The 65,009-nt window shown below is 36.0% G+C and overlaps 1 protein-coding gene and 1 long non-coding RNA gene across 2 annotated transcripts; one reads left to right on the top strand and one right to left on the bottom strand.

Moving 5' to 3' along the window:
- Positions 1-24,950: 24,950 nt before the first annotated feature.
- On the bottom strand, positions 24,951-26,231 carry LOC109154385. Its single transcript, XM_019302188.1, has one exon. The coding sequence runs from the start codon at positions 26,229-26,231 to the stop codon at positions 24,951-24,953; it is 1,281 nt and encodes a 426-aa protein (XP_019157733.1).
- A 3,964-nt stretch (positions 26,232-30,195) lies between these two features.
- Positions 30,196-48,178, top strand: LOC109154462. The gene is made up of 3 exons (XR_002049697.1): positions 30,196-30,208; positions 40,984-40,986; positions 48,030-48,178. It is a non-coding gene; the product is annotated as an uncharacterized LOC109154462 (long non-coding RNA).
- Positions 48,179-65,009: the final 16,831 nt, after the last annotated feature.

The following is a 65,009-nucleotide window of genomic DNA, read 5'->3' as shown; positions in this document are numbered from 1 at the left end:
TATATATCGTATGTGTCTTTAATGTTTTTCTGGATGTCTAAACTAAGGACTTTTAAAAGAAAAAAAATACATTTGAATTATCTCCACAAAAAGTGGTCTTGGACTTATAAAATGACATTTGAGTTTATGAAATGCCATGTGCATAAAGAATATATTATATAATCATATAAAAAAATGTGTTCAATTAGAGTTTAAATTTACTCATACAAAGTTTGAAATTTGCTTTTTAAAATGTAATTATCTTAGTTATTATTCGTATTGTAAAAATTATAATATAGATGAAATACAATTAAGAATAAATCAATGTGATTATGTAAATTCTCTCTATAAGTTTTTTTTTTTTTTGAAATAATCTATATAAGTTTATTTAAATATATACATAATTAGAGATTATATTAACCATACAAAGTTTTAATTATAATTTTGTATTTTAAAAAAATAATAAATAATTGACCAATGGAAGCTCAAAAATATTATTATATTAAACAATTTAAAATATTTTTATTTTTTCTATTTTTTATTTATATTTATAATAACATAATTTTTTCCCCGTGCATCGCTCGGGTGAATTACTAGTTTGTTATATTAAACAAGAATCAATTATTTAATTTAAAGTATTCATTATTTTAAGTACTTTGTGCTCAGATGACACTTCTATGGCTCCCCTTGAGGTAAGGTCACAGGATCGAACTCGGGTGTTAGGGTCTTGACTCTTTGGGGTGCAATAGATAGAGAAAGTATAGAACATATACTACCTTATAATAGAGTCAATAGTATTCAAAAAATAATTAATTTAGAGTATTCATTATTTTAATCATGATAAAATTATTATTTATATTAAAATAAAATTACAAATAATAATAATTTTTATAATAAAAATAAGTAAATAAATAATTTTTAAATTGTGACTTATTATAATAAAAATAAATACATAAATTGATAAATATAATAATTCTAAACTAGATAAATAAAAGAAAGAGTTTATTTTTTTATGTGGGTCGAGTATAATAAAAACTTTTATTGTTTGATTTAGTCCGTCCTAACAAATATTTAATCAAATATTGATAAATGTAATGGCTCTGAACTAAAAAATAATTGAAAAAAAAAATTGGGTTACGTTGTAGGTCAACAATTTTTATTGTTTGGTCCAATTCAACTCAAGGAGAATCAAGATCGGAGAGTAAAACATCCAAAGAGTAAGAGAAGTTCGAAGACTAAGTTCAAGAGAATCAAAGCCTTAATTTTTAAAGAGTAGAAGACTCGAAGAGTAAAAGTCTCGAAGACTTGAAGATATAAAGAGTAGATGAATCAAAGATACGAAGATTACGTATAAGACCTGAAGGTTTGATCGAAGAGTTGAAGGGTCAACCTTAGTCGAATAATAAGGAGATACAAAAAGTTACCTTAAAGCGAAAAGTTGATTTTCAATCAAGTAGTAATAAGGATTGAATAAGGAAAGTCAAATTCGAAGAGTTGCTGAGAGTTGTTACGAAGAGTTACTCTTCGGAGAGTAAAAAGTAACTTTTCGTACCTCACTGTTCGAACAGTGAACAGCCTCAAAATGCAAAAATTGCTAAGAATGTAACAAATGCAAAAGGTGTCATAGGTACATTTTTCAAGGGAAATTTCCTATATAGGCCAAGACAACTTGCATAATTAAGAAAGCTTGGAGTGGACGCAAAAGTGGTGTCAACGGGTAGAAGTCGTCGTACAAAAAGCAACTCAAAACTCAACCCACTAGTTATTGCACACTAGATAAAAGACGTTTGAAATTTTGTTTCCCTCCAACGGACAAATTTCAAGGACCATTTGAAAATACCTCCATTCAAACCTGAATGAAGGCCAGAAATTTTGAGAAATTAAGTGATAATAAGTGTGAACTAGCTTACAAGCAATAACTAGAGGCCAATGAAGTGAGAAAGCAAGAGTTAAAAAGAATTATCAAGCTCAAGATTACGGCAACAATAAAGAAGATTCAACGCCGAGTCTATAGTTGGAGAAACCTGAACAACCTTGTGTTCAAACCAACATTCTCTACTTAGTTTAGTTGAAAGAGGCGGAGTACGTAACAAGTGTAGCTTGTGAAATAATCTAGACATTTAAGATCAACTTTGTGTTCAAGGATTAAGTGGTCTTTTATTATACTAGTAGTGATAGTGTAATTCTCAAGGATTAAGTGGTCTTTTGAAGTTGGATTTTGGACGAACCACTTCAAAAGTCTCTCTCTCACTCTCACTTTGCTATATACTTTCAAGTATCTAACCAATCTATATATCTCTATATATATATATATATATATATATATATATATATATAGGAGCGCTCACATGTGGCCATGTTGTTAGGTGTGGTCATATGGTCAATTATAGACCATTAGATTAGATAGATCTAATGATTCATATTAATCAAGATTTTTTCCAGTATTTTCGCGCACATTCTCCTACCCAGAGAACTGTAAGGGTAAACTTGTCATAAAACACCGGAATAGGAAAAATCACATTGTTGTGTGTTTTATTACACTATTGGTGCATGTTGTCAATACTGTTGGTGTATTCTGGAACCCGACCGCTATAAATGGCCATTGTAATTACCATAACACGGGAATACACCATTGGTGTGTTTCACTGTGGTGTGTTTTATTACACTATTGGTGTATGTTGTCAACACTGTTGGTGTATTCTGGAACCCGCCCGCTATAAATGGTCACTGTAATTACCATAACACCCCCACTTACTAAAACGCGCGAAAATTCTCAGAATTACCACTGCCTTTAGATTAAACTGATTCAACGACCCAGATACGACCACACGACCATACCTAATGACATGACCACATATGAGCGTTTTTCTATATATATATATATATATATATATATATATATATATATATAATAAAGCCACAACTTTTGGTAAATAAAAAAGAATTAGTTTTCCCGCCCAGTAAAAACGTCAGCGTTTTAGCATTAGGTCCAATTTCAGGCGCAAATAAAGCATATTGTTTAGTTCTAGGCACCATTGGGAGAAGAAGTAATAGATATAATTTCCCTAGGAGACCTTTCGATTTTCGAATCAGACTATTGCGGCTGGACACATCGGTGATACAAACACTTCTTTAAATGCATTACATAAGAAGATATCAGTTTATATACCCAGATCAGATTTCAAAATCTACAGTTCATATCAAACTCTTCTTTACTCATAGTTGTTAAGCTACAGAGAAATACGCGAACAGGTCCGGTCTCCATGGCTCCAATCTACATTTATGCGCGAGAAATGACTCTCTTCAAAAACTTCATCTGCAATCAAGGTTAGATGCGTCAGAACATATGACATTGTTGAGAGAAGAGGTAGCCAAAATATCAAATGACTAGAATGTGTTTTCCATGATGCAGAGGTTAGTTCTTATATTTATTATTTTGTTTCTACGTTGATATATAGTTATGGTTATTTTCTTATAGATATCTGAGAAAGGTCATAGACTGCAAACATTGCAAATGTAAGAGTCCATGGAGTCAAACTAATCTACGCAAATGAGGAAATTGACGAAATCAACAGTTATCGGAGCTAAACGAAAGGCTACTGAAGACGACAGAGGTATGTATTGCACTATTTTTACATACGAGTAGTTAATGAATGCTTTTCCAGTTAATAGATAATAGGAGGAAATTCTGGTAGTATATTTCTACAAATAAATTCCACTAAATGTGAGAAATAAACTTAGCTTTATTCAGGTTTCAAGGTGGAGAATGCATCTGAGAAACGCCAGTACCAAGCTGGCAAAGGGAAAGCGTACTGAATAAAGCTAAGTTCATAATTCGATCAATAACTGTACATTCATAATTCCATAACTGTAGATTCATAATCTCATAACTGTAGATTTATAACTCCATAACTGTAGATTCATAACTCTATAATTGTGCATTCATAATCTTCGAAGCTCTATATTCACAATTTTAAAGCTCCATGGTCATAATTTTATCACTATATATGTTCATAATTGTAAGTTCATAATGTTAGAGCTCTGTGTTCATAATTTCATAATTGCATAACTGTACATTCATAACGGCATAACTGTACATTCATAATCCAAAAAAAAAAAAAATAACGCCGTTAACGGCAAAACGCGCGCGATATTTTTTTTTTTTTTTTTTTTTTTAAACTAAATGATGTGTTTTTTTTTTTTGAAAAACAACGTCGTTTTGGGCCCGTGTCCACAATTCATTGTGGACACGGGTCCAGGGCATAATTTGCCGTTCAATGGTACCCGGGTTGGACTTCCATTAGGAAGGTTGTGAGTTCAAGCCTCAGTGGAGGCGTTTAGGTCATTGTAATAGAGCTAGTAGGATTCAAAAAAAAAAAACAAGAATCAATTATTTAATTTAGAGTATTCACTATTTTAATTATTTATATTAAAATAGAATTATAAATTAAGATTTATAAAATTATAAATATTACTCCGTAATAATTTTTATAATAAGGCCATCGAATTGCACATGATAATGCAATTAGGCCACTGAACCTAAAAAATCAACAATTGAACTAACCAATTTCAAACAATTCTTCTAATTTGAAGGTTTCCAACAGGTCAACAGGTCATCCTATCAAATTAATTATTTTTTTAAAAATAAAGTTTAAAAATTAATTATTTAAATTATTTAAATTAAAAAAAAAAAAAAGCCGCCCGGATATGAAGAAACCTTCTCCGGCCGGTTTCTTCGTCTCCACGGCCGGTGACGAAGAGTTTGTTCGTCTTCGGCTATGGAAACGAAGAGTTTCTTCTTCTCCAAGGGGGGAGACGGCCGGTTTCTTAGTCTCCGGTCGGATTCTGTTTTTTTTTTAAAAAAAATTTAAATAATTAATTTGTAAACTTTATTTTTTAAAAAAATAATTAATTTGGGAGTATGACCTGTCTATCTGTTGGAAACCTTCAAATTGAAAGAATTGTTTGAAATTGGTTAATTTAGGGACTCAATTGTTGATTTTTTAAGTTTAGTGGCCTAATTGCAATGTCGAGTGCAGTTTAATGGCCTATTTGACCCTTATTCAAATTTTAAATTATCACTTTTTATAATAAAAATAAATACATAAATTGTTATATATATATATATATATATATATATATATAATAACAATAATAATAATAATAATTTTTTTTAACTAGAGAAATAAAAGAAGGAATTTATTTTTTTTTGTGGGCTGAGTATAATCAAAATTTTTATTGTTTGGTTTAGTCCGGTCAAACACATTTAATCAAATATTGATAAATGTAACGGCTCTGAACTAAACAAAAAATTGAAAAAAATTGGGTTACGTTGTATGTAGGTTGACAATTTTTATTTTTTGGTTCAATTTAATTCAAGGAGAATCAAGACTGAAGGATAAAACATCCATAGAGTAAGAGAAGTTCGAAGAATAAGTTCAGGAGAATCAAAACCTTAATGTTTGAAGAGTAAAAGAGTACTCGAAGAGTAGAAGACACAAAGACTTGAAGATATAAAGAGTAGAAGACTCAAGACTTGAGGGAAGAGTTGAAGATGAAGAGTATAAGACCAGAAGGTTTGACCGAAGAGTAGAAGGGGATACAGAAAGTTAACTTAAAGCGAGAAGTTGATTTTCAAGTAGTAAGAATTGAATAAGGAAAGTCAAATTCGAAGAGTTGTTACAAAGAGTTACTTTTCAGAGAGTAAAAAGTACCTTCCTGTACCTCACTATTTGAACATTTTTTAACGCGAACAACCTCAAAATGTGGAAGTTGTTACGAAGAATGTAGCCAATGCAAAAGGTGTCATAGGTACATTTTCCAAGAAAAAATTCTTAAAAATGCCAAGACAACTTGCATAATTCAGAAAGCTAGGAGCAGATGCAAAAGTGGTGTTAACGGCTGGAAGTCGTACAAAAAAAAAACTCATCAAAACTCAACCCACTAGTTATTGCACACTGGATAAATGACGTTTGAAATTTGTTTCCCTCCAACGGACAAATTATTTCAAGGACCATCTGTAAATACCTCCATTGAAACCTGAATGAGGGCTAGAACTTTTGAGAAATTAAGTGATAAGTATGTATGTACTAGCTTACAAGCAATAGTTAGAAGCCAATGAAGTGAGAAAGCAAGAGTTACAAAGAATTATCAAGCTCAAGACTACAACAACAAGCAAGAAGATTCAACACTGAGTCTATAGTTGGAGAAACCTGAACAACCTTGTGTTCAAACCAACATTCTCTACTTGGTTTAATTGAAAGAGGAGGAGTAACAAGTGTAGCTTGTGAAAAACCTGGACATTTAAGGCCGGTTTTATGTTCAAGGCTTAAGTGGTCTTTTATTGTACTAGTGGTGATAGTGTAATCCTCCTTGTAGTTTAAGAAAAAAAGTGGACGTAGACTGAATTTTTAATTTGGCCGAACCACTTCAAAAATCTGTCTCACTCTCTATTTATTGCTATATACTTGATGCAAGTATTTAACCAATCAAACCTAAAACTTACAAGAGGAAAATACGCTCAAACAAACTTAAAAAGGGATAACAAATACTTTACGATGCGTTATTTGAAAAAAAAAATCAAAAATTAAACAAGTCTATTCACCCATTCTATAAACTTGTACGCCATTTCATTACGTTACCTTGTTTTTTTAATGTATGCATAATATTTTATGTGATATAATATAAATTCGTTTTCTATTATTTATTTTATCCTTTTTCCTTTGTGTTTATTTCTTCGTTCATAATCTTCTAATTAGTTGTCAACGATCGTGTGATCTAATGGCATGAGGTGACTCTTTCAAATGGGATGTCATGGATTTGAACGCCCTAGTAAGGGTAAAGTATTAACTCTTTGTGGTTTAATATATATAATAGGTTGAGAAAGTGGATATAAATATAAAATATATACTACATTGTAACGAGTCAATTGTATTAAAAAAAAATATCTTCTAATTAGTTATTCTTTATTTTGATAATTTATTTTTATTCAATCATTAATTATTTTATATTAATAGTTCGTAGTATTGTTTTTTTTTTCTTTGTTTTTGAAAGGAATACTCCGTAGTACTTAAAAAGTCATATCCTAAAAACAATTTATTAAAACTATCATATTCCGTTAAAAAATAAAAAAACAAAAAACTATTATATTCTAATACACCTAGCTTTATATTATATTCTAAATATTGTATTTTAAATGTCGATTTATTATTTCACAGTCTTTTTAATTTATTTTATTTATATATGCAAATCTTTTAGGGTATGTACATTTGGTTCACACATGAGAATCAGAATTAGAATAGAAATATGAATCAAATCTATACTATATATAAAAATAAAATTTTCCATTTTAACTTTCCAGTCCAAAAGACTCATATACTATTATGGACCGTTTGGTTCACGGAATAGGCCTGGAATGGCATAGCATTTCCAGTAATGGGCCTATTCCTCTGTTTGGTAACTACTTGTATTCCCAGGAACATTGTTCTCGGGAATGACCTATTCCCCGGCCCCCTGGTATTAGGCTATTCCTGAGTTCTCGGGAATAACCTAAAGTTTCTATTTCCTATTTTACCCCCCAATTAAATTTATTTCCTGTTTCACCACCACCACTATCATCGCCACCGCCGCTACCACCACTAGCACCACCACCCTAGCACCGCCACCACCATCACCGCTGCCACCGCCACCGCCACCGCTACCATCGCCATCGTCGCTGCCACTACCACCATCAGCACCACCACCCTAGCAGCACCACCGCCGCTGCGGCACCGCCCACCACCGCCACCACCATCGCCACCGCCACCAACTCCACCACCGCCGCTACCAACGCCACTGGCACCACCTCCACCACCCTCACATATTTTTATAAGGGTATTTATGTCTTTTAAAACTTATTTAATTTCTATTCCTTAAATCAACCAAACACTATAATGTAATCCTAAAGTATATTCCTTCCGCGAACCAAACAATAGAATAAAATTCCTATTCTATTCCTTGCCTATTCCATTCCTTATGGAATAACATTCCTATTACCTCAAAATTCATTCCGTGAACCAAACATGCTGTTAAGGCTTGTGTAGTATTGTAAAGATATGGTAATACAATTTCTATTCGTACTACAATTGTACATTAAAATATGATAATACAAGTCCTAATACAATATATTTTTTCCAACTTTTCTATTCCTAATACACTTCTAAATTAAAATTACTAATCGTAATAAAATAATAATAATAATAATAATAATAATAATAATAATATTATTATTATTATTATTATTATTATTATTATTATTATTAATCTATACTATTAATAAAAGTAAGGGCGTGTTTACTAACTGAGAATTCTCGGAAATTTCTGAAAATTGAAAACAGGCAATGTGTTTACTATGTTATGTTTCAATTCTCAAAGTTGAGAAAAATTCTCAGTTTTAGAGAAAATTAGAGACACACTCAAAACTTGTTCTCAAATTAGAAAATAACGCGTGAACAGTAACCAGTCCTAGCATCGATTCCTGGCAGCGTTTTTCTTCTTCTTTCTTCCTCATTTTTCTTCACTCTCTTCGCAATCGGGAAAAGGGGCGATTCAAACTCGGCGTTTCTTCCTCATTTTTCTTCACTTTCTTCGCAATCAGGAAAGGTCACGATTCAAACTCGGCGCCTTTCGAGATGCTAATTGAAATCGAGGATATGAATAAAATTCTAGCAAAAGCAGCAAATAATGAAGGAATCGTAGATGATGAGTTGCTTGCGGACCATCTATTCATGAGGTCTCTGAAGCAGTCCAAAAGAAAATTGGACTCACTGGACGACAAAAGAAATCTAGAAAAAATATATGAAGAGAAGCTTCAAAACAAAATTCTGATCGGCGGAGAATTCAATGAACGCAACCAATGGAGAATCTATGATGCATGCAAAGAAAAACTTGCCCGATGCTACCGATCACACCCACCCTCTCAGAGCTTCAAACTCAGCGCCTTTCTCTTCTTCATCTACAGCGGGCGACGTTTTTCTCTTCTTCATCTATAGCCGTCGAACTCAACGCCTTGGCATTGCAGAATGTTTTTTGTGTTCTGTGTTAGGCGAGAAGGGAATAAGGGATTTCATATATTGTGTTCTGTGTTTTGTATAATTGAATTGGGGTTATTGGGCTATTGAAATTGGGGCTATTGTGCTATTAGCAAAATGAATAGCACTTGACAGAATGTTTTTTTATACAAATATTGGGCTATTGACAGAATAATATACATATAAATGAGATTTAGATAAATATTTTGTATAATTTATATACATATAACTTATAAATAAATAAGTAAATATATATATATATATATATATATATATATATATATATATATATATATATATATATATATATATATATATATATATATAATACATATTTAATTTAGTAAGTGGAGAATAAATTTTAAAAATAAGTACCCGTAAACAAGTTTTCAATTTTAGTTTTCGAAAACAGAAAATAGGAAACAGAGAATAGAAACAACTTATATATATTTACTCTGGGCAAATTATAATCATTGATGGTGTACTCAATTTTATTTACAATGTTTTGTCATCATATTTCGTCATGAAACAACTTATTTTAAATTATTGCAATTAATATGTTTTGTAATGGCATTTTAATTTAATAAATGGAGAATGGATTTCGAAAATAAGTACAGGTAAACACGTTTTCAATTTCAGTTTTCGAAAACAGAAGAATAGAAAACAGAGAATTGAAAAGAAAACAGAGAATTGAAAACAGAGAATTTTCGAAAACAGAGAATAGAAAACAGAAAACAGTTTTCTGTTAGTAAACGGGCCCTAAAATTTTCGTCTTCAACTTTCCTGCTCAAACTAATATAAATATTAATTAATTAATTAAAAAATTAATAAAGCTTAATTGGTAACATAATAATAATAATAATAATAATAATAATAATAATAATAATAATAATAATAATAATAATAATATTATTATTATTATTATTATTATGCAATAATAAAATAAAATTTATAATAATACTAATAATAATATCAATAACAATAATAAAAAAAATGAATAAGAATAAGAATAAGAATAGTAGTAATAATACAGAGCAAAATAATATATAAAAAACAGAAAAAAAGAAAAAAAAACGTAATTGATGTGGGATCAACCACATCATTACTGAATGAAAAGGAGCTCAAAAGAGCTCCTCTATATAAGCGGAGCATTGCTCCAAATTGCTGAAGGACCAAATTAAACGACTTTTTTGATTTTTTGTCTCTGGTCAAAATGTTAAAATGATAGATCTGTCAAATTTTTAACGGATTTGTCATTTACTAAACAAGCTAATCATTATATTTGTGTATAGCTATAAATTTTCAACAAAATTAAGTCTGACTCCTATGTTTACACCAAATTATGTGTGGCTTCAACGTCAATCAATATTGTTGGACGTGAAATTTCTCCTAGAAACATAATGAATGCAATCAAGTTTAGAGTGGTGCATACAAAGAAGATGACGATTTGTTTGATGAGGTTACTTATTTGTCACCAACATTGTTTTTTCACGACTTTTTGGATGGGTAGGTGCCTGAAAGTCCTATTGTAACTTTGGAGCCTAACAAGCAATACAATGCAAAGGATAAGGTTATTTCGCTTAAAAGGGGAATATGGAAAAGAATCGATCGTATAAAAAATTTAAGGAAGATTGTGCGAAAATAATGGGACCAAATTGGATATTAATAATTAACCGCCCAAATTTAATAATAACAGGGCGTTTGGTTGGAAGTGGGGAATTATGTGGGAAATGAATTGCAATTCCATAGGAGATGAATTACTGGGAATAAAGTGAGAATTTAAATTACTGTGTTTGGTTTACAGGAATAGAATTATTGGAAATTTCAATTCCAATGTTTGGTATACATGGGAATTGAAGGGGAATAAGTAGTATAAAGTCCAAAATGTCCATTGTTGTTGTGGTATTAATTTTAGGTTAAAAAAAGGAGGCATATTTTTGTCTCATCACTAACTTTTTTTCTTCCCAAAATCCCAGGAATTAAAATCCCAAGGGTACATGGGATTTTAATTCCATGCATGAAAATGTGGGAGTTGCAATTCCATGGAATTGCAATTCCTTCCAACCAAACAAAGGAATTTTATGGCCTTTGGAATTAGGTGGGAATTAAGTGGGAAGAGAATTTAAATTCCCTCCAACCAAACGCCCTATAATATGCTGAAAATTAAAATGACCCCAAAATTAATTGAAACGAAAAAGGAAATGGCCAAACCGCCAAAATAATAGTATATGTAAATTGAAAAAGGAATCTATTATTAATATTTGACTGAAAATATTAAAAAAAGAATCTATTATTAATAATTAACTAATTGATATCTATTAAAAGAATAATTGTCTGAGAATATAAATGACACGGAAATTAGGCCAATTGAAAAAGGAAATGAATATTAATAATTATCTGGAAATTAAAAATGATCTCCACATTTACTATTTCGAAAAAGAACGGATTAACTATAGTATAGATAAATTAAAAAAGTATTTGTTATTAATAATTGACTCAAAATATTAAAAATAAATCTATTACTAATAATTAACTAATTAATATGTATTAAAAAAGAATAATTGACTGAGAATGAAAATGGCACGAAAACTAGACTAATTGGAAAAGGAAATGAATATTAATTCTTGATTAAAAATTAAAAATGATCACAAATTGATTCAAATGAAAAAGGAAATGACCAGACCGCCCAAACAATAGTATATATAAATTGAAAAATGAATCTATTATTAATAATTGGACTGGAAATATTAAAAAAATAATCTATTATTAATAATTAATTAATTGATATGTAGTAACAAAATAATAATTGACTGAGATAAAAAATGGCACGGAAATTATGCCAATTGAAATAGGAAATGAATATTAATAATTGGCTGAAGATTCCGTTGCTACTATCAATGTCGTCTACAAAGAGGTTTTCAATAATGTGTAATTCCAACCAGTGATATTATATTTTCTTTTTATGCAAAGATGACAAAATTGGTATATATCTACACAGAAAATATATCTTCCATACAAATAAATTAGAATAGAAAATTATTTTCTAAAAAAAAAAAAAAAATTAGAATAGAAAATTATTTATATAAATGAGTTGCTAGACAACGTGCAAATTTTCCACTTAATACAAATCATAAATACTGATATATAAAATCTCTAACGTTTAATTTCAACATCGGATGCGTACATCTACACATTGGCTATTAATTGAGCAATAATTTGCTCGAATTCAAGCAATGATAACATGAGAAAATACAGTCGATACAACTCAATTCTTCAATTGCATTATATAATATTCGATGTTATAATTTATATAATTGGATATTGATCCAAATATTCTTAAAATATTATAACAAATCAATTCAGTGCATCACACAAGTGAAAATACTAGTACTTGGTAATGGTATTTAGTTTTAGTGAAAGTATTTTGCATATTTGGTAGTAGGGTGAAATTGGAGTGATTACCAATATTGATCTTTGGTTGTGTATGACTCGAGTGTTTTTTGCACTTTTGGTCCCATGACTATGGTATTACTAACAACTTTGATCCACGACTTTTAAAACTTGTGGTCCACGACTATAACTTTCTTAGCAAATTTGGTCATTTCGGTATATTTTTCGTTCAATTTTTGCCAGAAAATTTTACTCCCCATTTTAACATGGGTAATATTGTCTCTTCCATCTCACAAACTAATAACATAAATAAATAATTAATTAATCAATTAACCACAGCCAGTGGTACGGTGATTGAAATTAAAAGTCACCCAATTCCAATTTCACTTTTCGTTTCACCCTCCTCAGCTCGCTAAACGCCAATTTTTTTTTTTTTTTTGAGAGAAGTTGACAGAGTTACGAGACTGTGATAATGAAGCATTTAGCGAGGAGGGTGAAACTGAAAGTGGAATTGAGTGACTTTTAATTTCAATCACCGTACCACTGGTTGCGTTTATTTATTTATTTATTTATTTATTTATTTATTTATTTATTTATGTCATTAGTTTGTGAGATGCAAAAACAATATTACCCATGCTAAAATGGGGAGTAAAAATTTCCGGCAAAATTGAACGGAATGACCAAATTTGCTAAGAAAGTCATAGTCGTGGACCGATTCTACAAGTTTTAAAAATCGTGGATCAAAGTTGTTAGCGACACCATAGTCGTGGGACCAAAAGTGCAAAAAACTCTGTTTGACTTTACAATGAGAATAAATGTTTAAAAATACAAAAACAAAAAATCAAGGTAATTGATCCTAATATAATGACATCAAAAGAATCAATATGAACAAAAAAAAAAATCAAAGCAATAATATAAAAGTACTAATTAATCCAAACTTAAAAATTAGATTATCAATGAGATGGAATGATATCCCTTTTTAATTAATTAGGGAATGAGATTTTTAATTGAATGGGTAATGAAATTTCAAGAAAAATTGTACTTTTCGTCCCTAAGTTATAGAGTAATTGTAGAATTCGTCCCTAAATTATCATTGACATTTCACTTTTTGTCATTTCGTGTTCACTTTTCGTCCATGAGTTATACTAAAATTGCAAATTCTGTCCCTAATATTGTTTTATTAGTAAATTGATGAAAAGTGCAACATCAATGATAACTTCCGTCCCTAATGTTTTATTAGTAAAGGCACGAAAAATGCAACATCAGTGATAACTTAGTGATGAAAAGTGCAAATTTTCCTAAAATTTCATAGTTGTGTTTTAAAAAGTTATCAACCAAACACTAAATATAATTTTGATTCTCATTCTTAGTATGTAAATCTATGAACCAAACACACCCTTAGATCTTACTGGTTTTAAATTATTAATTAATGCTTTACTTTAGTAGCTATAACTCCATTAAATATCACTACTCTCATTTCTAGTTTATCATTAGAGGCCGGGTAAACTTATGGCGTTTAGTAATTCTGTTTCAGATTTTTCTATTTGTTTTTTTAAAGCTTAATCTGGATCCTTCTATTTTAGTCATGCTTTTAAATACAGGTTGTATTTGTCTATTACTAAAATCCATGTATATTTCTTTTGGTATTGTTAGTTTAGATCAGAATTTCCTTTCTGTTCAAGTGGTCTTATGATTTCATTGTTAGGGAATACTATATTCATATCATTTTGTTTCCTTGCATGATTTCATTCTAGGCAAGGCTAATTCAAATTAAACATCATTATTATCAATTGCAATTCTTTGCAATCTTGAAAACCCATTACCACATAGGACAAGTAGGTAACTTGGAGAGTGTGGTTGAATAGAAGAGACTTATCCATCCTTAATCAAAGGTTAAGGAATGGAGCAGCCTTAAATTTCTAGGTTAACTGTCTCATCCAAAAGTGTGTCTACAATTCAGCAAAGAGATTAGTCACTCTGTCCGACAGTAAAAACCCTAGATATACCCAAGAAAAAACATAAGAAATCATGAATATACCCAAGAAAAAACATAAGACAAGTATGTGTCGACACGAATTTAGCTTACCGATTCAGTAAGAAGAAATATTTCCCACAATTTGAAGGGTTATTTCAATGATCAAATTTGACATACCCGTCTCCAAAACTAAGAGCCTCTTCCGGCCATCAGCAAACCCCACTTTATTTGTCATTGAAAATTTCTCCATCTACATTACACCTAAGCCTCATTTTTTTTTTTTTTGGGGAAATGAAAATAGAAAATGTATTTATTTTACTAATTTAAAAACAGTATGTGAACGAAGAATAAAAACTAAATAAATGAATACTGAAAAATTAAAGAATGTTCGTTCTTCTAAAAAAATACAAATCAATCTAACTAAAAAATAACTAGATAGACCATTACATTTCTGATAAATTACAACTTCAGATTTGATCATCAAAATCACTATAAATAAAATGGTCAATAAGAAAATCGAAAGACTGGTAAGGCTGGTTGTAGATATTCTCTGGAATAAAAGAATTAGTGTTAATGAATTGAGGATCATTATAGGCAGGGTCATTCTCGAACTTGAAGCCATCCTGGAAAGTTAACATTTCATTGGGCGGGAATGAGAATCGCACCTGTTGGATGTTCTCATCACTCCTTTCATTGTTCTCAAACTTCACTTCATTGACCAACTGAGCTGCCAATATGGACTCCTCACTTTTTCCATCTTGAGGGGGACATGGAGGGACCTCTGCGGACTCCTCACTTTTTCCATCTTGAGGGGGACATGAAGGGACCTCTGTGGTCAATTGAGCTCCCCATGCAGACTCTTCACTTTTTCCATCTTGAGGACCTGCCAATATATATATATACTGGTTTTACACGCGCATTGCGTGAATGAGTTAATGCCTAATATTTATAATTAAATAAGTATTTGAAAGTATATCAATGCAATATTATATATGAGAAGTTCATACATGACTGGGATCTTAGTGTAGGAAACTGTGGATTTTTCTTGTTCTGTATATGACTGAGATCTTAGTTGTACTATGAACTCTTGATCTTGCAAGCGCTTGTTGATATTTTGCACTAGTTGTTGTGGAAGTATTAAATAAAATATTAATAATTATTATATTTGTATAAGGTTCTTGAATAGTGTCTCTTTTTTTTATTTTCATAACTTGGTACTTAATAATAACAATAATAACTATGCAAGTAGCCCAAATACTGATGGTGTGTGTTTTGTTAAAAAAATTATTGAACTGATATAATATCAATGAATGAATCAACTGTACCAGTCCTTTAGGTGTTTTGCTCATTGTTCATTTAGTTCAACCATTATTGTCGAATGAATTATTATAAATAAAGAAATTTCTAATTTAAGGAATTTAGATGAGTAGTAAAAATTTAAAAATTTTAAATATAATGTAACCCAAATATATTGGACAGTTGGTTAATATAATGTAACCCAAAAGTCAAAACGCTAAAAAAGTGTTTGGTTATTCAGCAATTTGAAGCAACAATTTGTCCCAAACTACTGAAAATACAAACATTGCAATTTATAACATTTTCACTTAGCGTTTTAGAAAGTGATTTCCTGTAACCACCCCTTTATTTATTAAAAAAAAAAAAAGTTACTATGGAGCCGTTTCGACTCCTTAAATGACAAGAGCCAGTTTAACTAGCTCACTGCTTCACAATCAACGGATGGGAAGCTTAACTAGCTCACTGCTTACCCATCAACGGATGGGAAGCTTAATGTTAGAATGTGAGAAAAACCGCAAAACTAAGGGAGCCAAAGTTCGGCTCCCCATATGTTTTTTATTTTATTTTATTTTATTTCTTTTAATAAATTATTATTATTATTATTATTATTATTATTATTATTATTATTATTATTATTATTATTATTATTATTATTATTATTATTATTATTATTATTATTATTATTATTATTATTATTATTATTATTATGTATACCTTTTAGGTCATGTGTTAATCTAAATAGCAAATTTTTTTAAATATTTTTTTTTTACAAACCATTGATATAATTCGCTGGTCAAACCCGCTAATATAATCCGCTATTTTCTAACTGCTAACACAATCCACTAATGCTAGTCGCTAACCGCTGATTGCTAAATAAAGACATTGCGAGATAATTTCCCACTTCAATTTGTTGTGTGATTTGAATACTCTTTGTCAACAAATCCCCCTAATAGTTAATATGATTGACTTAATTTTTTTTTTTTAATTTTTCATGTTATTAATAAAATACTTGGTAAATAAATTTATAGCATTATTTTGTATTATAACTTTGATATTTAAATTAAAAATAGTGTGCAAAAAAAAAAAAAAAGAGATAATGGACAATGTAGTGAATATAATCAATTGATGAATTTGAATGTAAAGAATTTTTACATTGGAGAAAAATAAAGATAATATAACTAATGGAATTATTTATGTTAATTAATTTATTGATGATGAACAAATTTTTTTTGAACAAAGACATTGTAGGGATAATGTAGCGAATATAATCAATGGATGAATTTGAATGTAAAGAATTTTTACATTGGAAAAAAAATAAAGACAATATAACTAATGAAATTATTTCTCTTATTTAATTTATTGATAATGAATAGTTTGCTTTGAATAAATGCATTGTAGACACATAATTCTAAATTAAAGAAATGCATATGTATTTTTTTTTTGTAGTACTAGTTATGCAAATTTTGATTAGGATGAGGTTCGAACATAAGATCTTTCTTATTGAAATCAATGAGTAAGTTAACGGAGAATATAATTTTTAAGGGAATTTTGATTGTGATGAGGTTCGAACCTAAGATCTTTCTTATTGAAATCATATAATTAAGGATAAATTTGAAAATCTCAAAGATAAATTAAAATCTGAACCATTCATTTGATTTAATAATTTGACGATTATTTTTTCTATCCATTATAGGCCTAACTTCTTTTGGCTCTTATATTAGTACTAGTTTTGTACGCGCATTGCGCGATTGGATAATGCCCAATATTGTTTTTTAAAATAAGTACTTTAAAGTATATCAAGGCAAGATTATATTGAAATTGTTAATGCATAGATAATTAAATGTTGAATTTGCATATTTAAATAGGTAATTCTAAGTTTACAAATGCAAGATAATATAGTCAAGATTGATTATAATTCTCAATAAAATAATTGTATAGGTATGGTTGAAACCAAATACGGGACATAAGGGAGAGCAAATAAAAATTAGGGCATAAAATATTAAATATATACTAATATTGAAGAGCTAACTGCTGATTGTCAAACAAGGACATTGCGAGATAGTTTCCCACCTTAATTTGTTGTGTGATTTGAATACTCTTTTTGTCAATAAATCCCCCAAGTAATTAATATGATTGGCTTAATTTTTTTTTTTTTAAAACAATTATTATTATTATTATTATTATTATTATTATTATTATTATTATTATTATTATTATTATTATTATTATTATTATTATTATTATTATTATTATTATTATTATTATATGTATACCCTTAGGTCTACATGTTAATCTAAACAGCTAATTCTTTTCAAATATCTTTTTACCAACTGTTGATATAATTCGCTGGTCAAATCCGCTAACGCTAACCGCTAACTGCTGATTGTCAAATAAGGACATTGCGAGATAGTTCTCACTTCTATTTGTTGTGTGATTTGAATACTCTCTTTGTCAACAAATCCCTCAAGTAGTTAATATGATTGGCTTTATTAATTATATTTTTTAAATTTTTTCATGGTATTAATAAAATACTTGGTAAATAAATATATAGCATTATTTTGTATTATAACTTTGATATTTAATTAAAAAATAGTGCACAAAAAAGCTAATAGACAATGTAGTGAATATAATCAATTGATGAATTTGAATTTAAAGAATTTTTACTACATTGGAGAAAAATAAAGACAATATAACTAATAAAATTATTTCTCTTATTTAATTTATTGATAATGAATAATTTTTTTTAATAAAGACATTGTAGGGGCAAGTAGCGAATATAATCAATTGATGAATTTGAATGTAAAGAATTTTTATATTGGAGAAAAATAAAGACAATATAACTAATGAAATTATTTCTCTTATTTAATTTATTGATAATGAATATTTTTTTTGAATAAAGACATTGTAGACACATAATTCTAAAATAAAGAAATGCATATGTATTATTTTTTTGTGGTAGCTACTAAATTATTATTTAATTATATAATAATTTAATAAGAGTAAAATAGAGTACTAATTATGCCAACTTTGATTGGGATGAGGTTCGAACCTAAGACCTTTCTTATTGAAATCAATAAGTTAAGGGTGAACTAACAGAAATTAACGGAAAATATAATATTTAACGGAAAAGTTAACGGATAATCATATTCATTAAGGATAAATTATGAAATCTTAAGGAAAAATTAAAATATGATCAATCTGAGCCATTCATTTGATTAAAAAATTTGACCGCCATTTTTTCTACCCATTATAGGCCTAACTCTCTTGGGCACTTATTAGTATAGTAGATATAGATAGATAGATATATGTGTAAGCTATCAATTATTTGTGTTTTATTTTTTAAAAAAACATTTGTATATAGCAAGGATATATTAGAGATTTAAAAAAAAAAAATCTAAAAAATTTAAACAAACCAAACATCTTAATAATTTTCTAGATACTTTAGGGCCCGTTTGAAAATGATTTTCTGAAAATGATTTCTAGAAAATGACTCGTTTTCTAAAAAATATTTTTATCTTTTGGTGTTTGTTTGAAGACCAAAAATTATCTCTTTTTTTTTTTCCTCTTTGAGTGAAAGTTAAGAAAAATTGTATTTTTTGTTTGGGTAATTGAACATATTATTTGTTATAAAATAATAATAATAATAATAATAATAATAATAATAATAATAATAATAATAATAATACATAAACTAGCTTGAAGATAGATGAGAGATAAGAGAGTGCCAGAAAAATAAAGAATTCAGAAAATATTGTTCAAAAAAAAGAATCCAGAAAATATAATGTCTTCCGACTTTAAAATATAATCTAGGAAGACTGATGGATTTAATTAACCCGGGGTGGACCCGAATCAACAAATCCGGATAAGAGTATAATAAGAATAATAAACGAATAATATAGAACGATGTCGTAAAGGTCGCTGGGGACCGTATATTATATTAATTGCCGTAGTATTTGGCTATTACGAAGATCCGATAGGACAAAGTGTGTAATAATAGTATAATGTGGAATGAATTGCCCCTCGTTAGGACAAGTAGGGGGGTTTTTATACAAGCAAACCCCCCAACCGCCTCCCCTTAAATCGGGGGTGGTTAGATCTCAAGTTTGACCGGGCCCGGGTGGACCGGGTCGGGTCGGGTCCCGAGCCCGGGTGGTGCCGAGCTCGGGTAGGACCGAGCTCCCCGACCCGAGCTCCACGTAGGTCGGCTCGGGTCGGGGCACCTCCGTGGTGCTCCGGGTCCGCGTTGCTCTTGGGCACCTCCGTGGTCCCCCGGGTCCGTGCTGCTCCTGGGCACCTCCGTGGTCCCCCGGGTTCGTGCTGCTCTTGGGCACCTCCGTGGTCCCCGGGTCCGTGCTGCTCTTGGGCTCCACCAAGGTGCTCCGGGTCCATGTTGCTACCCCGGGTCGGGTCGTGGGTATAATATATCCATCATGAGTCCCCCACTCTCTTCGTTGCGAGTGGAAGTCAACGAAGGAGAGTATCCGTACGCCGACCCGAGCCCCCGGGGTGGAAAATTCCGAGCTCCCAAATTTAGCCGACCCCCTCCGAGAATTAAATCCCGGATAGAATTCTTGCTCCGTGAAAAATTTCTTCAGATAAGTTAGAATCCCTACAAAGGTGCAGATTTCCCTATAAAGTCTTGGAAATCTCCCATAATAAATCCAAACAACTTTTCATCTCTTATCCCCATAAATTCTCTCTCTTCCCAATCCCTTTTTTGAATTTCAAAATTGGTCAAATCTTATCCCCTCTCTCTCTTCCCAATCCCTTTTTTGAATTTCAAAATTGGTCAAATCTTATCCCCTCTCTCTCTTCCCAACAATCTATAAAAACCCCCCCATTCCCTTCACATTTTTTCCACACCACTCTCCCTCACTAGCAAAAATTCTCCCAAACTCTCCTCAAGTCACAAGTGCTCTCCCGGGTTTCCTAGTCAAGTTCTTGCTCCGCGGTCGGTTAGTTCCTCCTCTTTCCTCTTTCCTTTCACCCATTCCTCCGCAGATTTTTTTTTTTTTCGTTTTCCGGCCAGCTCGCCGCCGGTCGCCGCCGAGCTGCCGCCGCCCTCCGGCCGAGCAGCACCGAGCTGCTGCCCACGGCCACCGGTGGAAGGTCCGGCCGACCCCCCTCGGGGTGCACGCACCTCCACTCCTTTGGTCCCCCCATTTTGTATGCTCCCTAAATTCGGGTACACGTACCTCCCCCTTTTTGGTCCTCCTACCTTGTGCTCCTCAATTTCGGGTGCACGTACCTCCCCCTTTTTGGTCCTCCTGCCTTGTGCTCCTCAATTTCGAGTGCACGTACCTCCCCATTCTTGGTCCACCCTCCTTGTATGTCCTTCAACTTTGATCTAAACGTGTTAGACTCCATTAGTGATAGTGAAGTCGATATGAGTGACCCCAACAACTCTGTCAATGGGTTTCCTTCCCCTGGCAACGAGGCTACCGACCTCCACGGGCTCCCTGGGCCCGGCCACCCCCACCGTATCGAGCCCGCTGCCGACCCCGAGCCGGTAGAGTACACCTCTCTGGGGCAGGACACTCCACGTACTACCCTTGTCGACCTCTCACGCGGTCAGTTGGACAGGGCCGTGAGAGCTGCTGGGCCGGGTGTTGAGGTAGTGGAGCCCTCTGCTGGTGATAATGTTACGGAGCCCCCGAGCCGCCATCATTTTGGCCTTCATGTCTTATCTCTTTTAAACGGGTTCCGTTTTCCTATCCATCCTTTCACTGTGGACCTTCTCAACTTCTACGAGATTGGTCCGGGTCAGTTAGTCCCGAACTCCCATTATGTGATTCTGGCCTTCCACTTGAGGTGTCAGGAAATCCGGGTCGAGCCCTATCTCGATTTGTTTAATTTCCTCTTTCATGTCACTGTTTCTTTGGGCCGCTTGAGTAAGGGTTGGGTGGCTTTCTCGGCTCGCCCACACATGAAGATTATCCAGGACATCCAATCCTCAAATCACCAGTGGAAGCCCATGTTCGTTTATGTCTCTGTGGGTCCTGAGCTGCCCTTTGCGTTCTCGTGGAATACTCGCTTCCGAAAGCACGTGACCCCCCGGGAGAATGAGGATCTGATGAGGGACGTGCATGCCTTCCGCCACCCGGGTCCTCGTATCTATATAGCGCCCCTGCTGACCGAGGAGAACATGGTGCGCCTGGGCTTCACCCCGGGTACTTCGCTGCCGCCATCGCCTCCGGTCCGCCGTGATGATGTTTCCGACCCTGATCAAGGCCGTGACGATGTCCCCGACCCCGGCCGCAGCCCCGGCCCCGACCCCATCTCGGTGGATTTGCCGTCCGGGGATGAGGAGGACTTGGAGAGCTCGGGGGAGCTCGCCTTCGAGATTCTTCGTGTCCCTACGCCCGAGGCCGACCCCCTCAATTCGGCTGCTGCAGCGCCCTCTCATATGGATTCGCCGGTGTCCTTGTCCGAGAGCGAGTTGACGCTGTCCATTGCCATCCCGGGAGGTCCATATTCATTAATCCCTGCTTATCTTCTTCCTTTGTACACATTTGATTTACTTTTAAATGCGCCTTGTATAACCTTGCTTGTGCGACTGTTGACAGGTAGAGCAGGTACTATGCCGCCCCGCCGGGTGCAGCTTCTGGAGGAGATTCGGGAGTCTCGGGCGTCCAAGAGACGCAGGACTGCGGGGGGAGGTACGAGCCAGGCCGCCCAGGCTCCCACCTCTGGGCAGCGTACTGGTCCCGAGGTGGCCCCACCGGCCCCTCTCATTGCTCCTCGCCCCCCTCTCCCCCCGCCTTCGGCCCCACTGCGCGTGAGTCCCGCGCGCAGCTCTGTGGACCGCGTCCACGCTCGTGCTGTGCTTCAGCCCGTAGTCACTGCTACTGCTCCCGGTGTGGAGTGCTTCCAGGTGGAGGATGCTGCTACTTACGCCTATGAGGTAAAAAATTTCTTGTTTTACTTCTATTCGATAGGTTCGAGAATGTTTCCCTTACTCTATCTGTTTGTAGGTTGTGCAGCGTTGGCTACTGCTTGCCAACGCTTATGAGGCTTCCCAGGTGCGGGTGGGTGCGCTCACCCATGCTATGGAGGTTGCCAGGCGGTCCCACCAGACTGAGCTGGAGAGGTTACGTAGAGAGCGACAGGTAGAGGTGGAGGGGCTACGTGGGGAGCTCTCCCGAGCTGTGCCCACCTTCTTGGCGTCCGAGGATTTCAGGACTAGAGCCATGTCGTACGCCCGTGATCACATGGCCGAGCTGGTGGAGGAGTGGTTGGCCTCCGATGAGGGTCAACGCCGGGTGGCTACTGAGACTTATTCATCGTACGAGGCCGGACGATATACAATGCAGGAGCAGATTTATCGCGTCCTCCGTGAGAAGGACAGCACCTTCGACCCTGTGAGCAGGGGTCTGCCGGAGGTAGAGCCCAACCCGGATGAGCCTAGCCCTGATCTGACCGCTCTTGATTCCCCACGCTGACGGGCGGGAACCGGACGCTAGAGGAGCCCATAGACCTGGCTGCCCTTGATCGATACGTTGCTGAGAACCCCCTCCCGTCCGGCACCGTTCCTCCTGACTTGGAGGGTCTCCAGTTTCCCGAGACCTTGGAGGAGTATGCTGCAGAGTGCCAGGCCAGTGATGCTGCCCGCGGTGGTTCGGATGCGAGTATTTAGATTTGTTTGGACTTCTTGTTTTGATATTTTGTAGCCCATGAGGCCAACACTTGCTTCTTTTGTTATGCTAAACTCGTTACTTCAACTGCTTTAGCTAGTACGAACTGATTTCCCCTTTTTGATATGTGTCATACTCGGATGTTATGGCTACTGCTCCTTTGCTTCAGTAACGGGTGCCACCTTTCACCTGCTATCGCCTTTCCCCGAAATACTTGGTTTTTTTTTTTTTTGCCACCTCGGCGGCTTGCCGAGGCCGGCCTCGGCAGCTGGCCGAGGTAGGCGAGGTATATATATATATATATATATATATATATATATATATATATATATATATATATATATATATATATATTTTTTGGCCATGTGTTAGCCTCTTCAACAAAGTCCTATGAGACTATGTCCTCGGGCTCTCCCGTCGGGGTTGGTACGCGAGGCCGGACCTCGTGCCCCCTTAGGGTATGTTAGCCTCTCGGGCTAAGTCCTTCCGGACTACGCCACTGGGCTCTTCTTTCGGGGTTTGTACGCGAGGTCGGACCTCGTGCCCCCTTAGGCTGCGCCAAACCGCTTGGGCCCAGTCCTGCCGAACCAAACCACCGGGCTCCTCCGTCGGGGTTTATACGCGAGGTTAGACCTCGTGCCCCTTTAGGGTGCGCGTTAGCTGCTCGGGCACAGTCCGACGGGACTGTGCCACCGGGCTCTTCCGTCGGGGTTGGTACGCGAGGTCGTCCCTCGTGCCCCCTTAGGGTGCGTCCTCCGTCGGGGTTAGTACGCGAGGCCGGACCTCGTGCCCCCTTAGGGTCCGCGGGGGGGGGGGGGAAGACATGAGTGAGCACTCGTTCCCCCCCGTTTCACGATTTTTTTTTTAAGGGAGATAAAATGCATGAGAACCAACTTTGTAACAAAAGGATCCTGCGCACAATGTGTTCTGTAATATGCGATTTTATTCCGACTACTGCCGCTCACTAAGACATTATTAGGGGAGGGGAATGGTCTCCCTCCTAGAATATCAACGCCAAGACCCACCTCTCACGTGGTAGGTCTCAGCAGGTGCTCTGAGCTCCAGACCCTGGCTATCATCTTTCCTTTGGGAGTTTTGAGCTTGTAGCTGCCCGGGCGGACCACGGCTGCTATAATGTACGGGCCCTCCCAATTAGGGGCAAACTTTCCTCCGGCTTGGGGTTGGCTCGCCTCCCTTCTCCTGAGCACATAGTCACCTACTTGGAAATAGCGGGGTCGGACCCGCTTATCGTGGTATGCCTTGGTCTGCCTCTGGTAGTTTTCAGCTCGAATCGCGGCTGCTTCGCGCCTGTCATCAATCATGTGGAGGTCATTTCTATGGTGCTCCTCGTTCGTGTCAGGGTCGTAGTCCTCCTCCCGCCGGGAAGGTATGACTACCTCCGCTGGAGCTCGAGCTTCGAAACCGTAGGCTAAGGAAAAAGGTGTCTCCCCAGTAGCCCTCCGGGGGGGGTGGTGCGGTAGGCCCAAAGAATGGCGTCGAGCTCCTCCACCCACGCTCCCCCAGCGGATTCCAGTTTCTTTTTCAGGCCGCCCACAATGGTGCGGTTGGCATTTTCCACCTGGCCATTTGCTTGAGGGTAGCACACTGCTACTCAGCTGTGAGTAATGTGCCATTCTGCACAGAACCCCTCGAACTCTTGCCCCTCGAATTGGCGTCCGTTGTCGGTGATGAGTTGCATCGGGACCCCAAAACGGCACAAAATATTTTTGTGCACAAAATATTTTTGTACACAAAGTGCTTGCAACGGGCACTTGTTATGGTTGCCAGCGGTTCCGCCTCTGCCCACTTGGTGAAGTAGTCCACTGCTACTATGAGGTACTTCATTTTTCCCGACCCCATGGGCAGAGCTCCCACTAGGTCCACTCCCCACCTGGAGAAGGGGATGACCGAGCTGATGGGGGTGTAGCTCGTGGCTGGCCAGCCGGGGGTGACTTGGAAGTGTTGGCAGGTCTCGCAACCCCGGGCATAGTCGGCGCACTCCTTGGCCATTTTGGGCCAAAAGTACCCCTGTAAGATGGCCCTCCGGGACATGGCGAAGGCCCCCTGGTGGGCTGAACAGGTCCCTTCGTAGATTTCTTCCATGACTGACCTGGCTTCGTCTGGGTACAAGCAGCGCAGCAAGGCGCCGTTATAGGACCTCTTGTAGAGTATGTCCCCCATGACCACGTACGTGGGGGCTCGCCGTTTCACCAGCTTGGCGTCGACCTCGTCGGGAGGTAGCGTGCCTGTCTTCTTGTACTCCTTGAGGTGGTCCAACCAGCAAGGAGGTCGGATTTGCACGGGTAGGACCGGGTAGGCGTCCAGGCTCGACCTCTTGAAATCTTCAATTCGGGCTATTTTGGAGATATGTTTCGGGGCCCCTTGGGCGAGCTTGGATAACATTTCAGCATCTGTGTTCTGGTCTCGGGGTACCTGTAGGACCTCATAACTGATCAGCTGCCCCAGTAGCTGGAGCACCACGTCCCGGTACCTCCTCATTCTTTCATCACTTGCTTCAAATTCACCTGTGACCTGTCCCACCACGAGTCTAGAGTCACATCGGATTTTGAGCTTCTCCACCCTCATATTTAGTGCGAGGCGGAGCCCTCCCAGGAGTGCTTCATACTCGGCCTCGTTGTTGGATAATTTGAACGCGAAGCGGAGGGCGTAGTAGGCCCGAAACCCCTCTGGTGTTATGAGGACGACTCCACCTCCGCAGCTTTTGGTGCTGGAGGACCCGTCCGTTGAGAGGGTCCACCACTCCTCGTCTTCGTCCCTGACCCGCTCCGTTGCCTCCCGGGCAGTGCACTCGACTATAAAGTCAGCCAGCGCCTGCCCCTTGATGGCGGGTCGGGGCTTGAATTGGATGTCGAACTGGCTCAGCCACATGGCCCACCTGACCAGCCTGCTTGCCGACCCCGAGGCCCTCAGTACTGCGTCTAGTGGCTGGTTGGTGAGGACCTGCACGGGGGTGGGCCTGGAAGTAGTGGTTCAGCTTCTTTGCCGTCGCATCTACTGCAAAAATGGCTTTTTCCACGGGTGTGTACCTGATCTCTGCTCCCCGTAGAGCTCGGCTCGTGTAGTATACGGGCCGCTGGACCCCCTCGTCGTCCCGGACCAGCACGGAGCTGACCGCGGCCTGCGAGATGCCCAAGTACAGATATAGGACCTCCCCCTTAACGGGTTTGGCCAGGGGGGAGCGACATCAGGTACGTCTTGAGGTCTTCGAACGCCTTCTGGCACTCCTCGGACCATTCGAAGCACTTAGTCTTTTTTAGGACTCCAAAGAACGGCAAGGCCTTCTCGGCTGACCTCGAAAGGAAACGGCCCAGGGCTGCCAATCGCCCGTTGAGGCGCTGGACCTCCCTGAGGGACCTCGGAGGTTCCATGTCCAGGATGGCCTTGACCTTGTCGGGATTGGGCTCAATGCCCCTCTTCGAGACTATGTACCCCAAAAATTTCCCCCCGTGCACCCCGAAGGTGCACTTTTTGGGGTTCAGCCGTAAATTGAAGCGTTGCATAATTGAAAATACCTCGGTAATGTCATCTGTGTGGAGGTCGGCGTCGGTGCTCTTGACGATCATGTCGTCGACGTAGGCTTGGAGGTTGCGACCGAGGACCTGCTTGAACACCTTGGCCACCATTCGGGTGTAGGTGGCACCTGAATTTTTCAGTCCGAAATCCATAACCTTGTAGCAATAGACCCCCTCTGGCGTGGTGAAGGCTATTTTCTCCTCGTCAGCCTCCTCCATGAAAATTTGGTGGTACCCCGTGAACGCATCTAGGAAGCTCATAAGGGCACACCCTGCAGTCTCGCCCACCAGTTGATCGATGTTGGGGAAGGGAAAGGGGTCCATAGGGTAGGCCTTGTTGAGGTCGATGTAGTCCACGCACATCCTCCAGGTGGGCGGCTTTGGGGCGAGGACTACGTTGGCCAGCCAGGTGGGGTATATGACCTCCCTAACATGACCAATCTCCAGCAGTGTGTAGACCTCCTTTTCGACGAACTCCCTCCTCTCGGCGGAGAGGTACATTTTGCGTTGCTGGATTGGCCTGACCGCGGGGTCGACGGCCAACTTGTGTGTGATCACGTCTCGGCTGAGGCCCGGCATATCCTCGGGACCCCATGCAAAGACCTCCTTGTAGCTCCTGATGGTGTTGATTATCCGTGCCCGGAGCTCGGCCGGGAGGCCGACCCCTACCTTCACAACCCGGTCGGGTCGGCTGAGGTCGAGGATGACCTCCTCTGTCTCGACCACGGGCTTGGCCCGAGGTCGACCTTCCTCCTCCTGAAATGCCTTCTCGGCGATGGTATGTATCTGGAGGTCCTTTTGACCAATCTGGCGGCACGCCTTCAAGTAGCAGCTGCGGCTTACCTTTTGGTCCCCCCGGGCGACCCCGACCCCGGTCGGTGTCGGGAACTTGAGACACAGGTGCTCCATGGAGTACTTGTTGGGGTCCCCCCTCGTCGATATCTTCATGCACTCCTCCTTCGGGAATACCACGATTCCTTGGTCCTCCGCATGCGCCAAGATAGTACCCACGGGTTGTGTTAGCGGGGTGAGATAGCGTGTGGGGTTCATCCTGGGCCCCTCAGCATACTCACGTCAATGTGGTTGGGGCGCCTTGCGCTCCTCCTGGGGTGCCTTGTCTTTTCGACCTCTTCCTTCTTCCTGCTCCTTCTTCTTCTTCTCGGCAGCCTCGGCGTCAGCGTACCTTGCTGCCTTGTCCATCAGGTCGGTGTAGGTCCTGGGGGGGGTACCTGATGAGGTCCTGGTGAAAAGCGCCCGACCTCAAGTTGTTCCGGAAAATTACTATGGCCGATTTCGCATCAAAGTCGGCGACCCCCATGACCTCTTTCTTCCACTTGTTGAGGTACTCGGCTAGTGATTCCGAGCTCCCCTGCTTCAAATCACACAGGTCGGTAATTTGCTTCTTCCGTTGTATGCTGGTGGCGAAATGGGATAGGAACTGCCGGGTGAGGTCCGCAAAGGTGGAGATGGACCCCGCCGGGAGGGATCCGAACCAGTCATGCGCCTGCCCGTCCAGGGTGGCGAAGAACCCCTTGCACAGGATGGCGTCTGTCGCCTCGGTGATCATCATGGCGGCTCTGTACCTGGTCAGGTGTGCCCGTGGGTCCGTGGTCCCTGAGTACGCTTTAATGGTGGGAAAGCGAAAATCTCGAGGTAAGGGTTCCTCCATGATGGCGTTTGCGAACGGGGAGGACAACACATCCTGGGGCTCCGGGGATCCGTCCCTCTCGTCGAACTTCCTCTGGAGCTCATCCATCCTCCTCCGCAGCTGCTCGACCTCTACCCGATGGGAGCTCGGAGCTCTACCATTCGTTTCCCCTGATCGTTCGACCTGGGAGGCCTGTGCACGCCGAGGCGGGACTCGGGTCCCCAGTCCCGGTGACCCCGCGGGCCTACCTCTTGTCGCGGCGGGGCCCAGGGCCCGCGGCTCGGCGACCTCCGGGTGACTGCCTACGGGAGCAGGATTCTGCTGGTGGAGGCTCATTAGCAGCAGGCCTTGTGCCCAACCTCTCCCGGGCTGGCATCCGGTCGCCCAACCTTTCCAGGGCGGGCCTGGTTTGGGTTGGGGCCCTTCCATCGTCGTCACGCTGGCGGTCTCGGCGGGAGTCCCCTCTTCCCCACCTCTCCGATGGTCGAGGCGAGTTGACCTCCCCCTGGGTGACAGGTGCCTGGGGCGGTCGGGTGCTCGGGCCGCTGCGCCCCCGGGTGGGAGGAGGCGGAGGCGACACCGGCGCCCCTCCGGTGGCGCCTAAGGCGGCTTGTTCCTCTGCTCGGAGGCCCGCCGCGACGCGCGCCAGCGCGGTGGAAGCTTATTCAAAGACCGCCACCCCCTCCCGATGAGTGCGCGAGCTGGAGCGGGGGCGACAGGGGGTGCTGGTGGCGCACCACTGCTACGGTGGTTAGTGAGCTGGGCCCTCAGATCCTCCCCCGACCTGGCGGAGGCGGCTGGTTGGATGCTGGGGGCGGGGGCCCCGTTGGGGCCGTTCCCGTTAGCGACGAGCTGGGTGCCGCGGGAACCATTGGTATGACGAGAGCTGGATATCGATCTTGCCATCGCTGGGGATGAAAGATAGTGGGGAGAGCGCTTAAGCTTATACAGCAGCTCTCAATAAGAGCACCAATGATGGATTTAATTAACCCGGGGTGGACCCGAATCAACAAATCTGGATAAGAGTATAATAAGAATAATAAACGAATAATATAGAACGATGTCGTAAAGGTCGCTGGGGACCGTATATTATATTAATTGCCGTAGTATTTGGCTATTACGAAGATCCGGTAGGACAAAGTGTGTAATAATCGTATAATGTGGAATGAATTGCCCCTTGTTAGGACAAGGATGGGGGTTTTTATACAAGCAAACCCCCCAACCGCCTCCCCTTAAATCGGGGGTGGTTAGATCTCAAGTTTGACTGGGCCCGGGTGGACCGGGTCGGGTCGGGTCCCGAGCCCGAGTGGTGCCGAGCTCGGGTAGGACCGAGCTCCCCGACCCGAGCTCCACGTAGGTCAGCTCGGGTCGGGGCACCTCCGTAGTGCTCCGGGTCCGCGTTGCTATTGGGCACCTCCGTGGTCCCCCGGGTCCGTGCTGCTCCTGGGCACCTCCGTGGTCCCCCGGGTCCGTGCTGCTCTTGGGCTCCACCAAGGTGCTCCGGGTCCATGTTGCTACCCCGGGTCAGGTCGTGGGTATAATATATCCATCAAAGACATTTTCTAACCATCGAGTTTTTTTTTTCCTTTGACCACAACTAATATTTTTCTTTGACTTTATTTTCTTTGATTAAATTTCCAAACATGAGAAAATCTAGAAAATGACTTTGGGAAGTCATTTTTTAAGTTTCCAAATGAGCCCCTTAAGCCTTAACTCTTATGTTTCAAGGGTAATACCAAACATGCATGTTAATTAATTTTTCCTACAAAATTATTCCTATCAAATACATCCTCTGAAAATATTTTCCCAAAAATAATGGGAAAGTACTAAGCGCCTCTACCAAGGACTTAGATTTCATTAGATTGTGCATCATATATATATATATATATATATATATATATATATATATTAGAATAAATTAGTAAGTGTTCTATTGATTTAATTAAATCTTGTAAGTTATCGCGCAAACCATATTACCTAAGTATAAGCGGTTGTTATACTACGGACCATGGTCTGAAAACGGTGTCGTTTCTTTAGGTAAAGAAACGACACCAGTTAAATTTTAATAAATTATTTATTGTGTATGTGTTCAGAACAAAATGAAACTACAGTGTATTTAATTAAAATGTAACTGAATAATTTGTCGCGCATATTGTATTTATATTATCAAATGATCGATGGATTCTTTCTTGGATTAGAAATTAGGAATAAGGGTCAAATAGGCCACTGAACTGCACACCAAAGTGCAATTAGGCCATCGAACTCAAAAACAATGCAATTGGGTCCCTGAATTACACAAAATCATGCAATTAGGTCCAAAATGACCTGTTTACCTGAAATGCAGGTTACCAATTTTAAAAATAATTTGTAAATATATTTTAAAATAAAATAAATAATTAAAATTATATAATAATTAAAAAAAAAAAAAAACTAAAACGAAAACTGCCGGAGACGAATCGTCTCCGACAGTCTTTCGTCTCCATGGCCGGAGACGAAAGCTTCATCTCCCTGGCCATGGAGACGAAGAGACCTTCGTCTCCATGGCTAGGGAGTAGGGCTGTTAACGAACCGAACATAAACGAACGAAGATTGTTCGTGTTTGTTTGTTAAGAATTCTAGAGTGTTCGTGTTCGTGTTCGTTTGTTAAGGTTTTTGAAAATCCTGTTCGTGTTCGTTTGTTAAGCGTTCATTAGTGTTTGTTAACGTTCGCAAACACGTTCACGAACGTGTTCGTTAACGTTAACAAACAAGTTCACAAACATGTTTGTTAACAAACACGTTCACGAACATATTGGTTTACGTTCATGAGCACGTTCGTGAACCTTTAATAACCAAACACATGCACATGTTCATGATCACAATTCGTTCGTGAACAAGAAATAATATATGTTCATGTTTGCGAACATTATTAACAAACACTAAACGATCTTGTTCACGAACATTATTAAACGAACACAAACGAGCTTGTTCGCGAATATTATTAAACGAACACAAACGAGTTTGTTCACGAACATTAATAAACGAACACAAACGAGCTTGTTCACGATCTCTTAGCAAACGAGCATACAACTGTTCAAACTCTTTTCGTTTATTAACCGAGCTCTAATTTTTGTTTGTTAATGGTTCGTTTACCTTAACAAACGAACATAAACGAACGCTTACCGAACACGAACACGAACACGAACACGAGTAGTTTGCCGAAAGCTCTGTTCGCTAACACCCCTACTAGGGAGACGAACCTTCGTCTCCATGGCCGGAGACGAAGAAGCTTCGTCTCCCTGGCCATGGAGACGAAGAGACCTTCGTCTCCATGGCTAGGGAGACGAACCTTCGTCTCCATGGCCGGAGACGAAGAGCTTCGTCTCCGGCCATGGAGACGAAGACTGCCGGAGACGATTTGTCTCCGGCAGTTCTAGTTTTTTTTTTTTTTTTTTTTTTTTTTTTAAATTTAATTAATTATTTTATTTAAAATTATATTTAAAATTTATTTTTAAAATTGGTAACCGCCATGTCAGCACAATTTCAGGTCAACAGGTCATTTTAGACCTAATTGCATGATTTTGTGTAGTTTAGGGACCCAATTACATTATTTTTTAGTTCGATGGCCTAATTGCACTTTGATGTGCAGTTCGGTGGCCTATTTGACCCTTATTCCTAAAAATTATAATTATTACAAAATACAGTTGCAAGTTTAATAAAATTGATATGAATAATTAGCATTAGTTATATTTGGACCTCATCCAAAAATTTACTTCCCCAATTTTTTTTATAAATAAAATTAATGTATAAAAAATATATTATTAAAAAGTCTAATTAAGATTTTTTAAATAACACCATATTGATTTTTTTTTCAATTTTTTAAAATAAGTCTACAAGTACATAAAAACCATTACTCTAGATACATAAATTTGGTTTATAGAAATTAAAGGTACATAAAAAAAAAAAAATAGAAGTTAAAGGTACATAAATTCAGTATTGTTGGTGTCATTTTTATGTACTACGTGTTGGGCGTCGGCCAGGAAGGCCGAGTTTAGCCCCTACTCGATTCGAGACGTGGTGTTGTGGCTTACCATGGAGAGATGGTTAAATGGTTAATGTACACCTACCTATCACCAATTGGTTTTGAATAGGATATGACAACCAGGTACCATAAAATTCTGTGGTAAAGCGTGCTTGACTTCTGCATAGTGCAGCGCTGAGATCCAACACTACGTACAATATTATTTTAATGTACCTATAATTATGTACATATATGTAAGGACCCATGGTCCATGGTTTAATTTGCCAATTAGTATAACTGTTACAAAACACAAAAAAAAAAAAAAAAAAAAATTAAAATTAAAAAAAAATTGTGATCATTTTACTAAATTTTTAAAATTTAGATATAATATCACACTGCATAATTGCATAAAGGTTTGGTCTTTTCGTATCTATAAGCCTAAGTATAATGATGTAATACATATACTAGATTTTACCTTTTAGTTTCACTCAATTTTTTTTTTTCATATTTATTAAGTGTGATTTATTGATCGATGAATTAATTTTATATCCAATATATCATTTGTTTGCTTTTAAACATTATTTTTATATATGCTCAAAGGGAAATTGTAATTTGAGTAAAAGACATTTTTGGTCCTAGAATTATAGTGGCTTGGACAATTTTAGTCCTTTATAAAAAAATTTGCCATTTTATGGACATAGTTATTGTGGCGAGGACATTTTTGGTCCTCCGTCTATATTTCTGTTAGATAACCGTATGAGAGAGGGGCAATTACGTCAATTTTGGCTATCTCTTTATTGTGAGATGGACGATTTTGGTCCCACAACCATGCCTTTACTCTGACCCTCATTTATTTGTAGTTTTGCACTACGAAATGCTCTGCCCACAACCATGCCTTTACTGCAACTTTGACTCTCCGACTCCTTCGAATTATGACCGAGAAGAAAACAAAACAAACATAGATATAAGAGATAGAAGGAGATAGCCTAAATTGACGTAATTACCCATCTCTCAGACGGTTATTTAACAAAAATATAGACGGAGGACCAAAAATGTCTTCGCCACAATAACTCTGTCCATAAAATGGCAAAATTTTTTATAAAGGACTAAAATTGTCCAAGCCACTATAAGTCTAGGACCAAAAATGTCTTTTACTCTTGTAATTTATACCGCTCACAAATATGTTAATTATTAATGTTAGTATTGAATTATTAGTGGTGTAAATGTTGCCCCTCAATTTTCAAAATGTGACATATAATTATTAGTGGTGTAAATGTTGCCCCTCAATTTTCAAAATGTGACATATATTGTCATCCCCTGAATTATTAGTGGTGTAAATGTGGTTACCCGCCATTTTTCATGTTCGAATGCCACATTTTTTTTCCTCCATTTTTATTTTTTCATTTGTTCTCCTTCGGCCATCAACAATGTTTCTCCTCCTTCGTATTAGGGGAGGGACAATATATGTCACATTTTTTAAATTGAGGGGCACTATCTACACCATTAATAATTCGGAGATGACGTTGATAATTGGCATATTTGTGAGGGGCATAAATTACAATAATTTTCCTATGCTCCAATTGTTGATAACTTTTGAAAAGAGTTAATTCCAAAAGAGGTCCCTTATCTTTGGTGGCAATTCCAAATTTAATTTAGTCCCAGACTATCGTTTTTGTCATTTAACATCCCTAGACTATTATTTTTTGGACACTTTCAGTCCTTCCAATCACTTTTCCTATTTTTAGTAAAGGCGTTTTTGTCTCTTCATATTTTTCTTTTATTATTTTTTCGATTTCAATCGGTTTAATTGATTTATAACTTTAGGTAACCTCGGATTTTTAGTAATCATATTTTTCTATCGATTTTTATAAGTCCTAAAACTATTAAACCGGTTGAAACCGAAAAAATAACAAAAGAAAAATATGAAGTGACAAAAATGCCCTTACTAAAAATAAAAAAAGTAATGGGAAGGACTAAGTGTCCAAAAAATAATAGTCTAGGGATGTTAAACGACAAAAAGAATAGTCTGGGACTAAATTTGGAATTGTCACCAAAGACAAGATAGCTCTGGTGGAATTAACTCTTTTGAAAACATATATAGGCCCTGTTTGGTAAAATAACGGTTAGCTGTTGGCTGATTGTGTTAATTAGAGGGTATAAATAGTTGATAACATTAGCTGATTGTAGAAAAGTGTTTGGTAAATTAGCTGTTACTTGATAGCTGTTTGGTATAATTTCTTTTCTGAAAAAGTTAATTGAAAAAGTTGCTTGGAGTAGCTTTTTGAATTTTAGCCTTTTGGAATTGCAAAAAGCTAATTAACCAAACATTTATATTGATATTTTAACTAAATCCAACAATTAATAGTGGTAAAATAAGTCAAAATTGGCCAATAAGCTAATTTTTTTACCAAACAGGGCCATAAGTTTAATTGGTGATAATTATTCTTTGAATTTCTTTTTGAAGTATAATTTTGGTTGGTAAATTTATTTTGTTTTGTTTTTTTAAGACACCTCTAACTAGAGGGACAATTAATTGAGACAATAAATATATAGACGGGTGGAGACGATTGGACTGAGAACCAATTTCTCTTGCCAAGAGATGAGTAGCTTGGTTTGCTAACCTATTGAACAAAAATTTATGGAGTTAGGAGACAACCACAACTTATGCAGGACAGCTACTGCTATTTCCTCCAATCTGTTTCACAACCAATTGGGAAGAATGAGTTTGGTGCTGGGGGGCCAGCTGGGGGTGGAATATTAGCTGCATGCATGCCAAATGCGTTTCGCAACTTCGCAGGAACAAAATAAGTGTGAAATTGTTTCCTCCTTCTCCCTACAAAAAGGAAGCATATATTTTCCACATTAACCCTCTTCAAGACTAGCTCCGATGTAGTAAGTAGGATTGATGTTCTTCCATTTTCAGAAAAGTCTGTTCTTCCTCCATTTGGCCTACTACTATACCATTTCTATACTTTCTATCTCTATGAGTGAAGAAATACATTCTTCTTTTTTCCAGATTAAAAAAAAGGTCAATAAATATCTCTGGCAGAAGTAAAAGTCGTCAATGGACAATTCTCTACGAAAACCAATGAACATCTACAGGGCAGAGGTTGCTACGATACAAAATTCAAAAGCTAAAAATATAATAACGTGTGTACTAATATTACTACCAAACGACAAGCTCGGAGATTCCCCAACATATTATATTAGCAGGTTTTGTGTGCATAGTGAGAAAGATGCAACCCAGCCAAACAAACATATCTCATCGCCAAACAAACATATCTCATCTTCTCCAATCCTTTGTATCGTCTTACATGCATGCACCAAATTGATATATAATTAACATGCATATATATATATATATATATAACATCCATACAACTTGATTGTAACTTAGCTTCCAGTACTAAATATACCTACATATGTATTTATTCTCTATCTAAGTCATCCATCAGACTAGCTAAGAATGTCATTCACTACCTTGCACAGGCTTAGCTAACTGGTTGAGTATGCAGTATTTGAGAGAAGAATGTCATTCACCTAACTGTAGATGTAATTTTTTTAGGATACGTGGGAAACCCACGGCTATTTATGGACAATGCAAGCTGCACTCATGAAAACTCATACTAACATATACATGAAAAAACAAAAAAAATAAAAATAAAACCTGAAAGCTCGTCTAGACTATATTTATAGAGGTTAACTTCTTGAAATCTGGTTGTGATATAATACATAGTTCATAATCTTCATCTTGAGATAATAATGAGTTGATATCAAAAGGACAAAATCTAACACCCGGATGAAAATTGAAAGGATCATTTTGGTGAGTAACAAATTTGTTTTTTGTTAGGAAGAGAAAACCGAAAGGTTGAATCATTGTTAGTGCCTGAGATGAAGGAAACTCTGAGAGAAATTAGAATTTTACTTGTAATGCAAGATCAATAATTGGTTTATAAAAGTTAACGGTATATAAATTCACTACTGTTGGTGCCATTTTATGTACATACAGTATTATTTTAATATACCTAAATTTTTTAGTGTTCCTATAATTGTTTACTTTGTCAATTAGTATAATTGTTACAAACAAAAAAAAAAATTGAGATCAATTAACTAACATTTTAAAATTTAGATATAATTATCACACTGCTGTCACTGCATAATTACATAAAGATGTGGGCTTTTCTTATCTATAAGCCAAATTATAAGCTAGGGATCAAGTCTCACCAGCGGCAGTGTGGGAGCAACCTCTCAAAGTGAGGGGGGCTCCTTGTGCGCAGTGAGCACCGGTCTATCCTCTGATTAATGTTCAGTTGAGTCACCATGATTTACAACTTCCCACCGCTCTGTCGGGCCGGGGTGTGGGGGGTCCTTAAGGTTGGGGTGATTAATGTTCAGTTGAGTCACCATGATTTACAACTTCCCACCGCTCTGTCGGGTCGGGGTGTGGGGGCCCTTAGGGTTGGGGTTTACCCTTTTGGAAGAATGATGTAATAATACATAAACCTAGAGTTTACCTTTAGTTTCACTCAATTTTTTTTTTTCATATTTATTAAGTGTGATTTATTGATGGATGGATTAATTTATAATTTAGATAATAAGAGGAGATGTAAAAATAAAAACAATACGGAGTAACTTTTATACATATTTATTCAACATTTTTTAATAAATATTTTTTAAAAAATATTCATAGATCAGAGTTCTTCAAATCCAATATATCATTTGTTTGCTTTTAAACGTTATATATATATATATATATATATATATATATATATATATATATATATATATATATATATATATATGTTCCAATTGTTGACAACTTTTGAAAACATATATCTTATTAAGGTTAATTGGTGATAATTATTCTTTGAATTTCTTTTCGAAGTATAATTTTGGTTGATAAATTTATTTTGTTTCATTTTTTTTAAAGATCACTTTAACTAGAGGGACAATTAAATGAGACATTGAATATAGACGGGTTGAGACGATTGGACTGAGAATCAATTTCTCTTGCCAAGAGATGAGTAGGTTGCTAACCTATTGATGAGGTCAATAGAACAAGAATTATTTATGGAGTTAGGAGACAACCACATTATTTATGGACTATAATGCCATGAGCTCCAATGTATGAGCACTTGTGGCCTTCCAATACCTACACCAGCGGTTCCATTTGGCCTATTACCATTTCTATACTTTCTATATACATTCTTTTTTTCCCAGATTAAAAAAATAAGGTCAATGGACATTTCTCCAGAAGTAAAATCAATGCACAACTTCTCTACAGAAAACCAATGAACATCTACAGGGCAGAGAAGCTACAAAGATACAAAATTCAAAAGCTAAAAATATAATAATGTGTGTACTAATATTACACACCGTACCAAAGGACAAGCTCGGATTCTCCAACATATTATATTAGCAGGTTTTGTGTGCATGGGTACGTGAGAAAGATGCAACCCAGCCAAACAAACATATCTATTCTCCAATCCTGTGCATCTTACATGCATGCACCAAATCGATATATAATTAATTAACATGCATACAACTTGATTGTAAACTTAGTTTCCATTACTAAATATAGTAATATACCTACATATGTATTTATTCTCTATCTCGGTCATCCATTTGACTAGCTAAGAATATCATCCATCTGTCCGCTAACTGGTCACCCTTTCTAAAACTATCTCAAAAGATATCCCCTTTCTAACTTGATCCCTTGAGCTTATATAGCCTTCAATCCTTCATTAGGGCTGATTTACGGAGCCGTGCACGAGCTTTACGCGCTTGCAAGCTTGAATACAACTTTCTGCCAATTTCTCCATGAGCATGCAAGTTAATGTGCAGATTTGACTCTGAAGGCGTTCGAATTAGACTTTACGATCTCTAGTAAAGTTGTAGCCCTTTGAGTTTCCGGTTCCAATGTCACTTGAATCACCTCATTTGAACGAGACATCGCCGAAGTGCCCTTGATGCAACCACAATTAGTCCTTGTTCCTGACTTTATGCAAATTAAGTTATTCTAAGAAGCTCAAAGGACTCCAAATAAAGCATAAAATGTCTACCAAATATCCCTCAAAATATAGCATATTTGACACTTATCATGGGATAAATAATTGATTAAAATAGAGTTTTATAATGAGGATATTAACTTAATCTTCAAAATACCTATTGAAAAAAGAGGACAAGAAAGACAAATTGATATGACATTTTAGACAATGAGGGAATTAAATTTAGTGTGAAGAGTGCATACCGGCTCATCCATCAAAACTTACATAAAGATTACATGTCAAATCCCAAAACTTCATGCAACTTGAACAAGAAATCATTGAAAATCGTGTGGGGTTTAACATTGCATTGAAAATAAGAATCTTTTAATTTAGATTTAAACATGATGATGCCTTTCAAACTGGAGATGGACTGAATTGGCTAAAAGAATTACAAATGTAAGTAATATTTGTTCATTATGCAATGAGGAACGGGAATCAACTACACATCTTATGTGATTGTGCTTATTTTAGGCAAGTTTGGGCATTGACAAATGTAGAGGTTGATAGAATTTTTTTAATTTTTTTTTATTATTTTATATATATATATATATATATATATATATAAACTATCTAATTCTTATTCACCTAGTTTTATATTATATTATATAATTAATTCTCAAAATGGTCTTCCAATTATGATATATTCTTAAATTAGTACCTTGATTTTTAATTGCACCAAATTAAGTGGTCCTTCGACTATTGAATTTTAAGTTAAAATGGTCATTCGGTAGTTTTGATTGGTGTTAAAATGAAAGGTAAAATTGATAATTCAGGTTTTGCACTTCAATTTAAAGTAATTGGTGACTCATTTCACCTGCCTGCGCACATATCATATTTCTTCAAATTAATTAGGTTAAATCAAAAGTGGGAAAATCAACTAAAAGGCCAAAAAAATTCATCTTCAACTTCATTCACAAACTTCCCAAAGGCAAAGATTTCACCATAAAGATGTTCCTATTCGTTTTTGTTAGTGCGGCACGCAATGGAGCATCCAAACATCATGGACTAATGAAAATTCCGAACAGAGATATAACCGAATGAGACCACATAATTGTATGCCAAGATTGCCAATAATAAACCACATGATACTAAACAAACCCAAATTTTCTTCAAATACAAAATCCCCCTTGAAAAATAGTAAAGGAACAAGGAAACAGAGTATAAGCCAAAAAACATTTTTTTTTAATTTCTTTTGCCAAAACTGAGAGATGGCCGACTTTCACACACTATTTGAAGAATTAGAATCAATTAGGAGATTAGATATGCAGCATTTTTCCGTACTATAACCCCTACAAACCTGAAATTAGATCAGCAATTTAGTCAGCCAACGAAAGAGAAATAGACGTGCACAGAAAGGGAGTGTGAGAGAGATTGGAATCCATACAGAGAGGAGTGAGAGCTTCCCGGCGACAGAGTGAAGAGAAAGGCGGTGGGCAAGTCGGTGAATGTTCGAAAGAACCATTTGAATCGGAGAGAAAGCAAAGGGCTTTTGCACAGTTGGATCGAGTAGAATTGTAAAACTTCAGGAAAACCCTAATTTTTGTGTGAAGGAGGATTAGGGAGACCCGCCGAGAAGACACTGACAAAATCGGGTGGGTTAACGGTTGAAAGCATTATACCGGGTTTACCAAAATTAGGGCGTTCGGCTTATACTTCAAGTTAGAAATGAAATTAGAATTAGAATTAAATACCTAATAATTAACACTTAATAAGTTCAAATATGAATAATTTGTTATATTAAACAAGAATCAATTATTTAATTTAGAGTATTCACTATTTTAATTATTTATATTAAAATAGAATTATAAATTAAGATTTATAAAATTATAATATTAATAATTTTTATAATAAAAAGAAATAAATAAATAAATTTTAAAGTTTCACTTGTTATAATAAAAATAAATACATAAATTGATAAATATAAGAATTTTAAACTAGAAAAATAAAGGAAACATTTTTTTTTTTTTTTTTTTTTTTTGTGGGCTGAGTATAATCAAAATTTTTATTGTTTGGTTTAGCCTGACCAAACACATTTAATCAAATATTGATAAATGTAATGACCTTGAACTGAACAAAAAATTACAAAAAAATGGGTTACGTTGTATGTAGGTCGACAATTTTTATTGTTTGGTCCAATTCAATTCAAGGAGAATCAAGACTGAAGGATAAAACATGCATCTAGAGAGTAAGAGAAGTTCGAAGAATAAGTACAGGAGAATCAAAGCCTTAATGTTTGAAGAGTAAAAGATTACTCGAAGAGTAGAAGACACGATCACACGAAGACTTGAAGATATAAAGAGTAGAAGACTCGAAGACTTGAAGATACGAAGAGTTGAAGATGAAGAGTATAAGACCAGAAGGTTTGACCGAAGAGTGGAAGGGTCAACCTTAGCCGAATAGTAAGGGGATACAGAAAGTTAACTTAAATCGAGAAGTTGATTTTCAAATAGTAAGAATTGAATAAGGAAAGTCAAATTCGAGGAGTTGCTGAGAGTTGTTACAAAGAGTTACTCTTCAGAGAGTAAAAAGTAACTCCCTGTACCTCACTGTTCGAACATTTTTGAACGAACAGCGAACAACCTCAAAATGTGGAAGTTGCTAAGGAGAATGTAGCCAATGCAAAATGTGTCATAGGTACATTTTCCAAGGAAAATTTCCTAAAATGCCAAGACAACTTGCATAATTCAGAAAGCTAGGAGCAGACGCAAAAGTGATGTCAACTGGTGAAAGTCGTACCAAAAAGCAAATCAAAACTCAACCCACTAGTTATTGCACACTGGATAAAAGACGTTTGAAATTTTGTTTTCCTCCAACGGACAAATTTCAAGGACCATTTGTAAATACCTCCATTAAAACCTGAATGAGGGCTAGAACTTTTGAGAAATTAATTAGTGATAAGTATGTACTAGCTTACAAGTAATAGCTAGAAGCCAATGAAGTGAGAAAGCAAGAGTTACAAAGAATTATCAAGCTCAATACTACAACAACAAGCAAGAAGATTCAAAGCCGAGTCTATAGTTTGAGAAACCTGAACAACCTTGTGTTCAAACCAACATTCTCTACTTGGTTTAATTGAAAGAGGCGGAGTAACAAGTGTAGCTTGTGAAAAACCTAGATATTTAAGACCGGCTTTATGTTCAAGGCTTAAGTGATCTTTTATTGTACTAATGGTGATGGTGTAATCCTCCTTGGTGTTTAAGAAAAAAAAGTTGACGTAGGCTGAGTCTTTGACCGAACCACTTCAAAAATCTCTCTCACTCTCTCTTTATTTATTGCTATATACTTTCATGCAAGTATTTAACCAACCAAACCTAAAACTTACTAGAGAAAAATACGCTCAAACAAACTTTAAAAGGGGTAACAAATATTTTACGATGCAATACTTTGAAAAAAATTTCAAAAATTAAACAAGTCTATTCACCCCTTCTTTAAACTTGTATTCCTTTTCATTACGTTAAGTTTTTTTTTTTTTTTTTTTAAATGTATGCATAATATTTTATGTGAGATAATATAAATTCATTTTCTATTATTTGTTTTATTCTTTTTCCTTTGTGTTTATTTCTTCAATTCATTCATAATCTTCTAATTAGTTGTTATATTGTCAATGATCTTGTGATCTAATAACATGAAGTGAATCTTTTAAATGGGATGTCATGGATTTGAGCCCTAGTGAGGGAGAGTATTAAGTCTTTGTGCTTCAATAGGTTGACAAAGTAGATATAAATATATACTACATTGTAACAGAGTCAATTTTATTTTTTTATTTTTTTTTAAAAAATCTTCTAATTTTTTTTTTTTTTTGAATGTTACTAGCTTTATTACATTGTAGTATCTGTTCACTAAAAAATCTTCTAATTAGTTATTCTTTATTTTGATAATTTATTTTTATTCAATAATCATTAATTATTTTATATTAATACTCCGTAGTATTTTTGTTTTTGTTTTTGTTTTTTAAAGGAATACTCCGTAGTACTTAAAAAGTCATATCCTAATAACAAATTTATTAAAACTATCATATTCTGTTTCTTTTTTTTTTTTTTTTTTTTTTTTTTTTTTTTTTTTAAAGACTATTATATTCTAATACACCTAGCTTTATATTATATTCTAAATCTTGTATTTTAAATGTGGATTTATTATTTCACAGTCTTTTTCATTTATTTTATTTATATATACAAAACTTTTAGGATGTGTTTGGTTCACACATGAGAATCAGAATTGGAATAGGAATAGGAATAAAATACTTGGTAATGGTAATGGGTTTTAGTAAAAGTATTTTGCATATATGATAGTAGGGTGAAATTGGAGTGATTATCAATATTGATCTTTTGTTGTGTATGACTCTATAATGGGAATAAATGTTTAAAAATACAAAAATAAAAAATCAAGGTAATTGACCCTAATATAATGACATCAAAAGCATTATCAATATCAACAAAAAAAATAAAAAAATCAAAGCAATAATATAAAAGTACTAATTAATCCAAACTTAAAAATTAGATTATCAATGAGATGAAATGATATCACTTTTTGTTAAAAGGAAAAATAGAATAGAGAGAAAAATGGGAATCTCATCTTCATTCATATATCACTCTATACAACAAGTATGGAATATATATATATAAATACAAGGTAATTAACGGAAGCAATAACGAGAGATAATTACATAACCGTTACAAACGTTACAATACTATATAATAATGTCCATAATAAGTATAATATTTATAACACTCCCCCTTGGACAATACTATATCATGCTCATGCCTCATTAAAAACCTCATTAGAAAAACCTGGTGAAAAAAATTAGTTGAGGAAAAGAGTACATGATGTATGTGTCGTTAGTCATCAATCTTCAGGATTGATTCATGTAAAATTATACTCCCCCTCAAGATAACAATCTTGATATCCTATACATTAAATTTCCAAAATGTATAGAGGAATCTTGTAAATAAATATGTACAATTGTCAACAAATATACTTTATAATAAACCCATGACTATCCTGGAGCTCACGTGGGTATAAGATTGACACCATAATATCTTAGTCAAAAGATTTCATTATATATTATTTTATCATTTGAGCGACACAATCTTTATTGTCCTTTTATAGGACAATGGGGGTAAATATAGTACAACCAGTTTTGGAACTTGACATTATGGGATACAAAAATAATAGCCAGTGCCCAAGTATCCCATTATATATTGATTTGTATAAGTATCTAATCAAAATCAAGTATTAGCTAACTGGTGTATAAAAAAAAAAAAAATCTTCAAGTAAAAATTTGATCTTCAAGTCGAGATAATACTTATAGCTTTCACAAGTTTTTTATTTCAAAAATCTCAGTCTTTAAACATGAACTGACATCTTCAAGCTCTTTATATATTTCATTGATGTTTACACCATAAATATTTGATTGAGATAATAAATAAGTCCATTATCAACTCTTTATTGAGCACATAATGATACATATTATTCCTTCTATATGAGGATAATAACCCCATTCGCAACTCTTTAAAAAGTAAATAATGACACTTAAATAAATCTTCATTTCGAGAATTATAAATCCATTAGGGATTTTTCAAGATAAACTAGAGGATATATTTAAGATATTTTCAAGTGGAAACGATATTTGAGTTTCCCAATCACATATAACATTACTAGGCATGTTTATGATAATATATTTTCATACTTTGTTCTGGGGGAAAAATACCTTTAGTCAATTTATTGACTATAAGAAAGATCATAGTTAGTAACTTACTAACTTTTATACTTCTGTGATTTTCATTCATCACATTCTGAGAAAATCCATCAAAGATTTTAAATATAAGTAACAAGTTACCCATAAAAATATGTGATAACTATAACTATTAGCTACATATCTAATTTATTTACTGCTAGTTTTATTGAATAGCGGAATATAAAGCCATGACTAATATTGGGTCTCTGCGAAAACCTCAACTCGCATTTTATTAGCGAGTTTTGATTTGTATGCCTTAATTGCTATTTTCTATGAAAACAGTTAGCACGCTGCAGGCGTTATACTACTGTTTTCATTTCTGGATCCAGATTTAAGTATTTATGAGCAATAGAGGCAAAATATGTTGTCGACAACTGTAACAGCTTTGTAAATATCTTTTATACACATGACAATTTTGTATCAACCAAATATATGGTATTTCCCAAGAGTATTTGGATTTGGTTGTTCCGTTTCCCCAGTATTTTAGTTATTTGGTGCACCTACAATTTTACTGGGGGATTTTCGCCTTCTAGACGAATATCTTCAGGATAAAATTTCTATATTTCTGGAGTGACGAAATCTCTATACTAGATCTAGTTTTGTAAATTCTTAAACCAATATATGCTTCTAGCATAATGGTAGAGATGTTTAGTACTAGTTGGGGATTTCAACTCTTAAAATATTTTCTATGGACTTAGTCACTCCTTGAGATTTCTAGCATATAATTTGTTCAATGTCTGAACTTCTGGTTCTATAAGGCTAGTACATGGGTTTGAAGATTTTTATCAATTTCTCGGCATTTAATTAATTAGAAATTTCAAATCTCCCCCTAATGCCGAGAAAAGATCTTATAATGCAACCAACATCACTATTGATTTCTCATGATGGGATATAGCTAGAAGGGTTGCATACTAAAAAAAAGAACGCAGATAGGAAAATGCATCCTGTACTAGCGTATGTGATATGTAGTGGATCAGCATAATGATTTTTCAATTTTGAAGGTCCCCAAAAAAACATACTTCCTCCAAAATTGTATAATTTGCTTTCCGAACAAAGCTCTATTAAGATTTAGAGCTTTAGTTAAAAAATATGATATTGTGTATCTTAAATAAGTGTTTCACGACAATTAGAGAAACAAGTAGAGTACTCAACATACAATAGAGTGAACTCATCAAGATAACGTATCATAATTTTTGTCTATTAATCATGCTTTCTAAAAAAATTAAGCATCAATTTGGATACATGGAATGGGTGATACTAAACATGTTTTCTTGTGAATCAACAATATGCATACTTCACAGATAAAGTATACGCATGCATTCAGATTGCATTTGTGAATCCACAAAATGCATACTTCACAGTTAAATTATACGCATGCATTTAGATTGCAAAATTTTCTGGAATTACACCAAATTTTGCATATATGAAATTCAGCAAGTCTTGAAAGTACATAAAAATTTTCATGTCAATCCAAGGTGTGGAAGTATTTTTTCGAAAAGTTTTCCAACATTGCTCCAGGCAAAAAAATAATTGGCAGCACACTACCAAAACTTTACAAATTTTTCTGGAATAACCAAAACATATTTTTAACAAAATCTTTTTACAGACATCAAATATCACGAGTCTAGGTTCTCCAGAAAAAATTTCATGCCAAAAGGAGTTCAACAAGTATTTTTCTCCGATTTAGTTTTCAAACTGCGCCGATCAGAATCTTCAAGCAGTGATTACGATGTGTAAAAGAAATTAATTCACAATTTGTTTGCTTTAGGCAAATGATGCGTAGTATATTTGCAAACAAATAATTCTCGGAGTACGAGTTATCGATCCACAGGAAAGTGGTTGTATCAAGCACTAGTTACTAACTTATTAATTAGAGCTAATCCTAACAATTACTTAGATGATTGATTGGCATAAAATAAATAAAATAAAACAGAGGTTCAGGATTTTGAAAACAATTAGAGAGAAGTTGAGATTCATGGGATTCAAGTATGTAATCACCTAGTGCCAATTATCGTTTGCAATATTTAGTTTGGAATTAAGATTTGTGTGGGAATGCAAAGTGGAATCGAATTACTCCCGTAATCTCTATTCCTAGTGAATTTCCACTCCCATGGCTTAAACACCCAATAAGATCAAAGATCAGCATTCAATTATTCCTAATTGCTACCATCTCCCGATTGGCAACAATCTAGAATAAACTTCCCCTAATAAGTTCCCCTTTCCCAAGGACCAACCATTAGGTGCAATCGTGTGTGCCCTAATTTATGCCCCAACTCCCATTGGTGACACAAACATGGCTATGAAGCTAGTAACTATGGCCATTAATTACAAGCATCAAACAATATTATCACGATTGCAACACAAGTATTAAACCCAAATAATAATATATTGAAGAAACTGAAAGCTCAGGCACATAGGTTCATAAACACTTTTACCCAAGAATCTCTAAAGAATTTAGCCAAGCATGACTAAATTATACATAGCAAATATAAATAAAGAATTACAAATCATCAAAAGAGTACAAGAATTAACCAGACGATTTTCCCAAATCTCCCTAGTCTTCTTCTTGCTTTCCAAGACAACTTGTGGCTCTTGATTTCTCTCCTTCTTGTCTCCAAGAATCTCTGAATTCTCCCGGTCTCCGGTCTCCCTTATTAGGGTTGAGGAAGGAGGGATTTTATAGTGGGTACAAAGTTGAGATGAAATAGGAATCTTGTACCAAATTGGACTCAAATTCTAATTCCTATATTTAAATAAAGAAATTGTCGTCTTTAATGATATTTAGAATTTGGAAGATTCCTTGAATTGCTAACTTTTAATATGGAGATATGAGCCTTGAAATCCGCGCAATTGATATTAGGAAAAGAGATCTCGCGCTTGTATTGAATTTTGCCCAGCTGCGCCACTTTAAGCATCTATTTTTTATCCGCGCCACTTTAGGCGTCTGTTTTTATCCCAGAAACAGAAGCATATTCGACGCGTCGAGACTTCCTGTGCACGAATTAATTAGCTACTGGAAAATTTCGACGTGTCGAGTCCACTGGGCCCCGAACTCATCCAAAATTGCTCCAAACTCATCCTTGAACTCCCCTTGGTCATATCTTTGACCTAAAATGGTTCAAAAACACTAACAAACACCGTAAAATATTCAAAACAAGTGCGAACCATAATTAAATGATAATAGCAAGGAAAACATGTATTAAATAAGCAAAATTAAAGAACTTAGTTACTGGATGATTCAAAATAACCATAACAATAAGCACAGATGTGATAACATCAGCAAACCATCACGATGTATATGAGTCAATTTTAACTTTTGGATAGTAACATAGCTTTAGAAATAGGAGTTGCAGATATATGGCCTATAGCAAATGATTGTTACCCTATTATCATGGCCTAGAACAGTGCAATGTTACAAACAGTATCAACAGATCTGAAAAAGAATAATCATGCACTCTCTTTCACAGGCTGACTTGTAGAGATTGCTTGCTCATCAAAAGACACCAAAAACTAAAACGTTTCATCTACGAATGAGTATGGAATATTCAACAAAAACACTGTGTGACCATACAGATAACTCCCAGGTGTCATGAAAGGACCAATAGAAACATGGAAGGCACCAAAGCAGGACACAAATCTGGAAAAAAAAAAAACTCTCTTTCTGATATGATTAAGCCTATACTAGAAAACTTTTATTCTACGTGCTCATTGATTTTTCTTTCAAGAAAGGAAACCCGGAAACATGCAACAAGATCAAATCATTTTCAAGTTTCATTCTCCAAAAACTATAATCAAACTCCAACTCAGATTCAACTGGAACAGCAGTTAGACTTGGGATTGAGGGCATATATGCAGAGAGTCATTCAACAGAGAAAGCTTCAATTATGCTTACAGCTTACAAAACTGATGTATCAATTAGCTAGGTGTAAACACATATAACACATCACCCTCTTAAATGATAACCATGAATATATGCATGTATAGATATTTTATCAAATTAGAATAGTAGAAGACAGACCTGGCCAACTAGAGTACGGTCGAAATTAAACTCTGGCAATTCTTTTTTATTTTCTCTGTGCATGTCTTTCCGAGATTCTTTCTTTCCCTTCCAAAGCATCGACGGGAGCAGCCAAACTCCACATCACCGATACCAAATTAACCAGACCAGTCTCAACCATCGATGCCACCACTTGAGACGAAGAATCATCGAGAATATCAGAAATTGGGATTTGTGTCCGATCAAGGATCCGATCAGTGACAAACGACGGTGAACCTTCCGATCAAGGATCCGATTTGTGGCCAACTTATTTTGGCGATGGTGCAGATTGGTGTTGGAGACGATTCCGGACAACGCCGAACCACCATCGCCTTCCTGGAGCCTTCGGATCGCGGATGAGGGCAGCGTAACACCCTGACGACGCAAGTCAGACAGAATGTCTCGAACATTTCCCTTGTCTTCGGTTCACCCGAAGAGGTAGAGCAAAGAGCTGATAACGTGTTAAAAGAAAAATAGAATAGAGAGAAAAAAGGGAATCTCATCTTCATTCATATATCACTCTATACAATAAGTATGGAATATATATACATACAAGGTAATTAACGGAAGCAATAATGAGAGATAATTACATAACCGTTACAAACGTTACAATACTATATAATAATGTCCATAATAAGTATAATATTTATAACACTTTTTAATTACTCCCTTCGTCCCATTTTACCTGTCTTACTTTCCTTTTTAGTTTGTACCAAAATAGTGTCATCTTTTTAAAATTGAACATAACTATCACTCTACATTTTTCAATTTACCCTTTTGACTTTTCAAATTTCTAGAGATAATTATATTTTGTACAATAACATCTACTTTTGAGGGGCAAAATCGGAAAGTTAGTGATATTTGTTATGTTGTATTAAAAATCGTGCAAAAAGCAAATGAGACAATCAATTAGGGACGGAGGGAGTAATTAATAGGGAATGAGATTTTTAATTGAATGGGTAATGAAATTTCAAGGAAAATTGTACTTTTCGCCCCTAAGTTATAGAGTAATTATAGAATTCGTCCCTAAATTATCATTGGCGTTTCACTTTTTGTCATTTCGTGTTCACTTTTCGTCCATGAGTTATACTAAAATTGCAAATTCTGTCCCTAATAATATTTTATTAGTAAATGGATGAGAAGTGCAACATCAATGATAACTTCCATCCCTAATGTTTTATTAGTAAATAGACGAAAAGTGCAACATCAATGATAATTTAGCGATGAAAAGTGTAAATTTTCCTAAAATTTCATAGTTGTGTTTTTAAAAGTTGTCAACCAAACACTAACTATAATTTTGATTCTTATTCTTAGTGTAAACCCATGAACCAAATACACCCTTATATCTTACCGGGGATATTAAAATTATTATTAATGCTTTACTTTAGTAGCTATACCTCCATTAAATATTACTACTCTCATTTCTAGTTTATCATTTAGAGGGAACTTATTATGGTGTTTAATTAGTAATTCTGTTTCAGATTTTTCTATTTGTTTTTTTAAAGCTTAATCTGGATCCTTCTATTTTAGTCATGCTTTTAAATACAGGTTGTAATTGTCTATTACTAAAATCCATGTATATTTCTTTTGGTATTGTTAGTTTAGATCACAATTTCCTTTCTGTTCAAGTGGTCTTATGATTTCATTGTTAGGGAGTACATACTATATTCATATCATTTTGTTTCCTTGCATGATTTCATTCTAGGCAAGGCTAATTCAAACATCATTATCAATTTCAATTCTTTGCAATCTTGAAAATTCGATTCGAGTTTAGCTTACTGATTCAGTAAGAAGAAATATGTCCCTCAATTTGAAGGGTTATTTCAATGATCAAATCTCTGCAATTTAAGGATCCGAAGGGCCATGAACAATTCCAGCCATCAGCAAACCCCACTTTATATGCATTTATTTTTTTCTAATTTAAAAACAGGTACGTAAACGAAGAATAAAAACTCAATAAATGAAAAAACTGAAAAATTAAAGAATGTTCGTTCTTCTAAAATAATACGAATCAATCTAACTAAAAGATAACTAGATAGACCATTACATTTCTGATAAATTACAACTTCAGATTTGATCATCAAAATCACTACAAAGATAATGGTCAATATGAAAATCGAAAGGGTGGTTGTAGATGTTCTCTGGAGTAAAAGAATTAGTGTTAATGAATTGAGGATCATTATAGGCAGGGTCATTCCCGAACTTGAAGCCATCTTGGAAAGTTAACATTTCATTGGGCGGGAATGAGAATCGCACCTCTTGGACCTTCTCATCACTTTCTTCATTGTTCTCGAACTTCACTTCTGTGACCCACGGAGCTGCCCATGCGGGCTCCTCACTTTTTCCATCTTGAGGGAGATATGGAGAGACCTCTGTGACAAACTGAGCTGCCCATACGGGCTCCTCACTTTTTCCATCTTGAGGGGGACATGGAGGGACCTCTGTGGCCAACTGAGCTGCCCATACGAGCTCAGGCTCTTCACTTTTTCCATCTTGAGGGGGACATGAAGGGACCTCTGTGACAAACTGAGCTGCCCATACGGGCTCTTCACTTTTTCTATCTTGAGGAGGACATGGAGGGACCTCTGTGACCAATTGAGATGCCCATGCGAACTCCTCACTTTCTCCATCTTGAGGGGGACATGGAGGGACATTTGTGACCAACTGAGCTGCCCATGCAAGCTCCTCACTTTCTTCATCTTGAGAGGGACATGGAGGGGGAGATGTATTTGCTTCAACATTATTATTCTCATCTTCTTTCTTTGTAGACTTCCCTACCTTGTCTGATTTTTTGTAAATTCTACATAGAACCCAATCATCCAACTAAAACAAAACAAGCAATCAAGCATGCAATTAACCACATTAATTATTATTAGTCCAATAATCAAAGAACAGTGACAAATGGATTACCAAAACAAGATTAGAATTGAAGAGGGTTTTAATTTATCTGTAATTATTATATTACCCTCATGGGATCAGCATTATCTCCCCTGGGTTTTGGAGTTGTAGCCTCTTTCTCTTTCACTGTGTACTCGTGCATAATCCAGTTTGTCTTCTCACCCTTTGGAGGTCTTCCTTCATAGAAAACTAATGTCTTTTTGCACCCTATAACACCAAGAGCTCCATGTTTGATGACCTTGTCAGCACTTGTGGCTTTCCAATACCCACCCCCAGCTGCCCTATTTGGCCTACTACCATTTTTATACTTCCTATCCCTATGAGTGAAAACATAATGCAAATCCTTCTCTTCCAGTTTTCGGTACCTTCCTGCATTTTTAGGGTGTGTTAATTAGTGAGATAATCGATAATCGTAGAAATAAGTACAGGTTTATATCATGAAAATCCATACTACATATACATAAAAAAAAAAATAAAAAAAAATAATAATTAAAAGAATAAAACCTGAAAGATGATCTGGACTATATTTATAGAGGTTAACTTCTTGAATCTCGTTGGGAGGCAATACATAGTTCATACTCTTCATCTTGAGATAATAAATGAGTTCATAATCAGTTGGACAAAATCTAACACCCGGAGGGAAATTCAAAGGATCATTCCAGTGAGTAACAATTCGTTTGTTGCTAGGAGTAACAATTCCCAGAGGGAAATTGAAAGGATCATTCTCGGTGTTAGGAGTAACAATTCCGTTGTGAGGGAGAGGAAGACCGGGTTGAACCATTGTTAGTGCCTGAGATCAAGGAAACTCGGAGAGAATAGAATTTTACTTGTAATGCAAGATTAATAATATATATAATATATCACTCCTAAAAGGATAATTACAACAAGATATTATAAGATTTTGTTTTTATCTTTTATGCAACAGACTAATTAGAATTATTATTCATTAGATAACCCATTTAAAATTTGAATTTAAAAGTATTATCTCTTAAAAAATATTTGTAAAATAAATAAATAAACTAATTGAAATAAATTGGGTTACGCATATTGGCCACTCATTATTGTGTGGACCATGGTCTACATAAGTTACATGAACCATATTTTGTATGCGGTAAAATAATGTACATTCAATACAAAAGTAATGTACATTCAATACAAAAATAATGTACATCCCCTAAATTTTATTTAGGGGATGTACATTATTTTTGTACTGAGTGTACATTATATTATACAATGTACATTCAGTACCAAAATAATGTACATTTAATATATTAAAAATGTACATTTTGTTATGGTCCACGTAACATTGTGTGGACTATAATAATTTGTCGTCCACATGTTGGCCAGCACATTTGACACAGGTAGGACAGCACATTTGACAGCAAACTAGATTAATTGAGTCCAAACTAGATTAATTGAGTACATATTTTGTTTGATGACCATTTTGAACAGACCTTAATTGTAGGAGGAATTTTTAAGTCCGCGGGACCAGGTTGCCAATGTTGCTCATTCCCATAAATGCTCTCCGAGCAGGTCAGGGCTGCCCATGTTACCCATTCCCATTGCATACATAGGTGCTCAAATCAGGCTGCCCAATGCTCACACCTACCAGGCTGGTTCACAGGCTCAAGTTCACAACCAGGTGTCGGCCATGCCCATTTTATGTATGTTTTGTGTATGTTGGACATACATGACAAGTACATCTATCCAGAAGAAAAAGCCAAGAGAGAAGAAAAAGCCAATAGAGAACTCCCCAAAAACCAATGAATATCTTTCGGGCAGGAGTTGCTACAAACATACAAAATTCAAAAGCTAAGAAAATAAATGGAGAAAACAACTAACAAAAAGAAAGATGCAACATATTATATTAGCAGGTTTGTAAGAAAATGCAATCCAGCCAAACAAACATATCTCCTTCTCATCTAGCTTCTAGTACAAAATATATATACAACTTTAAAATTATCTTCTAGTACTAAATATATATACCTACATATGTATTTATTCTCTATCATCCATCTGAATTGAAACCCACATCGCAGGTATTTGGGAGAAAAAGAATGTCATCCACCAAGCGGTGGATTTAATTTTTTTTTAAATTTTTTTGGGATACAAGGAAAACCGACAGCCATTGACAATACAAATTGCACCGGGTAGATATATTCTTGAATTGAACTTCACTGGGTAGATGTATTCTTGAATTGAAACCCACAGGGGCACTGGGTAGATGTATTCTTGAATTGAAACCCACATGCATTGACAGGCGAGCGAGCTAGTAGCATTATTCAGTTCATATTAAATGTAAGGATGGGAAGGCAACATTTCATCATGAATTCATGATACATAAGACATGCCAGAATAATAATGAGAATTGCATCTCGCTCGCTCTTTGATCATAATTAAGAAGCATACATGGTGATGACAGGAGGCATATATGGTGGGGAAACTCAACACAAATCCCATTAGCGGCTGCAAAATTTCCCGTAAATTAAAACATATATAGTGATGACAAGAGGTATATATGGTGGGAGACTCAACACACATTCGAATAGCGGTTGGGAGATTTTCCATAAATTATAACATTTATGGTGATTACAAGAGGCATATATGGTGGGGAGACTCAACACGCATTCGAATAGTGGTTGCGAATTTTCCCGTAAATGAAAACATATATGGTGACCTGAGTTATTCAGAATCTTTTTTTGTGTGCACATTTCTCTCCCTGCTAGAATAAGTCAAATACTCCATAAGCTAAGAGTTCTACTTCAAACTCATATCCTTAAAATTTTCTGCAAAAACAAAATAATGATGTTAGCAATAAAGTAAAATTGCAATATAATAATTATTCTTACTCTTTACGTGCAAGTCACGTAATATTTATTAAGTTTTAAGTTTTAATTGAATTGGTGGATCCATCAGGGATTAATTATATCTAAGCATTCTTATAAGTTTGATTAAATGCAAAAAAAAAAACAATGTGATAACTAAGTTTCCCGCTTTCCCTAACTATATTCTAGTTTCCATAAACACGCCACAAGCCCATTAAGAAGTGAATAAAACAAATTGTTCACATAGTGGTATCATGTCTCTATGAGATTATTAGGTAGTGGTTTTAATGAAGCTAGGAGTCTAGCATGCATCCATATCTTATACCTTTCATTACAAGGAGATAAACAACATAAGATAATTACATAGATTTCTCTAATCTTTTACAATACCAAACAAATTCATCATGATAATTGTACTATACATCTAAGAACTCAAGTAATGTTGCATTCCTTTTTAAAATATATCTCTTAATAATATTTAACTCTTGATGTGCTATTTTTACTAGATCTTTTTAATCCATAGTAGATTCAATTAATTTATGACCGAATAATAACTATCAAAGGAACAAAATAAGGCAAATCAGTCGAAGTTATCAATAACTGATCGGTTCAAACCAAAAAGTTCATAGACAGTTCCCATGGTTGTAAAATGCGGCCTAGGTGGCCACGGCGTGTTTGCCCTTAGGCGTCACCAAGTCAGCCGACTCGACGCCAAATCAGCCAAGTTAACTCGGCTGAGTTATATATTATTAGTTTTTAATTTTATTTATTGTTTTTTTTTTGCAATTCTAACACCATATGTAATAATTTTTATTTTTGCAATTATATATATATATATATATATATATATATATATATATATATATATATATATATATATATATATATATATATATATATATATATATGGAAGGGCTCCCATGCGGTTGTACTTGTGCGAAGGACACACCTTAAGCATTAAAATGGCGCACCTTAAATACACAAATCACGCACCTTAAGCACACAAATAAAACACCTTAAGAACACAAACCACACACTTTAAGTATATAACAAAGCACCTTAAGAACACAAACCGCGCACCTAAGATTTTAAAATGGTTCACCTTAAGTTTCACACAACTGACGCACCTTAAGCATACAAATAACACACCTTAAGAATGAAAACAACGCACCTTAAGGAAAAACCCACGCACCATAAGTTTCAACAACTACTAACATTAAGCACAAAACCCACGCACCTTAAGTTTCAAAAACTACTCACATTAAGCACAAAACCCACGCACCTTAAATTTAACCTAGATGCAAAAAGTATCAAATTGCCACCGCATTTTTTTTATTAAATTTTGATAATCTGTATGTTGATTTAAGCAATATCAATGACTTAGATTTAACCCCACAACTACACCTGGGCGCACCAACCGCACCAGAACCTAATTATATATATATATATATATATATATATATATATATATATATATATTTATTTATTTATTTATAATTAAGTTCCAGTGCGGTTGAGTGTCTCCCGTGCAGTTGTGCGAGTGATTAATGTGCGTGAATTTTATACTTAAGGTGCGTGAGTCTTGTGTTTAAGGTGCGTGAGGTTTGTGCTTAATGTGCGTGGATTTTGTACTTAATGTGCGTGAGTTTTGTACTTAAGGTGCGTGAGTCTTATACTTAAGATGCGTGAGTTTTGTGCTTAATGTGCGTGAGTGTGTACTTAATGTGAGTTGTTGTTGAAACTTTAAGGTGCATGAGTTTTGGGCTTAATGTGCGTGAGTTTTTGCTTAAGGTGCGTGAGTCTTGTGCTTAAGGTGCATGAGTTTTGTACTTAATGTGCGTGAGTGTGTACTTAATGTGAGTTGTTGTTGAAACTTAAGGTGCGTGTGTTTTTCTGCTTAAGGTGCGTGCGGCTTGTGCTTAATATGCGTGAGGCTTGTGCTTAACATGCGTGAGTTTTGTGCTTAACGTATGTGGGTTTGTTTTCTGAAGGTGTTTTGTTTGTGTGCTTAATGTGCGTGTGTTGTGTACTTAAAGTTCGTCAGTTAATGCTTAATGAGCGTCCAACCGTACAACCGCACAGGAAGCCCTTCCCACACCTGATCCCTTATATATATATATATATATATATATATATATATATATATATATATATATATATATATATATATATATATATGGGTAGAAAAAATGACGGTCAAATTTTTTAATCAAATAAATGGCTCAGATTGATCAGATTTAAATTTTTCCTTAAGATTTTTTAATTTATCCTTAATGAATATGATTATCCGTTAACATTTTTCTTTTAAATATTATCTTTTCCGTTAATTTCTGTTAGTTCACCGTTAACTTACTCATTGATTTCAATAAGAAATGTCTTAAGTTCGAACCCCATCCCAATCAAAGTTGGCATAATTAGTACTCTATTTTACTCTTTTAAATTAAATAATAATTTAGTAGCTACAACAAAAAATAGCACATATGCATTTCTTTAATTTAGAATTATGTGTCTTACAATGTCTTTATTCAAAAAAAATATATATATTCATTATTAATAAATTAAATAAGAGAAATAATATCGAATATGTCTTATATGTCTTATCTATCACCTGTCTAATAATATCGAATCAAGGACAAAATTCTTGAAAAAGAATATATTCCCTAAGCAGTGTCTTGGTCAAGACAGTGTTTTGTTAAGATTCGCACGTTATCTTTTGCCTATATATTATTCTTCTATTTCATGAGCTTTACTCATTCACAAAGATCTTAGAGAAGGATAAAGATTGCAGGAATGGATAAGGGGAAGGAAAAGAGCGACGAAGTTGAAAAAAAGGGCCAAACGTCTAAAACATCATATGCAAGAAGCCAACAAGCTTCCGAATGCCACCATCATAAGGCTGGAAGAAGATGGGGAAAGGGTCACTGTAACCTACTCCATGCCCAACACAGCACCAAAGGACAAGGAAACTCATGACAAATTGGTCAACGAGTCCAGGGCTAAGAAGGCATACTGCATGGAACAAGCCACTCGGCTTGCTAAAGAGAGAATTCTGATAATGAAAGGTTCTAATGAGCAAACATCTTATGAAGTTCCTCAACCTATTGAACAATCTTCTGAAGATGTCACTATGGTTCACTCTCGGTCCTTAACTCAGTCACCCGAACCCACTTTCTCACTTGAGGAGTTGGATGAATATGCGAAAATGGCAAATCTGACTGAGGTGACCGAAGAGATGACACGTCTGGAACTTCACGTGCCTTATCGTTTTCTCTAAGCTTTTGTATGATGTACTCCCGTGACCTGGAATCCTCGTGATCTAATGAAAATTCTATCCTTTCGTACTTAAAATGACTGCTTATCTTGTCTATGCCTAACTTTATATGTTACTTGTCCAAATCACAGGAAAGCTCATCACTCATACGGTTTCTGGTCAAAATGGCCATAATTTTATACGTTACATTATTTTAAAAGTTCATTGAAGTTGGAGTTTCATAAAGAAACAAGTTAACAGTCAAAGTCCTGCTTGGAACTGATAACTTCTTGACTACAGTTATGAGCATTAATTGTAACGTTGAAATTAATGTGTATCAGACACATGAGCTATGTGGATTTCTTGCTATAAAAGGAGGTGAATTCTTCACATTATACTCATCCTTCTTTTCTTTACCATGGCTCCAAAGAAATCTTTCACCAGAGGTGATTCCCACAAGCTGAAAGAAGGTGCCAGACGTCTCAAGGAGGAACAGGGTGACCTCTACCCTGGTAACAGTCCACAAGCACCAGTGGAAATTCCATCTGATTCCGACTCGTCTCTTAAGTATGATAATATGGCGGGTTTTATTGTTGAAAGTGAAGAGAAGATTTCGAAAGATCCTACCAAGATTCCAGATCGAGACTATATGGCATTTTTGGCACAAGAGGACTTAATGGAGAAATATGATCAGGAGGAAGAACCTGAATCCTCTTCTGGCTCAAACTACCCACGAACCGGGAAATGGTTCAAGCAAATGCTGGGAGATTTGAAAAAGGCCAAAGGTGAACCATCTGGAGTCAAGAAAAACGAGAGGAAGAAAATTTGATCTTTTGTCTGTTGTATCTTATCCTATGTACCTTCTTCTCTCGGTTCCATGATTAATAAAGTTTAATTGGCTCCGGTTTCCTTTAATCGAGACTTTATATGTCTTATCTATCACCTGTCTAATAATATCGAATCAAGGACAAAATTCTTGAAAAAGAATATATTCCCTAAGCAGTGTCTTGGTCAAGACAGTTGGACACATCTTTTGAGAGGTTCGGTCTATCTATTTAATGGACTCTCCCAATCTTCTATGAACTCACTCATCTCTTTCTTCAACTCATGGATAAAGGGAAAGAAAAGACACTCTCATCCAAGAGCTTATCTGAGACTGGAAAAATGTCTCACCGTGATTTCGGGAACTCGGTCGAGAAAGGCTCATCATCTGAGAAAAAAACCTGAAATTTCAGAGTTCTACTCTCTTGTTGAACTTACCCCTCTTCTAAAGCACGAAGAGAAATATCGTGCACTGTACTCTTTTGCTAAGGCCAAGGTAATGGTGATCAGGGGGAAAAGAGAAATGATGTCAAAAAGGGGGAAAAGAGAAATGATGACAAAGATAAGGATGATGATCAGCCGAGAGATAGCACGAAAGATCAAGCTCGTGAAGCACGACACTCTCCCTCTCGGACACCAAGAGACTATGACCAAAGGAACACGAATCCATCTCATCCACCTTCCAAGTCTCGTGGTTACCACTCCTCGAAGCCAAGATATCATGGTCGATACCAATCCTCCAAACAAATTAAGCCTCGACAATCATTTGGTTCTGAAGCCAAATACATCTTCACAGGACTGCCAAAGAGAGAACAGACGAAATTAAGGCAGAAACTTATGAGAGACAACAAAGTAACTATGGATGGCATAGGAAACTTTGTGGACTTCGTCCCATATGAAGAAGGCAGTGGCAAACGATTCGAGGGTTGCAATAATCCCATTTGGTTGAAAACAAAAGACAATTATACAAGACAAAATCACATGAGCACTCAAAATGAGAGAATCAAAAGAGCAAACAAAGAACTGTGGAGGAAGCACGATGAAGAAAGAAAGAGAAGAGAAGATGAAGCAATGGAAAGAGAAAGGATCAGGAATCTCATTGAAGACCTTTCTAATGTAACCAAAGACTCCCCACAAAATGTCATGCATAATGCAGCTTTCAAAGTGCACAAGGAATTAGGAAAGAGCTACCAAGAAGGCATGAATTCGTTTGAACTGATCTCGTGGTGGAAGTATGGTATTGTTGAAGGAAGCAACATTCGGGAAGCCTACAACAATTACACTGGTCTGAACATCAAAGGAGAACATGAAGAGCTTGTCAGGACTAATCCTATTAAAGTTTTCAGAGCAAAAATCAATGAGAAAATTGACTTCAACAGGATGCTAAAGCAACAAAAGGAAAAGGATGACCAAGAACTCAAGGAAGCTGAACAACAGAAATCAAAGCTTTTAGAAATGTAAGTTAACTTTCGTTATGTTTCTCTTTATAAAGTTTTTGTAATGATCACTTCTTTATATATGAAACTCTCATTGTCACACATCTCATGTCACTTGTTTGAGTCACTTGTCCTTGTCTCGCTTATTAACGCTTTAATCTAGAAAAGGACTTGTAAACTCTCAAGTACGGCTGTTTTTATAATAGAAAAATCCTTATGGAACTTTTATCAGCCTTATAAGAAGAGTATAGGTTTTGGCATCATCAAAAAGGGGGAAATTGTTAGGAACATTGTATTAGGATTTTGATGATACCAATGTAATGTAGAAGAGTAAACCCCTAACTTTTAGCTTTTTCAATCGTTGCTTTCGTCCTAGACGAGAGTTGCCATAACTCCCCCGTAATTCGTGTTAAGCTAGACAAACACACAAAAATGAGTTATGACTAGATGATAGGGTCTCCAAGGCGAAAGAAGACACGAGACATGAAGAACAACAACGAGAGTCAAGCAGGAGTTGTCAATAAGCACGAAAGGACAGTGTTTGTGAAAGACGATCTTTATCAAGCATTACTTCTCTTCAACAACGAGAAGAATGTTTCACCTGTCTGATTTGACAACATCCTAGGACAATAAGGACTTCATCTTATGGGACACAATTTTCAAGAAGCATTAAATGAAGATGTACCGTTTCTTGGAGCTAAAGGACAAAACCCTAATGCTTTCCATACCTTTAACGGCTACATGGTACAACCTCATTAATGGAGAATTTAATGCATGAAGCTCCCCGGTCCTTGTCCAATGGTTAAAAGGTTCGAAAATTTCATCTCCCTCCAACGGATGGATTTTCATCACCTATATAAACTCACCTTCATCAACTAAGAAGGCGCTGGTTCATTATCACTCGACTTACTCACTTACAAAAGCTCTTGAAAAGTTTACAATTTACTAAAAGCTTTTGTGAACCAGTTTTGAGGTGCTAAGTAACTTGAAGAATCATTTATCTTACACCTCAAGGAAGTCTTGACATCTGTTTGAAGCAATCATATCTCAGAGTCAAGACCTCATCGTTGGAGAATTCAAGAAATTATTTTCTACCAACCTCAACTCAGGAGAAGAAGTTGATAGAGGCGGAGTAAACTCGAGGAGTTGAAAAACCTACGAAGGCTGTCCGGCTTAGTGATCAAGGAAGTCTTTGTGTATTTGTACTAAGAGTGATAGTGCAATCCTTCCAACAGTTGTGGAAGAAGAGTGGAGTAGGCAACATTGGCTGAACCACTATAAAATCTCGTGTCCTCTCTATCTCCTTACTTACGCTTTTCCTTTTTGCTCTCATATCATTCCTTTATTATCGTTACCGAAAGTTTGTCTAATTACGCAAACTCGTGCAAAGTATCTAAAACAAATCTATCTTATCCGTTGCGCCAAGACACCGAAATGTGACGTTTAGGGCTTCTAACGAAAAGAGTCTATTCACCCCCCCCCCTCTAGACTCTCATCTCATTCTATCGGGACCAACATTTATTTTCCTCCAATATAAATATTCTGTGTATTATTATTATGATTTAATTTTGTGTCTTCCACCTAGGCGGGTATTTGGCGCACGACTAGCGCCTATTGTATTGCACAACCTTGGTTCCCACTATAACAGGGCGTTTGGTTGGAGAGGGGGAATTACTGGGAAAGGAATTGCAATTCCATGGGAGATAAATTACTGGGAATAAAGTGGAAATTTAAATTCCAGTATTTGGTTTACAGGAATGGAATTACTGGGAATTTCAATTCCAATGTTTGGTATACATGGGAATTGAAAGGGAATAAGTAGTATAAAGTAAAAAATGTCCATTATTGTTGTTAGACATTAATTTTAGGTTAAAAAGGGAAGGAGTAATTTTGACTCATCACTATCTTTTTTTCCCAAGAATTAAAATCCCAGGGAGACATGAGATTTTAATTCCATGAAAATGGGAGAATTGCAATTCATTTCAACCAAACAAGAGAATTTTGTGGCCTTTAGAATTAGGTGGGAATTAAATGGGAAGAGAATTTAAATTCCCTTCAACCAAAAGCCCAGTAAGAGTTACCAAACCTGTTGTCCGTTCAAGATTCAAGATGAAAAGGAAATACCGTAATCCACCCGTCCAATAACATATAACTCGACCCTGATGAATATGCTCATTTAATCATAGAGTTAAGATTACGTTGGGTCACCTTAATACTATCTTCAATCTCGTTCAAAACCCGCCTTAAAGAAGCTTTTCTTTCAGTATATAATTATATACATTCTTCTAAAGGTTGAACTCCAACCCTAAGGGCACCCCACACCTCGATCCGATAGAGCATTTGGGAGAATGTAAATCATGGTAACTCAACTGAACATGAATCACAGACGACATTTTCTGACTGCGTACAAGGAACCCCTCTCACTTTGAGAGGTTGCTCCCACACTGCCGTTGGTGAGACTTGATCCCTGGTCATTCTTCTAAACTTTCACCTCTATAATTATATACATGATCAAACTTATTATTGTGTTTCTCCGTTGGTAAAGAGCTCTAATGTGTAATTTTCAAGGTAGACCATTGGCACGAAAGGTACATGGGAATTTACAAGATATGGAGCAAAAGAGTGTTAAGAAATAGAATAATGCCGTAGGTAATGTACGTCAAGTCTGCCAAAGCAATTTCCAGAGTGACGGTGCAGTCTACAAATTTTGGAACGTTTCCGACAGGTAAAAGCAATATCTGGCACACGTGATTCTCCTTTATTTCTTCTCTATAAGTCTTCAAGCCTCCTTGAAAATGTGAACCTTCATAAAGTAGGAAAAGTTAGGTTTTGAAAACAATGTGAGACAAACCTTTAATTTAAAGTCTGGGAAATTTTGTACGTAAAATCTGGTTTTCTTGCAATGATAGACATAAAAGGGAACGAAGATGAAGGTAAAATTGAAAAATTATTCTCTTGCAATCTTTGATTTAGTAAAGTTCAGGATAATAAGAATTTAATTCCATGATATCAAGAAAAGTATAAATTTAATATAAGGGGCGAAATTTTTGTCTCGAGTAATTATGAATTTACCAAATTTATTCAATTAACTAATTTTCTTTTTGGCAAATATAACAACATTCACTACTAAAAAACATGGCTATAGTGACGGACGGGTTCCGTCGCAATTAGTCACAGTTTCGACGCAAAAGAGAAATTGCAACATACTTTGCGACAAAACGTGATCGTTGCATCAGGTTGAATCGCAATTGCCCAGTTGCGACTGTTTGTCGCAATTAATTATTATCACCGACGATCATATTTTTGTCGCGATATATTTAATTTTGTCGTAATTTGTAATTGAAATAAGTCGCATTAGTTTGTCGCGAGGTGTCGCAAATAATAATTTTGTTCGTCGCAATTATGCTTATTAGTTTGTCGTTTTTATCAATTTTTTTCCGCAATTGATTTTACAATCGTTGCAAATACTTGCTCATATTCGTCGTTGTTTCCAAATTTTTGTCGAAATGTATGTCGCAATTGTTGTTATATGTTTGTCGTTGTAATATGATGCAAATTTTTTAAATATAATTTTGTTTGTCGCAATTATATGTCAATTGTGTCGTAGTTAATATTATAATAATTATATTTTACGTCGTAGTGTTCGTCGCAATGTTTGTCGTAAATCACATCATTCAAACTAGTATAATTTATAATTTTCCTGTCACAAATCTTGTGCATATATACAAAATAAGTATCACCCAATATAAAATAGTAAATTCAATTCATCATAGATATAATTAGTTTAATACAAATAGGCTCCATCGCTCAAAAACAACAAAAAACCACTAATATTATGGGGTTGCTAACTGATATCCTCCTCTAAATTGGAGTTAAGAGCTGTTAGCTAACATCATACTAATATACAAAACATAAATCCCAATGGACAAGCTAATCCAAAAAATATGTTGGGATAGTTTAGCTTGTCAAAGTTGTAACCAAAAAAAGAAGTTGATGTTAGCTTTGTACATACATAATCACAAAATTACAAAAAAAAAAAAAAAAAAAAAAAAAAAAACTAATTACAAGTACTAACCAATTAAAGGGAGAAAAAAAAAGTGTATAGAATTTGATGAGTTTAAGTGTTAATCATCATAAGAATCAGATGACATGAATGTTATTTCATCTTCCTCATTCTCATCTTCATCATCAACCTCTTCATCTTCTTCTTCAACTTCAAGCAATTCTTCTTCCTCAATTTGGATATGTGTTTGCTCTTGAAGCATATCCGATCCACTTCTTCCATATAACCTCCATCAAGAGTACACTCAACATCTAGTCCATCTGATGGAGCAATAGTTGTTGGAATCATTTCATCTTCTTGGTAAACAGATTCATTGTTATCCTCATTTTCATAATCAATGTTTGAAATTCCATCATATCTATTTCTAGCCTTAACTTTATAAACAGCCAACTAGTTACGCCTATTTAGTCGAGTGCATGGATAACAACTCTAATAGACTTGTTGAGCTTTTGCTGGACTAATACAAAAGGTTCATTATATGCAAGTCTTGACTTGTGATTAACCTCAACCAAACCATTATAAGGATGCACCCTAATACCTCTCTCAGTATCAAACCAATGACACACTTGAAAAGAACTATGTTATTACCAACTCCAAAATAGTCCAAAACATAGATATCAAGCAAAACACCATAGTAGTCACGTTCATATTCATTATAGCAACTTCCTTTCACCCAAATTCCACTATTCATTGTTTTTATGTGCTGCCCATATTTTTGTGTATGAAACTTAAATCAATTTACAAAATATCCTTTACAAATGGTGACAATTTGGGATGGACCTCTAGATAGCTCGTATATAGGACTATCCACATCCTTGTTAATTGAGCATACCTAAATATATAAATTAATAAATCATATCATTAGTAAGTTTGAAGTAATAAAATATAGATCACTTATACTAATTTGTAAATAGTAAAACTTACATATTGTCTAAACCATGAAGCAAATTTCTTTTCACAAATATTTTGTAATTCATCTTCACCTATTGTTGATCTTGCTTGTTGTATCTCATCATCAAATTTCCTAACATTAGTTTAATAGTTCGAGGTGAATTATTTTTAAATTTTTTTTTATCTATATATGTTATAGAGATTAAGTTTGACATACTTACTCAATATATGGTACAACATCTTCACAGTTCATTAAAACATAAATTTCAGCAGCATTATACTCATCATCACTTAGGTATCTACGAATACCTTGCCCTAATGGTCGACCCGGATGAGTAAAAATTGACAAACGATTGTTTGCATCTACATCTCCACCATCATCATTACGAGGAACACGATTCAATTGTGTTTGAACAGTGGCCGCATAGGTATATCTTAGTGGTTTAGTATGCAGTATTTGGGAGAAGAGACCAATGCTTGAAAC

The sequence above is a fragment of the Ipomoea nil genome, unplaced genomic scaffold (genome assembly GCF_001879475.1).
Source record: "Ipomoea nil cultivar Tokyo-kokei standard unplaced genomic scaffold, Asagao_1.1 scaffold2647, whole genome shotgun sequence".
Taxonomy (NCBI): Eukaryota; Viridiplantae; Streptophyta; class Magnoliopsida; order Solanales; family Convolvulaceae; genus Ipomoea; species Ipomoea nil.
This window is presented reverse-complemented; position numbering and strand designations above follow the sequence as displayed.

Coding starts and splice junctions, on each gene's coding strand:
- LOC109154385 (XM_019302188.1), bottom strand. CDS start 26,231: ATGTGGCTGAGCCAGTTCGACATCCAATTCAAGCCCCGACCCGCCATC.